At 42.4% G+C, this 72089-nt stretch overlaps 2 protein-coding genes across 6 annotated transcripts; both read right to left on the bottom strand.

Annotated features, from left to right (window-relative positions):
* Positions 1-7325: 7325 nt before the first annotated feature.
* Positions 7326-15306, bottom strand: SERPINB9 (serpin family B member 9). 4 transcript variants are annotated; one of them, XM_074335307.2, is made up of 7 exons: positions 15169-15306; positions 13844-14021; positions 12879-13016; positions 12402-12519; positions 10761-10903; positions 9301-9456; positions 7326-8139 (listed from the first exon to the last, which is right to left on the bottom strand). In XM_074335307.2, the coding sequence occupies exons 2-7, from the start codon at positions 14009-14011 to the stop codon at positions 7735-7737; spliced, it is 1128 nt and encodes a 375-aa protein (XP_074191408.1). In that variant the 5' UTR covers positions 14012-14021; positions 15169-15306; the 3' UTR covers positions 7326-7734. The 4 variants fall into 4 exon arrangements, with proteins under 4 accessions (XP_074191408.1, XP_074191405.1, XP_074191406.1 ...); XM_074335304.2 differs by having other exon boundaries at positions 15118-15303; XM_074335305.2 differs by having other exon boundaries at positions 15127-15266.
* Positions 15307-44220: 28914 nt separating this feature from the next.
* SERPINB6 (serpin family B member 6) lies at positions 44221-68059 on the bottom strand. Of its 2 annotated transcripts, none has more exons than XM_019752389.3 (7): positions 67644-68059; positions 56951-57125; positions 54242-54391; positions 49481-49598; positions 48603-48745; positions 44972-45127; positions 44221-44764 (listed from the first exon to the last, which is right to left on the bottom strand). In XM_019752389.3, the coding sequence occupies exons 2-7, from the start codon at positions 57113-57115 to the stop codon at positions 44360-44362; spliced, it is 1137 nt and encodes a 378-aa protein (XP_019607948.3). In that variant the 5' UTR covers positions 57116-57125; positions 67644-68059; the 3' UTR covers positions 44221-44359. The 2 variants fall into 2 exon arrangements, with proteins under 2 accessions (XP_019607948.3, XP_019607947.3); XM_019752388.3 differs by lacking the exon at positions 67644-68059 and adding an exon at positions 67334-67485.
* Between the last annotated feature and the right edge of the window lie 4030 nt (positions 68060-72089).

The raw sequence follows: 72089 nt of genomic DNA, 5'->3' as shown, positions 1-72089 counted from the left end.
CCATATCTGGAGTACAGGATTCTCTCTGGCATTGAATTGATGGAAGAAATAAAACTTACCTATGCTTTATGTCATTACAACCTGAAAATATTTCGAAGTACAGGCTGGCTCCACACCACCAGAAAGCTTTCACTAAAGTGTCAGTGACACTTAATACTTGTTAAGATGGCTCCTGTGGACCTGTGTCCTTGTACAGGGTCTTAGGTCCTCAGCAAAGAATGTATAGCACTGTGCTCTGAGACCATCAGGCTAGCTCTGGGAGGGCTTCTGTGCAGGCTTCTCTGTGCTGCAATGGTTCCGTGGCTGCCTGACTGGGGTGGAATCTGTGCACTCAAAATTAAGGTGCTGGGAGAGAAAAGGTGTCTATTGCCAAACTCCACAGATATCGGTCCCATCAGAGAGAAAAAAATTCCTCCTGAAGCACATGTCCTTCCATTCATGACAGAAAATTCAGCTTCATTATAATCTTATGGGACCACAATTACATACGCAGTGAGTCATTGACCAACACATCATAAAGCAGCACATGATCGTACAGTCACATACTGAGGTACTAAATTTGAATATGAATTTTGGATGGAACAAAACTCAGTTCATAACACACCGTGTTAGCTCTATGAAGGAATTTAATCTTTGTCCTAAAAGCAATGAGAGACTACCAAAGCTGATCTCAAGACTCAGGTCCTCCTCTATCTGGGCACAAAGCTAGACCTTATGTTCTAGGCTCCTTGCAATCAGGCATGGACGTGAGACTGAGTTCTTGCCAGCAGAATGCAGACAGAAGTGGAGTGTGCCATTTCCATGCACTGCCCACCATGCTCTTTCTTCTTCCGAAGTATCCTGAGAAGGTGGGTGTTGAATGTGCCAAGACCCTAGTTCTCTGAGTCACCGCTTGGAACACCCATTTCTGACTTTATGTGAGCTAGACATAGGTTCTTACTGAGATGTTTATGGCCTTGCTGCTAGCATTACCTAGTTGGTAAGGGAGTAGAGAGAGGCTGTGTAGAAAAGTGCTTTATGAATCTTTCCTGTTACTGGTTTACGTTTAGGAAAGACCTCCCTGCCAGTAATGTGGAGAATGGGTTGGAGGCATGAAGAAACGGCAGGAAGACACGTGAGGATGCTGTTGCAGCAATCAGCTGAGCAATCATGGTCGCCTACAAGTAGCATCTAAGTTTATATTCCAGAGTGACAGAGGGAAGAGTGTATCATGCTGTCTCGTGTGGATAACTGGGTGGATTGTCTTGCTTTCACTTCGCTCTGATTAGTGTCTAATCTGGACCAGACACTGGTCTATGTGGCAAGTGTGCAGAGATGATCAAATGAACCTGATTGCTGCTCTCGTGGATCTTAAAGGCCCAGAGCTGAAAACTAAAGAAGGGGAGTTAAAGTGTGGGGAGGTGGGCAATGATCTCAGCTTTGCATGAATTGAGATCAAGGTACTGGTTGGGTGTCCAAATGGAAGGAGGAAATGGGAAACTGGACATGGGGTCTGGAACTCAGGAGAGAGATTCGAGCCAAACATTCAGATCTGGAATGCATCGGCTCTGGGCTGGCAGTGAGACCATTGATGTGAACCACATCAGCTTGGAAGAGAGGCTGAAAAGGGGGTCAGGCCAGCCCTGGAAGCAGTAGCAGCATTTAAAGAATGGACAGAGGAAAGCACTACACAAGGAGACTACGCAAGAGATGTCAGGAAGCTACAAGGAAGATCAGGACCCAAGGCAAAAAGTACTTTGAGGGGATGTCACCAACAATGTCAGCTATTTCTAGAAATCAGGTATCTATTGAATTTAAGAAAAAGGATGGTGCTGGTGACCATTTAGTGCAATGGTGGAATATAACCCAGTTTAGAGCCTGCTGAGCAGGGAGTAGTTGGTAAGGGGGTAGAGAGAGGCTGTGTAGAAAAGTGCTTTATGAATCTTTCCTGTTACTGGTTAGCCATCTGGGGGAAAGGTGGATACCTATTTCATAATTTATACCAAAATTCATTCCCAGATGGATCAAAGTTTTAACTTGAAAGATGAAATCATTGAAATACTGGAGGAAACAGGGAGACCGTTATAAGCAGTCAGAAAACTTGAAAACTAATATTGATACATTTGACTACATCTAAATCTAAAATTTTTTTAACATGCTAAAAACACCATAAACAAAAGACAAATGAGAAACAATAATTCATTTATATTTTACTTTATAGACAAAGAGATAATTTCTTTAATATATTAAATTTTCATACTCATACACGACCTTGGGGAAAATATGGGCAAAGTATATCTGTCAGTTCACCACAGAGTAAATAAAAATGGCTCTTAAACATAAGGAAAGATGGAAATAAACCTAAGTCATTGAAGAGAAAAAGGTCAATCTTCAAAGTCATTCTCATTAAAAACATTTACAATATACGATGTCAGAGGGACAATAGATTGGGGGAGGGGAGTTATCACTTTGTGAGGGGTGAAATATCTAACCATTGCATTGTTTTGTACAACTGAAACTAATAAAAAAAAACGAACACTTACAAAAATCAATAATTAAAACTCTTGATGTGGATTTCATCGTCATTTCATATCATGTCCCTCAGTATTACACATATGGTTGTGTCCAGGAGTCCTTCTTTCCTTAAATTATATACAGAGTACAGGATTAGATTTTCCTACTTAAAATTTTAAATAATTGGGGAAACATAGAGAGTAAAATATGGTAGTTCTCCTCCTGTACCCCCTTACTCAAACCTATCCCAGGAGTAACCTTGTTAGCAGTGAAGGTACATCATTTTAAAGCTTTTCCCATGGATTCACATACATATGTTTACATATGCACATGTAGAGTTTTGTTGGATAGACATCATACTATCACAATGTATTGCAAATTACCTTTTTCACTTAATTTGTTTCCATGATCTTTTTCAGGAAGTTTATATATAGACCCACAATTTAAATTATTTTCTACACAGTATTCCATCATATAAACGAATTATATTCTTGTCCAAACTGAGGGGAAAATTAAAACTGGATTGCTTCCACTTCATTCATTACCTTTGTGTTCTCTCTTGTTCTCTCATCCTCCTTCCCCCTTCTTCTCTTTTTCTTTTATTCTTTCATTCTCTTTCCTTTTTTGCTATCAAAAAAATAATGCTAACTGCATACTTAGCAATTAAGATGATATACTTTATGTTATGTGTGCTGTTTACCACAATTATAAATAATAATTAAAACCCCTGGATATCTGAATTATTATTATTTTTTACATAATGCTGAAAAGAAAAACCTGGAACACATCTGAGCATGTATATAAATATTTCTGTTGAACAGGCACCTAAAGTGAATATGCAGTTCGAAAGACAATATTTATTTAAAATTAAAAGATTTTGTTAAATTCCCGCAAAAACCCTTAACTCGCACACACAATGTGTAGGAGTGCTCATTTTCTCATATTCTCACCAATACTGGGTATTAAACAAAGATCAGCACAGAGATTCTCTTGACAACTGGATAATGCAAAAAAGACAAAGACAAAAGAAAAAAATTAAAAACAGATACAGGGGATGTAACAGTTAAAAAGATGTGTTCCCTCTTAAGATGATATGCCTATTGTATAATCATATAGCAGAAAATCCAAGAGAATGTATTGAAAACTCTTAAATTACTAAGAGTTCACCAAATTGGCCATATACATGATAAATGTGGTGACATAAAGAGTGTATCTACATTTGGTCTCTGCCCCACTGCCTGACACAGAGCTCCTAAAAACCTGGTAATTTCCTGAGTGGTAGCAGTGGTAGGAGCACGTTTGTCCTAATGTTTGGTCTTTGACCCGGGTTCCCTAACACAGGGCTCCCAAATCCCTTGGAATTTCCTGAGTGATTTGCAAGAGCGTCTTTTGTCCTAATGAGGCCCTGTTGCTAGGCTTCTAGATAGCTTCAGGATGGGGGCTGGTCACCAGAAAGGCCCAACCATGATTAGGAGCTTGGACCTTTCAGTCCCAGCCCATCCTCCAGGAAGGGGAGAGGAGCTAGTGATTGAGGTAATAACCAATCGTGCCTACATGATGAAGCCTCCATAAAAACTCCTCCGTGATGGAGTTCGGACAGCTTCCAGAGTGGGGCCACAGCGAGGTGTTGGGAGCGTGGTTCACCCGGAGGGGGTGGAAGCTCTGTGCAACCTTCCCCTTTGCTCTGTGTGTCTTTCATCTGGCTGTTTCTGAGTTTATCCTTTATGGTAAACCAATAACAGAAAGTACTTTCCTGAGTTCTGTGAGTCATTCAAGCAAATTATTGACCCTTCAGAGGGGTGTGGGAATCCCATTTACAGCTGGTCAGTCAGAAGCACGTGTGACAACCTGGACCTTGCAATTGGCCTCTGAAGAGTGAGCAGTGTCATGGGACTGAATCCTTAACTTGTGGGGTCTGAGCTAACTCCAGGCAATTAAACGTTGTAAGTAGATTAAATGATCCAAATAATTTATATGCTTGATGTTCAATTAATTCCTCCTCCCCAAATCTCAAACTTAAAAAAATTATTTTACAGGGGCAACCGGTTAGCTCAGTTGGTTAGAACACGGTGCTCTGAACAACAAGGTTGCTGGTTCGATCCCCACGTGGGCCACTGTGAGCTGCACCCGCCACAACTAGATTGAAACAACTACTTGACTTGGAGCTGATGGGTTCTGGAAAAGCACACTTAAATAAATAGAATCTTTTTAAAAATTATTTTACATGTTGAAAAATTATTCTAAAGTTCACCTGCAAGAACAAAAATGAGAAAATTGGTCTGAACACTAGGGAAACACAGATTATTCTACAAACAATGAGGAGAAATTGGCTATTTGTAAATAAACCAAATTATAATTTCTCCTGAATGTCAACAAAACAAAACAAAAAAATTCCAGTTGAATTAAACAGTTGATTAAAAAATAAAATCCTAGAAGAAAAGAAATAGGTGACTAATGGATTTCTCAATGGAAAACTACTTTTAAAAATAAAAGCAGTGTTAGAAATCATTAAGAAAATAACTAAATTTGAATCTGGGGGGAAAACCCTCATTAATAAAATATCACAAAAATTTATGGAAAAGTTCTCACTGATAATAAAGGAAATGCAATAGATATGTATCCTTGTATAATATATAATGTTGCAGTTGATTTTAATGTACATAAAAGATATTGGACTATATTCCTCTTTCTATCTCTTTTGTTGTTGGTGGTGGTGTCTCATAATATTTTTTTTCAGTATGGTCATGGTATTCTGCATGGAATGGATTTTATATAAGCAGATTAATTTTTTACCTCATCATTTGTTTAGATATCATCTTTCCTTATTGTCTACTATCAATATATTTTTCAATTCAAAAACAGCACAGGTGCTGGGACAACTGGATATCTCATATACAAAAAAATTAATTTGGACCCCCTACTTCATATTGCATGCATAGAAATGGATTAACATTCTAAATATAAGAGCTATAACCATAAAAGTCTAATTAAAAAACCAGCTGTAAATCTTCATAACTTTGGATTTGGCAATGGATTCTTAGATATGACACCAAAAATATGAACAACAACAAAAAAATTAGATAAACTGGGCTTCGTTGACATGAAAAATATTTTTAGATCAAAGGCATCACCAAGAAAGTGAAAAGGCAACTTAAAGAATGAGAGAGAATACCTGCAAATCATATCTCTGATGAGAGTTTAGTATCCAGAATACATAAAGACCTCTTACAACTTGACACCAAAAAAAAAAAGAACCCAATGAAAAAATGGACAAATAATTTGAAAAGACTTTTCTCCAAAGAAGCTATACAAATGGCCAATACGCACATGAAAATAAATGATGTTCAACATTATTAGTCATTAGGGAAATGCAAACAAAAAATATAGTGAGATATCACTTCCCATCCACTAGGATGGCCATAAAGTAAAAAAAAAAAAAAAAAAAATTAAACAACAAGTACTGGCAATGTTGTGGAGATATTGGAACCCTCATACATTGCCAGGGGGATGTAAAATGGGTCAGCCACTGTAGAAATAAGTTTGGTTCCTCAAAAAGTTAAATGTAGAATTACTGTATGACCCAGCAATTCTCTCCTAGGTATATACCAAAAAAATGGAAAACGGTATTTAAAAAAATACATGTATATATATATGCCTGTTCACATCAGGATTACTCACAAGTAGACAAAATGTAAGAATGAACTGAATGTCCATCAATGGGTGAGTGGATAAACAAGTTGGGCTATATCTACACAGTGGAATATTTTTCAGTCATAAAAAGGAAGAAGTACAGACACACGCTATAACATGAATGAATCTTCAACACATTATGCTAAGCAAAAGAAGCCAGACACAAAAGGTCATATATGATTCAATTTATATGAAATATCCAGAATACTTAAATCCATAGAAATAGAAACTAGTTTGGCAAGGGGTGGAGGGAAGAAGGAATGGAAAGTAACTGCTTAGTGGGTACAGGGCTTCATCTGGGGTGATGAAAATTTTTCTGGAACTAAATAAAGGTGGTAGTTGCACAATATGAATATACTACTAAGGGCCAGTGAATTGTTCACTTTAAAATGGTTAGTTTTAGGCGTGGCCAGTTAGCTCAGTTGGTTAGAGCATGGTGCTAATAACACCAAGGTTGTCACTTTGATCCCCATATGGGCCACTGTGAGCTGCGCCCTCCTTAAAATTAAAAAGAATAAAAACATAAATAAAATGGTTAGTTTTATGCTATCTGAATTTCACCTCAATACGAAATTTTTTTAAAAATTAAAGTAACTGATATCTAATCATTTAAAAATTTGCAGAGCTCATCTATGATCAGATTACTTATCACTACACTATCAGTAGTACATAGATATGTAAAATATAGTTCCAAACCTGATGAACTCAAGGTCTAGTTAGAGAACAGATAATCAGTAAATAGAGCAACTACCACAAGAGAAATGCCCTCTGTCAGTGTCAATGAGAGTTCCAAAATGCCTATGTGGTGAGGCAGAAAAGGAAAAATTTATCAGCGATGATATTGTAAATGAGCCTTAAGGCTTGAATGGAATTTTTACTGTTAGAGATGGCAGTGGACAAATACAAAAATGTAAAGAAAGGTGTACACATACAAAGGCATCACGTGATAAGTTACACAACATGGTTGAGGTAAAAGTGACATCATTCAAGCACGGGTATTAAAGACCAGGTGTCAAAAGATCCCCAGAGCCTGATACAGTGTTTAGCATATACTTGGTGATGCGTGAATGTTGCAAAAATGATAAAATAAAAATGTGCACTAAGAAACTTCCTAGGAACTCCAAGCACCAGAAAAACGATAAAACAATCCAATAGCTAGCAGCTTTATTACAATCGAAACAGTCAGGCTAAGGCAAGTATGTGACAAGACTTGAGGTACAGGGCAGAGCACAGTGTAACTAGAATGAATTGCATGAGGAATACGTGGGGAATATCTAGGGCCATATAGGAAAACTTCGCATGCCCGCCTACGGGATTTGGACTGTATCTTAGATACAACAGGGACTCATTGAGGTATGTGTCCCACGATCTTGGTTAAGTGGTGTAAATGAGTGGTCAGTATGGGGGCAGCTGAGTGAGGAGAACACGGCAAATCGTTCAGCAGATGAGGAATCTGCCCTCACCTTTGCACTTGGCTGTGATCAAGCTGTCGAGTGAGATTTGGGGACACAGAAAGAGGGAACGGCTCACAGGCACAGTAAGTGCACCCCCTTATGGGGAGCAAAATCTGCCACAGAACAGAATGCAGTCGGCTTTGTTGTGCCTGATGAAGAAAAGGAAGGGGTGGTCCGCACAGAACCTGGGCCCATCTTCCAAGCAACATTCCACAACCACACTGGCCGAAGCAGCCGCGGCCTCCGTGCCCTCCTCGTTCACCTCCACAAAAGCCTTGTGCACAAACTTGGACAGACACAGGTCTCTCTTGGCTGACATTGCGGAAAAGTCAGCCTTGCCCTCTTGAAAGGCATCAATTAGTCCCAAACGTTGGAGCACAGATTCCATGTCATAATCCTCTTCCAGTTTAAATCTTGGGAGGAGAACTTCAACTTCTGTACACTTCATACAGTCTGGCTTGGTCCACGCTATGAATTTCTCAAAAGTGAGATTTTTTTCCACCTGAAAGACCAGAGTTAGACTTCAGGATTCATCCTTCAGCCCGTATAAATATGCACACAGACATACGCAAGTATGCTTTCCTCTCCTATAGATGATGGGTGTTGATGGTCACACAGGACCAGCGGCAACTGTGAGACCTTGCACTTGTGCTGTTACACACACGGCTTCCTAGCCAAGAGGGGAGACCTCAGACCGCCTAGAGGTACAAAGGCCTTGGCGGCTCCTCTCCTGACCCAGCAACTTCTGAGAGAAGTTCTCTTACCCTGACAATTGTCAATGCCCAGCTGTGCGTGCTTTTTTCCTTTTAACTATTTTTGGTTTGAAGACAACAAGACACTGCTGCTAAGAAAAAAGATTGGAAAAGATATGGTGCCCAGCATAGACCCCCATGAAGGGAAAGCTGCCCAGAGGGGCATCCAGCATGCTTTCTGGACAAGAGATGTCACAGGGAGATGGACCGAGGGAGAGCAAACGCTGTAGCTTCACTCACACAGGCCCCTTGGGACATGGGTGCACTGCCTGCACCCCAACGCTAGTGTGGGGCCTAGAACCTCCTAGGCAATGGTTGATCCCCTCACCCTAAGAACCCATGTGGAAAGAAAACAAGGTGGGTGGCAAGTGCCATTTTGGGCTGTTCCTGGCTCTGTGCCCTGAGTGCTGGCCGCCACCCTCATCCCCTTCCCCCTTGTTAAGTCAATGTGTAAGATTTTCTCATTCACTGTTTCAGGTTCTGGATCGACACAACGCTTCTCAGTTTTTAAAATAGAATGCTAATAACAATGACTATGAAAAGAATAGTGGATCCCATTTACACAGGGCTTCTATGTACCAGACAATGTGCTAAGCTTGTTCCCTGAATCACTTCCATTTTGTCTTCTTTAAAACCCTACCAGGGAGATAGCATCATTATCCCCAGTTTAGAGATGAGAAAACAGAGGCCGAGGTGTGGTAAAGAACTTGGTGAGGTCACATAGTTACTAATGGGAGAAGGGGGTCCTGAGTGACAGTTTGAGCCAGTGCCCACCTTCTGAGTACGGCGCTCCACAGCCCGGCCGCCCGCATCCCTAAACCCTAACTGGAAAGGCAAACACAACAGGTGAAAGCAGTGCTGCAGTCTATCCGCTAAGGAAGGACACGAAGGGGTCACCCGGTCCAGCTCACCGAGCTCAGGTCCACGTCGTCATCCGGGAGCACGATGAGCATGCTCAGCTCCTTGCCCTCGTAGGGCAGCTCCAGGACCTGGGCCTGCACCTCTTTGATGTAGGCGAGGTTGAACTCTGCTTCCTGCATCATCATCTGCACCGGCCTTTGCTCCTTCTGACAGGGATACACACATGAGCACCGACATCAAAACAGACCCTGGAAAGGGCAGTGAGCATTTCCAAAGAGCGCAGTTGACTCCTGGAGCGTTTTTAGCACCCGCGATGGAAACAATACTTGTACTCCAGCTGACACCCACTCCTCCATCATCATTACAAGGTATCGGTTGTGAGTGGACCTGGTGCTTGCCATGGCACCTTAAGAAGATGATTTATTCAGCTGAATGAATGTGCTACTCCGAATTTTCCAGAGGGGGAAGACGGACTTTCCTCATTTAAAACATGCCCCACAAATAAACTTAGCAAATAATATAATCAAATGATTTCTATTTAATTAGGAAAAGGTTTTATGGTAAAGTGGGACGAAACTTATAGTTTCACAGCACTGTGATTGGCATGTGGATGGAGATGCCTTCTCAGAAAGCGGTGTGGCAGCAAGTATACAGAACCACACATACCTTCATGCATTTCAATTCCATTGTCCGAATTCTGATATCTAATCCAAGGCAATAGTTTGCAAATTATTAAAAGGTATATGCATGCAGAAGTTACTTGAACTATTGTACTTATTACATTAACTTTTAAAAGTTGATACGCACTACCGACTGTAAAATTTAAAATAGTTTCTAAAATTAATGCTGGAACAGTTCTCCCCCTCCCCATTTTGCAACAAGAGAGCGGATTACATAAAGTACACCTTATACCAAGAAAAAGGGAGTCAGGTGCTACCTGTGTAAGTTTTCTAATTTTATTAAAATGGTATATTTTAGGGCCTGGGGGATTTGGCTATTTTAATGACTGCCTGAATTGAAGTTATACTTCAACGTCAAGACTAAGGTCTTAGTTTTCATGTTAGAAATTTATAAATAATTTGTGAATGATGATACATGAATTAACAGAAATTCAACCTATATTTATTTTAATATTTAGAATACCTGATTAAAAATTATGTTTTCACATTCTCTGTCTCTATCTCCCTAACACACACATATGTCACATTTCCTTAACACCTAATTTTTTTTGCTTTCCATCTGAACAACTTGGGCTTAAAGTTGGCAGAACTAGGTGTCAGCAATGAATGTATGAGAAATTATCAGAGGCAACAAGGGCAGTGATAAAATGCAAACAATTACAGGCAACAAATATTTTTATTCCTTTAGTTCTTTTCTACTGAGTTTAAATTCTCATTCAGAAATGTGTTGTTTCAATTATTTTTAAACAATCATTTATGCTTCTACAAAGTCAAATTTTTCCATTCAATTCTTTCATCAAACTAGCTGGACTTTTGAAAGCTTCCCCCACCTGGTTTATTTTAAAAGGCATTTCCATTGTGCATGTTTTGTCAAACTCTTCAGTCCATCTTCCTTTGAAGTAGATGGCGTTGACAAGAACCAACTTGGTCTGTTCGTCAATAGAGTTACCTGGCAACAAGTCCCGAATTTTACCTTTTGGGAAAAGGAGAGAAGATATTCAGTCGATTGTTATAAAAGCATGATTAGTAAACCATGGTAAGGTTTATCGGCAGCTCCTTGATTGTTAGTCAAGAACCGAACATACGTTTTTCAAATTTGCTAAGTTTGGTTTGCGACATACAGAGGTCGAAAACAACACATACAAGTGGCATTCGTGATCACCAATACTTCAGGAGCATCTACAAAGTTAATGGTGTTGAAACACTTCTAAATCACGTAGGGAAAACACTACACCAGGTTGGAGAACAAAACAAGCAGGAAATGAGAGATGGGCTGGAGGGGCCTTGGCTATTTCATGTGGTTAAGTGGAGGGTTGTATCTAATGCTCCGAAGTTACATGCACTGATAACATTCCACAACCACGTGTGGACACGCCTCAGGAAGCCAGAATGAATGGCTCAAAGGGGAAATAGCTGGCAATGGGCAGCAGGTGTATTGAGAAGCTTCTGGAAGCCTCTAGAAGAGATTTCACTATTTGATCCTCCAAACACAACACAAGACATTCCTGGAAAAGCTAAGGTGGAAAAGAGAAGGATAATCCCTCTTCCCCTGGATATCAAGGTGTACCTTTTCAATGTAGTAAGAACATCTCTGCTAATTCACTGCCTCCAGATGGCATAAGCGGTAAATATTTCAAGTGGTAACAGGACAAGACATTACTGTCTTGTTTATTAACAGCAATAGGAACGTTCCCAGTGGTACTAAGTATGGTTGGTACAGAGGGGCCTGAATGGTTAAAACATCACACTACCATGGATCGAGGGGTCCAAGATCCGAACATGCCACTCTCTGAAATGAAAACACATAAGGCTCAACCCTACACAAAGGGTGATTTCAGTCTGAAGAACCAAACAGTCCTCATCCAGGGTTTGCAGTGGGCCTGTCACAACAAGGTCTATCAAGTCTAACTCAGGGAGTGCAAGTGCAAGACATGAAAGAAGCAGTAGAATAAGTAAGCTTAACGTGTAGAATGAAGACGGTGGTGATGGAGGGCCACAGAGAATCTGGAAAGAGGAGGCCCAAGTGTATGACTCAGGGAAGATTTGACCACGAGTCTCCTTCCTACAGAGATGACGGATTCACCCAGCATGTGAGCCTTACAGCCCAAGTAAAAGCATGTCCACTTGCAGTTATTAAACTGGAAATGTGGCCTGTGAGTTTCTTTCGACATCTGTATCAGTCACTCTGGTCCTGGGAGAATGGACAACATTAAGTCTCTGTTGTTGACCTGCTGAGCATCTGTGAGTAGATTAAGGTTCAACTCTTCCATGAGGGCCAGCCTATCACCTTACTCTGACCCTCTGAAACACTAGTGAAACCAGAGAAGCAGGAAGAGGAGGGGCAGGAGAAGGGAGAGGAGCAGGGAGCAGAGCAGGAGTGGGAAGATGAGAGAGAGAAGGAAGGGGAGGAGGGGGAGGGAGAGGAGAAGGGAGAGGGGGGTGACGAAGGGGGAATACCATGCGATTCTGACCTTCAGTCTTTTTTGAGACCCAAGTGTTGATATGTTTCCTGGACGGCTCTGCAGCTTTGGCAAAGGAAAGCTGCTCCAGCTCAGCATCGTAGAACCGAAGACAGGATTCCTTAAAGGTCTTTGGAGAGAAAAGTGTTCAATGAGGCTACAGTCCGAAATAAAGTATCAGCAAGTTGCCAAAAATCCTGCAAATTACATGGTTTTTATAAAAAGGAGCATACATCTCTTCAAAGTGACCATATCTTAGTCAACGAGATCTTAAACTATCTGAGTTTATAAATAAGCAAGTACTAAGCCATGAATACCAGAAAGGGATAAATGAATATTGGAAGTAGTCACATTTTAAATATTCAAGTTATAGTTATAGAAGTATGATTTTTTAAAACAATGTTTACCATAAGCTTCAGATCTCTAGTGTCTTTCGCTTTGACTCTATACTTTAAATACAACTTTTATTGTTCTGTTGATTCAACTTACTGAGAGGAATTCATACGTCTTTTCTCCAAAGAGCCTGTTGGCCACTCTGAGCAAGTATTTAGTGCCAGGTTTGTTCACTTCAGCAAGAAGTGACTGGAAACCCCCATGAATATCCTTCTCTGTGTTTAAAAAAAGCACCTGTTGAGAAAAATAATTTAAAATTGTCAACATTGTTCTTGGATCTCAAAAAAAAATTGTAAGCAAATTTTTTCTTAAATTCTCCTCCCAATTTTCCTTTAAAAGGACATTGTTTTTTATTTAAAGTGGGTATTTAGGATGTACTAGAGAAGCAACACCTTGAGGGGGTAGAGGGAAGATGCAGAGGGAAAATAACAGAGAAAGAGGGAAGGAGGGGGGAGGGAAGGAGGGAGGCAGGAAGAGAATGAAGGAAGGAGAATAAGGAATGAAGAGGAGCAAAAGAGTTGGCTTTCTGCCTAAATAGATCTTTTTCATATAAAGATGAGTAACAGGGAAAAATGACAAGACAAGAAGGCGTCAGAAAAGAAGTTATTTAAAAATCTTGCATCCCAATGAAAGCTTGAGTATGTACTAACTAGAGGAAAGTTACCCCCAAAAATGTAGTTAAATGCATTAAAAATTCAAACAAAATGGGCAGAAATACAGAAATAGTGGGAAACACATCGCTTTGAATCTCTGACAACTTAGAAACCAAGAGCTAGTCCTGGAGTGCCCGTTATTGTCTAGTCTAACAATAGGGTATAAGGAACTCTCAATGTCACACCTCCTAAAGTCACCACACAATTTGGGGGCTCTCAGAAATCACTCCTTTAAGGGTTCACAAGCTGGCTAGCCTAAAACAAATGAACTTCATCAAGTATGAAGAACCCCCCCCCACACACACACACACACACACACAGGACCAGTGAATATTTATAGTTACAAAGAACAGAATAACGAAAAAGGCAGTCCCCTCTTTCTCCCAGGGGACACAGAGGCAGGTTTACCTGGGCCATCTCAGCAGCGGTGTTTCCTCTTGCCCCCAGGAAGACCATGGCCAGGGCAGAGGAGATGCTCACAGGAGAATAAAACACATTGTGAGAAGGATCGTCTTGACATAGTACCTTTAGAAGGTGGAGGGCAAAGAAGCCATTTGCTTCAGAAAGAGCATCCATGATGCAGGAGCTGGAAGCAGAATAAAGAGAATAAAGAGAAAGGCTGCTCGATACATCTCTGGATGTTATTGACCTAATACATGATAAGTTTGAAACTGTACTGTTTTTTAATTTTAAAACTCATAAATATTTTCAGTGAGGAAAATCCATTTACTGTTGCTCTCCGTGTAGAAAATAATTCAAGTCCACATTTTCGGGTAATTAAGTAAGTGTGGTAGTGGCAGTAGATCAAACTCACAAGGTCAAAGCTCCCTTGATTTAAATGGCACATCCTCCACCACCTGGCACCCCCCCCCCCCCATTCAGCTTCCACCTCTAGCCACCCAGAAACCTTTCCAATCCCCAGAGCCACCTCTGAGCCTTTGAAAACACATCAGCTGACTCCCATCCCTTTCAGCAGCGTAATGGCCCCAACATCACATCCTCAGGAGGCTTCTGATTCGTCCTCTAGACACAGTTCCCTGCACTCCTTCCACCCGCTCTCTCCCCAGCATCAAGCCCCAGTCTCTATTGTAATTCCTTCTTCAGTTGGTCCTGGTCCCACTACATGGACGCTCTGAAGGCAAGGGCTGTCTGGCGGGTCTGAGCGCGCAGGAAACAGGAAGGGCTCAATAAATTTTACTGAATTAATGAAAGAATTAGGATGGATCAGAAGTGTTTGGGTTTGCAACTGGGGACTGGTGATTTTAGCAGGACAGAGAAGAGGGAGGGCAGAGGTCCTGTGCATCCGAAACAGAGAAGAGTGAGAAATTAGGGCAGGCCGGTGGGAACGGGGCTCCCGGGTGAGGACCCGCAGAGGGGAAGGGGGCGACGCTGCAGCTCCGGAAGAGGCATCAGAGGGCAGAGAGAAGACACTGAGGGTGGGCAGTATCTGAGGCTTACTGGAAACCACCAGGCACAGGCCCTGGGACCAGACACAGCCAAACCCCAACTGTGCTACAGACGAGCTGCGATCCAAAGAGCCGGGTTTCTGTAAACAAGAAGAAGGCCCGCCCTCTGGGGTTCGCTTTCCACAGAGAGAGCCCTTGCGTCCTCGCGCTGGGTCTCTAAATGGTAGCCTGGAGGTCTCCTCCCTCCGACCCCGACCTGCCCCGAGATGCCCCCACCTTCAGCACCTCCGCACTCCTGCTGTCCGGCCCTCGAGCCTAGACCCTCACCACCGGAACCGCAGACCTGGCCCTCTGCCGTCCTGCGCCTCCGGTTTGCCCTGGTCTTCGCCTCCCACCGATCTTAAACCCAGGCCCGCTGGCCCTGGGGAGAATTGCGCACATGCCGAACCTCAGCGCGTGGGTGGGGTGCCGGGGCGGAGCCCTTGGTGGTTAGCGGCAGGGTCACCAAAGCCCCTCCCTGCAGGCCTGGGTTGGAAAAAACGCCCTCAAATGTCAGGGTAGAGTTTAAAGTGAAAGTAAGTTTGTTCGCAGAGTGTAAGCAAGAAAATGCTACTCCACAGATGGAGTGGTGGTCTCTAATCCCTAGTGGAAGAGAGACTCCTCTGCCCATTTGTGTAGGGTTTATAGGTGTTTCTTGTTCCCATGGAAAAGTTCCTGGTGTGGGGGAAAGGAGGAAAGAAGCAAGAGACAAAAAGAATAGGGGCAGGCTTATCCTTAGTTTTTGTAAGGTACAGCCTGTGGCTAGTGTGTAGTAGGTGTAATTTCGGGAATGGCCATTAGAATGGAATGTCTTTGCTGCATAGGCTACAGATGGTCTGTTCTGTGTGATTGATTACTGTGTGCCTGAGATCTGTGTCTGGTAGCAGGCAGGTAGCAGGCTTGGAATCCAACCTCCTACTTCTTCTTCTGTCAAAATAATCCCTATGCCCCTTCTTCATCCCTATATTACTAGTACCTGAGTCGTTTCCACTCCCGGTTCCTGGACTGTGGTGCTGGTGTGCAAGTAGCTCCACCATGTGCCTCCAAAGTGCCTGCAAAGTGACAGAAACAGAAACTGAAGCAGACTGGTGGCGACATGGGGTCACAGGCAGGGTGGGCTTGGGGCTGGTTGTTTCAGGGCAAGGCAAGCAGGGTGACTAGGGCACAAAATTTTCAGAGGCATGCAGTCTTAGCTGCCATCCCAGCACTTATGTGACCCTGAAAGTGAGTGCCTTCTTAAATTTTGCACCCTCGATGCCTCCCTTTAAAAAAATATAACAGCTTTATTGAGATATTGAGCACATGATAATCTGCACCCCTTAAAGCACACATGTTGAAACAGGGCCCAGTTGGAACCCCCACAAAAGAGGCCTTGCAATAACCCCTGTCCCAGTTCCCTGCTTTAGATAATTACCCTGAAACTTATGCTTGCTTGCTGATCACAGCCTCTAGGCCTAGCATTCTTTCCAGGTTACTGTCATCACTGCTCCTGGGTTGATGACCACATTGGAGAGCCACAACGCCTGAGAGAAGGCTCCGTGCAGACCCCCAGAACTATCATGTGGCCTCTGGAGGAATGTCCAGATATCCCTTAAATATCCCAGGCTGGTCTGAGGATGTTAATGCAGTTTTTGGAGGTGTATCCCTCCTGCCTTCTCAGACCACTGGTGCTCTGATAATAAACGCTTATTCTGTGACCCAACTCATATGTCAGTCTATTGGCTGAGCAGCACAGGCAGCATAAGCCCAGGACTCGTTTGGCCTCCAGTTTCAATATTGGTGGTTTTTAGTTTGTTCACAAAGTTGTACAACTATCACAACTATCTAACTTCAGAACATTTTCATCACCTCAAAAAGAAACACCACACCCCTTAGCAATTAGTCTCCATTCCCTCGTCCCTCAGGCCTGGCAACCACTAATCCATTTACTGTCTTTGTGGAACCCATAAAGATGCCTACTATAGGCATCTCATGTAAGTGTAATCCTACAGAATGTTCTACAGTGTTTTGTGACTGCCTCCTTTCACTTAGCATAATGTTTTCAAGGTTTGCTCTTCATGGTTCAAGGTAACATTTATCTGTACTTCCTTTTTTTCTACATATATTAATAACTCATTTATTGAAGACCTACTCGATGCCTGGGATTTTATTGGTTAGTATATATATATATAATGTTTCATTTAATTTTTTATTAGTTTCAGGTGTACAAAACAACCTAGTGATTAGATATTTATGTACCTCACAAAGTGATAACCCCAATAAGTCTGTTACTATCTGACACTGCACATAGTATTACAATATTATTGACTACATTCCCCAGGCTGTACTTTATATCCCCATGATTACTTTTTTTTAATTATGGTTGACATACAATATTATTTTATATTAGTTTCAGGTGTACAGCAGAATGATTAAACATTTATATAATTTATGAAGTGATTCCCCCAATATGTCTAGTACCCGCCTGACACTACACACAGTTATTACAATATTGTTGACTATATCCCCATTCTGTACTTTACATCCCTGTGACTCCTTTGTAACTACAATTTGTACTTCTTAATCCCTTCACTTTTCTCATCCAGCTTCCCAACCCGCCTCCCCTCTGGCAACCATCGTGTATCTAAGATTCTGTTTCTGTTTTGTTTTTTCATTTATTTTGTTCTTTAGATTCCACATAAAAGTGAGATCATATGGTATTTGTCTTTCTCAGTCTGACTTATTTCATTTAGCACAATACCCTCTAGGTCCATCCATGTTGTCACAAATGGCAAGATTTCATTCTCTTTATGGCTGAGTAATATTCCGTTGTACAAATGTACCACAATTTCTTTAGTCGTCTATTGATGGGCATTTCAGTTGTTTGCATATCTTGGCTATTGTAAATAGCGCTGCAGTGAACATAGGAGAGCATGTATCTTTTTTAATTAGTGTTTTGGATTGCTTTGAATAAATACCTGGAGGTGGAATTACTGGGTCATAAGGTAGTTCTAATTTTTGAGGAACCGACATACTGTTTTCCATAGTGACTGCACCAGTTTGCAATCCCACCAGTAATGCATAAGGATTCTCTTTTCTCCACATCCTCACCAACACTTGTTGTTTGTTGATTTGATGATGACCATTTTGACAGGTGTGAGGTGTTATCTCATTGTGGTTTTTATTTGCATTTCCCTGGTGATTAGTGACATTGAGCACCTTTTCATATGTCTAGTAGCCATATTTATGTCCTCTTTGAAGAAATATCTATTCAGGTCCTCTGCCCATTTGTTAATTGGATTGTTCTTTTTTTTGGGGGGGGGGGAGTTGAGCTGTATGAGTATTATATAAATTTTGGATATTAACCTTTTATCAGATGTATCATTGGTGAATATCTTCTCCCATTCAGTAGAATGTCTTGAAATTTTGTTGATGGTTTTGTTTGCTGTGCAAATCACTTTAGTTTGATGCAATCCCATTTGTCTATTTTTCCCTTTGTTTTATCAGTAAAATATTACTATTTTTTCCTTTGTTATATCAGTAAAATATTACTAAGGGTAATGTCTAAGAGTTTATTGCCTATGTTTTCTTCTAGGGGTTTTATGGTTTCGGGTCTGACATTTAAATTTTTAATCCATTTTGAGTTTATTCTTGTATATGGAGTAAGAAGGTGGTCCAGTTTTATTTATTGAATATACCCCAACGTATATTCTTTCTTCCTTTGCCATAAATTAAATGACCATATAGGCATGGAGTTATTTCTGGGCTTTCTATTCTGTTTCATTAATCTATGTCTGTTTTTATGCCAATACCATGCTGTTTTAATTATTATGGTAGTATAGTTTGATATCAGGTAGCATGACAACTCCAGCTTAGTTCTTTTTTCTCAGAATTGCTGTGGCTATTCAGGGTCTTTCATGGTGCCAGGTAAGTGTTGTGATAATTTGTTCTGGTTCTGCGAAAAATTGGTATTTCATTGGAGTTGTAGATTGCTTTGCATAATATGGACGTTTTAGCTATATTAATTCTGTAAGAAGGGGAGAGTGTCCTGGCGATGCCACGCTAGATGGGCAGAGCAGGCACCCAGGGAGTCACCAAAGTAGTAGGCACATGGATTTTGCCAGACCAATGTGATCTCAGATTTAGCCCTGTGGGGTTATATTCAACACAAGAAAGATGGCACCCTAATGTAGGCTGTGTGTGAGGTGGGGTCTACACAGGGATAATGGCAGCTGCCCCTCTACCCTTGTCCTGTAGGCACAAAACTCAGTCTTTCCCTGTATATATCTGATGCCTCTCTAGTTGCCATCTTTCTGTCTGGGTCCTGGGCACTGGCATCTCCTGAGGAGCCTGGCAGTGGGGGTGGGGTGGGGTGGCAGGACACAGAGCTTCGAGGATCCCAGGACAGAAGAGCAGAGGGAAGTCCTTGGATCCCTGAGATGCTCCAACCATGCCCACAAATAATGGGCCCAGTCTGGGAGGGTTGCCATCCCAGAGCATGTAGGGAGAGCAAAACCACTCAAGGGCACCCCAAACACTCCAAAACAAGCACAGCCTTCTCAGCCCCAGTCTTGAGCTATCTGAAGCTTCAGTTCGTCCCGGAGGCTGTGACATGCTCAGCACAAACATTCACAAAGCTCCCAGGTGCACACACTTCATTTTGTCATTCAAACCACTACATAGATCTGGTCACCCAAGATTTAAATTAAGACAGGTAGGCAGAAGGGGCAGGTGTGCATGGACAGCAACTGTTTTTTTCCAGAGAAGAGAAACTGCCGCAGAGCACACTGCTGCTGGTGTTGTACTGCCTGGTGAAGGCGAGGAAACGATGGCCTGCTAAACCTGGTTCTGTTTTGCCGCACTAGGCAGTCCAGAGCACCGCAGCCACTTCCCTGCCTGCGTCACTGGCCTTGGCCAAGTGTTTGCACTCAACCTTGAGCACATACTTCTCAGTCAACATCCCAGAAAAGTTGGCCTTGGCTTCCTCAAGCACACCAATCATCTCTGGACTTCAGAGAACAGACTGTAAGCCATAGCTCTCCTCCAGCTTTAATCTGGGAAGGAAAACTTGAACTTTACTGAGTTGGCTTTTCTGGATTTGTCCAGGCTCTGAACTTCTCATATGTAAATGCTTTTTCCACTTAGAAAAACAGAGTAAAATCCTAAAATCCAGATGCGACATCATGTGCCCACTTATTACCTCACTAGCTGCCTCCCATCCTTACACCCCTGAGAAACTAGGTGGTGAATTCTGGTCCAAAACAATCCACAAACTTTTTTCTTCTCATAAACACACCAAGATTCTTCCCAAACTGTCTCATTTTCCCTGTCCTATGGACAAAAGAATAAAACAGCTAGAAAACACCCATGACAAGCAGAACGTTTGAGAAAGAACTATTTGCCCTAAACTCATTTAAAAAGATTTTTGATTTAAAAAAATCTCATAGCCAATTGCTATATTTACATTTGTGCAATACACATTACTGTTCATCAGAGGATGGTCTGCCAAAGGAGACACAAAGACAGCGCCTCAGAACTCTGCCTGCCAGGAGAAGAGGAAATCGGGGATCTGCAGCAGGAAGGGTGGTGTGCTTTCCGAGAGGAGGGGTTAGAAATGAGAGTCACAGGGGTTTTGTTTGGGGCATTTGCCCTCCCACACCAAGCTAACTGCCTGCCCTAGAGTTAGCTCTCAGTCCTCTAGAAGCTGTGGCTCCTTCTCTGTGTCCACAAGGAAGAAAGAAAGGCAGGCAGGAGAGGGGGCTTCCACTTGCACCTGCTCCTTCACGTACCACCTGGAGCCATGTCCGTGCTTCCCACAGTGACAGCTGTTTGGACATTAGCTCTATTCCCAATCTCTCCTAATTTGTCTTCTTAAGTAGCCTCATGACATCGACTAATTTTCAGGCCTTTGGAGAGACAGCTCTTGTTAGAAAAGATATTATTGGCCAAAGGGAGTTATACTTTATCCTGAAAAGTTGCCCAGTTACTTCATTGATTTTATAGCTTTGGTTTTCTTGGGGACGGGACCTTGACAAGATGTGTAGGGTCAGTCATTTTTAAAGCTTGCATCAAATACATTTTATACTTTTACATCTTTGAGCAATATGCTTTTTATTAGGTGAATGGAAGCCAAATCCATGCTGTTGATCCCTTCCCTCATCACACCAAAGGCAGTGTAGGAAGTGTTTACAGCTAGCCTTCACATCTAGTAACACTTTTTTCTTGTGTTCATAATTGTAAAGCCGTGACTTTCAAAGCAACAGTTAGGCACAGCTCTCACTGCATTGCCAGAAGGTGTCTGAGTAAAAGAAGATCATGATAGCATAATACAAAGGTGCTGGCTGCCTCTGTGCTCCAGGGCTTAGCAGAAACTCCCCTGCAATCCAGACATCACCAGGGATAGAAGATGCACTTGACCAACAATGAAAAAACAGAACTCTCAATAGGAAAATGAAAATGGTTTTGGTTCTTTCCTCCACAACCCCTCAGTAAAAGATATATAGTAGTGAATCAAGAGATTTTGTAATGCTATTTATTTTGCCCATCAAAATCTTTCCCATCTTACTAATTTAAAAAATTAGCAATATATCTGAAAAATATTTCCCTATGTGGTTGATTTTTAAAGGCTTCCCAGATAAAAGACAAACAGGACCCCAAAGAGGAAGCATGGGAAGTATGGGATTTTCCAGCAAAGTCCAGAGGGAGGAAGTTTAGGTATTTTTCAAAACTTACTATTTTATGACCTGATGGGTCCAAGGGAAAAACAGAATTGTGCTGCTGGCATGAAAACCTGGCCAGCACACACACAAACAAGCATCTGGTAACAGGCCGGGCCATGCCTGAGGAGAAGCCCAGCCCAGCCCAGGCCAGTCCCTGTCCTTCCTGACTGCCTGTGAGTCACCTGCCAGCCTTTCCTGAGGCCCAGTCGTTATGTGTTTCTGAACTCTTCTGCAGCTTTAGCAAAGGACAACTCCTCCAGCTCTGCCTGAGAGAACTCTGACAGGATTCCCAAAGGCCTACAAAGAGCAAATACTGAATCTGGTCCTGTTCTACAAAGCTTTCCACAACTTCAAAAACATTTTTTCCCTCTTCACATATTTCTACATAAGTTCTTACACAGGTCACACTGCATTTTAAGACTCATGAACTCAGTTAACAGAACAGTGTTGACTACCAGCTGTGCCAGGCCCTGTGCTAGGTGCTTGGCACCAAGCTGAAGACACAATATGTGACCTGAGGTGGCTCCATCTGTTGAGAGAGACCAAATTTACACAGAGATACTTTCAAGGTGTTATGAGAACACAGACGGTGGCAGCCACACCCCAAACACCCCAAGAATATCCCTGTCAGACACTTAACCTCTCTATGGACCTTCTGTTGCATCTTATGTCTCCCCCACTAGACTGTAAGCCTTAGGACAGCCTAACTCTTCTTTACTAATTTTTGTATCAGTAGCATCAACCATAGTGTCTGAAACATACTTGTTGAATGATGGAAAGGTTTCGTGGTGGGATGTGATTATCAAGAAATATTATAGCTCTCCAACTGGACAAAAATGGGAAATGTATTTTAGATCTAGATCATGATGGCAACTTAAGAGAACAGGAAGCAGGGAAGGGCCTCTGGGAATGTATTGGGGTAGAGAGCGGGGTGTGGGGGGTCTGTGTGTGTGTGTGTGTGTGTGTGTGTGTGTGTGTGTGTGTGTGAAGGAGGGGAAGGGAAGGGATTAGGGAGAAAATGGAGGCGGGGAATGAGCCTTGAAATATAAGTTGGGGCCAAATCAGGAAGGGCCTGGACCCTATATACTAAAATCCAGTTATGTCTCCTATAATTACTTTGTTTCGGATATAGTGCTTGGCAATTGGCTCCCATCCTCTGCTCATCTCCCGTTCTTAAATATTTTTGCTTCTATAGAAGAAAGAGGAGATATAGGGTAAGAGCAGCCAAGAAACCAAGAAAGGTGGCAGGTGGGTCCCTGTGTCCCCAGTATTCTCCAATATTGGGAGGTCAGGCTGCTGCTCAGAAACGAGCATCAATTAATCAGGAGCTTCCTGGAATCGCCATTGCTTATCCCGGAAGATCCAGCAGGAAGATATGCCACAGGACCCATAATCATCCCCAGTGAGATCTGAGCCCACAGCCTGAGCACACAGCCTCTATGGGGTGGCACCAGCAGTGGCAACAAGGATATATTTGAATCTTACAGAAGAACACTTGGCACTGCCAACCAGTCAGATGGCCAGAACCACTCCATCAGTTCATTCATCTCACAATAACACCACCCTGAATACTAACTGGTAGAAATTTTTTGGACTTCACTTATTGCATTATGGAAAGGTTTTTCTGGACCAAGGAATTTTGTAGAAATTTAAAGCGTCAGCTTCACAAACAGATTTTTATTTAGAAAGACTATTCTGTCAGTAGTGCAGATTTGTGAGACAGAGGAAAGGACCAGACGACTTAGAGAGACCAGTTAAGAAACAATTCAAATAATAGTGGAGAAGATATGGTGAGACTCTGAACTCAGGCAATGGCAGTAGGACTCAGAAGAGGGGACAGACTTAAGAGACCTTGAGAGGGAACCAGCCTGAAAACCAGAGGTGAGATTGGGGAGGATGCATGATGGCCGAGCTTCTGCCTTCTGCAGCACAGTGGGGAATAGGGAGTCAGTGGGGAGAAGCAGGTTAGGGTGCAGGAGGGAGAGATATGTCAGAAACAATAACAAAAAGACATAATTCAGAAGCAATATTACAATTCAAATTATAATTACAGAAGTGTATTCTAAGCACATTTTTAAGGCAGTAGAGTTATACTTCATTGTCTGCCCTTCTCTTTCATTTTCCTTTTCATCAATGTGTGAATGCTACTTACTGAAAGGAAATGATACTTTGTGTCTTCAAGGAGTCTGTCAGCACTTGTAGGAAAGCGCTGTGTGCGTGTATGTTAACATCACTGAGAAGTGACTGGAAACCCTGGCAAACATGTCCATGTTTGATCACACAAGTGCCTGTGAACAGAAAACACCACCACCAACTTTGAACATTGCCTGCTAGTACCCTAAAGACTGACCTCCAAACAAATGCTTGTATTGAAAATTATGTGGGTTCCTATACAAAAAAGGAGTTTGATTTAATTTTAGCACAGGTTCTGTTGACCACAGCACCACTGACATTTGGGGCCGGATGATCCTTCATCAAGGGGCCTGTCCTGTGCGTCGTAGGGTGATTGGCAGAATCCCCGGCCTCTACCCACTAGATGCCAGGAGCACTTCCTCCATTATAACAACCAAAAATGTCTCCAGACATTGCCAACTGTCCTTGAGTGCGCACAACTGCCCCCAGCTGAGAACCAGTGTAGCAAATTTATTTATGCCATGAGGGCATGAAAACATGAGGCAGACAGACAGAAAAAAAATAAGTCTTTGAGACTGAATCTAACATAGCCCCAAGAAAGAGCAGAAATAACAATGAAAAGTTTTCACCAGTAATTTTATGGACGTTCTCCAGACCAGATAGTGATTTAAACGTCAAGTCAGAATGAGAACTGAGGTTGTTCCTGTATCTCCCTCTCACCCCCAGCCCCAAGCCTCTCTCCTCCTGTGAGCTGGAAGAAAAAATGTCAGGGGAACTCCAATTGGGGTCCATGGAAGCACTTCAGGGGAGCATTTATGCACCCCTGATGTTACCTGCAAAATTACTTGTGCACATGGCAATGTTCTGGAACACTTTTGCCAGATTGTGAAAGAAATCCGAGACACAAGGTCTATGGACTGCTTCTCTAAAGTATTACCCACTACTTACTTCATTTGTACAAAAGGCCACACAGAACCCATTTCAGAGCAAGTGGATTATATATTTCCGCTAAATAGTTCCAGAAGATGTAAGTTCTCAGTTGTGTCGTATTCCTCTTTCACTATGCATACTCACACACTAAAAATAGCCCATTTTACAAAAAGTTCATTTAGATAGCTGTATTTCAGTTTTAAACATACTTTTAGCAAAAGTTTAAAATAAAACAAAGTTGAAATCTTTGCCTTTTTGTGAAACAGAGTTATAGCTTTACCTTACTTATCAAAGGTCAATTTTCCTATACTACATTGATGCTTTTTTTCTAGAGAAAATAACCGAATCCCCCGATTTCTCCCATGAATACTATGGGAAATCTGCTGGCCTACACATTGACCTTTCTACCCATGTCTGCCCTTTCTCCACCACCACAGTGCCCCTCCTGTCACCCAGGGGCCACACTAGCTTTCATCTGCTGGTGTGAAAAGGTCAGCTGTATGGGATCACAGGGAAAAAACATGCCATTGTTCCTCCTATATGACAAGTTCGCATACATGGGCCAACTGGGCATCGGTATTTTCTTTTGTTCTCATGAACACCGTGGCCAGGCAGAGGAGATGTGCACCGGTGAGAAAAACATGTTTCCTGAGTCCATCTTCTTTACCCAACATTCTGAATAAGCCTATGACAAAAGTGCCATTTGCTACATAGGCAAGTCTGTGGTCTAAAGGATCATCCGGGGAAGTCTAGCTCTAAAGCATAACCCAGAAGCCTGTCAACCAAGCCCTGTTTTAGTCCCCTAGTCATTGGTGCCCGGCAGTAGACAGTGGGTCTGGTCAGCAGATGTCCATGCCCTAAGCTCTGAAAACTGTGACTGTGCCCTTACATGGCAAAAGAGACTTTGCAGATGGGATCACGTTAAGGATCTTGAGATGGGGAGATTATCCTGGATCGTCGGGATGGGCTCAATATAATCATAACGTTTTTATAAGAGAAAAGCAGGCATGTCGGAGGACAGAAGAAAAAGTCAGAGTCATGTGGGGCCATAAACCAAGCAATTCAGGTAGCCTCTGAAAGCTGATAAAGGCAAGGAAATGTATCTCCCCCTGGAACCTCCAGAAGGAGCCAGCCCTGCCGACTTGTTCCTGAGCGTCTGACCTCCAGAATGGTTAGACAATAAACTTCGGTTATTTTCAGCCACCAAGTTCGTGGTCATTTGTTATAGCAGCAATAGTAAGCTAATACACTGATTTATTCACAAAGCAGCCAATCCTGGCTGCCTGGGCTCATGACTGGTGAACCTGAGCAACACTGCCACTGCCGGCTCACAGACACCCTCCAGGCCCGGCCTCCTGTGCGGTCCCTCGTATAACAGGGACCAGGCACTGCTCACAGCACTTCACACACATTATCTCATTGAACCTTCACAATAGCACGCTGGGGTCAGTGCAGTTGTCACTTCACTTTAGAGGTGAGAAAACTGAGCTTATTCCACATCCAACAGGCAGTCGTCTTTCATGAAGGTGGGACTGGAACCCGCAGTCTGGTTCCAGAGCCTGAATCATTACATAGGCCCCGCCCCATTGCTGCTAGTTCTCTCTCAATTTTGTTTCTGTAATATAATTTAATACCATGTTCTATGAATAAAGAATTGGGCAGATTTCACTAAACCTGGAGGGTGGATTTGAGACAGTCTGACCTAAAGTGCGGGCTCTGTGGAAAAGAAAACATTTACTTTGAACCAGGGGACTCCAGAGAGATGCACCATTTTTCACTACAGTGGCTAAGACTTGGCTGGGAGCTGCACAGAGGGCCCAGGGCAGAGACAGCAATTACGAAGCTGGAATCTGCAGTCATCAGGCAGGATGAGACGAGCGAGAAGTACCAGGAGCAAGCTTGTGCACTGGCAGGAACGAGCATAAAGCTTAATCGCTTGGCTCTGAATGCCCTGGCTAGCCCTGCAGCTGGAAGCTGACAAGCACCTTACATCCATCATAGATGGGAAGACAATTGTAATGGCAGCCCTCCTGCAAGCTGACAAGCATCCTGCATCCTGCTTAGAAAAATATAAAAGTTGAGCTAAACAGAAACCTGCCACAGCTCTCCCGGTCAGGCTCTACCCCAGCAAAACTCCCTTTGCCAATATTTCTCTTCCAAACAGAACTCTCTCTCTCTGTCTAATTTTCAATAAACCTTTTCTTGCTCTCCCACTTTGTAGAGTCTCGTGAATGCTTTCACGTTCTGCAAATGACCAGGGGTTACTTCTACACCAATACAGGGTAGGCCCTTTACACTAGGGGTATTGATCTGGGTCCAGCCTCTGTGTCTCTTGTGGCAGCTCTAAGACACATGCTCCCTGGAAAGGGGCAGCAGGATTCCTCTCTAAGTACCCTGGAAAGTAGGAAAAGAGAAGAAAAGATGACCCTGGAAGAAGCTTTATAACTAAATCAAAAGTTACTACAATTTACTATTGTTATTATAATTTTAGCAAATTATTATAAGTCAAGCGTTGTCTATTTCTATTAAACCTTACTTAATAAAAGTGGGGTTGTTTGTTTTGACTGGGCTACTACTCAGTTACTTATTGAAGTTCATCAACACACCTCTGTTTCCCAGAGTAGCTTTGCTGTTACAACTGAGAGCTTTTGAGGAAATGAAGGTACAAATCATCCATAATCACATTTTTTCTATTTAAATGTTTTTCTATTATTTTATCCTTTTCTATATGCATGTATGTTTTTAGCTCAAAAATTTTAAAGCTATATAAGAAATATATGTACCAGTTTGGAAAACTAGAAAATATTAATAAGCAAAACAGTTACTGGAAACTCCATCCAAAGATAAGAATCATCATGCAGATCCTTTTTTTTTTTTTTAATTGTGTAAAATATACATAACATAACTATTTAAGTGCACAGTTTGAGATACTGTGGCATTAAGTACCTTCACATTACTATGCTACCATCATCACCATGTGTCACGCGGGGTGTCATGCCGGGTCTCAGCTCCCGCTCCCCGCATAAGAACGCAGGACATGGTGAGGCCAAAAAGGAACACCCACAGAGCCATAGATAGGGGAGTCATACCACTATAGTCTCGCTGGCGGCTGGGTTGGAGACACAGGAAGCAGGAGCCACAGAATCCGCAACCTGCCGTCTGCTTCTCTGCCAACCAACCTCACTTGCTAACTGCAATCCGCCTTACCTAGCTCAGCCACCATTCGCTTGCTAGTCCCCATTTTCTGCTAGCGTAGCCACAGCAGTTATATTAGTGGCCAATGGCTCACTGGTTACAGCTGACAGCCAACTAGCCACAGCTGATGGCCATCCAATCACAGTTGATGGCCATTTACTACATGAGCCAGCACCTTTCCACATGAGGCCGAGAGCCTGGAAACTGCACTCCTGGCTCTGTCCCCACAGCATCCACCGACAGAACTCTTTTCATCTGTTAAAACTGAAACTCTATACCCATCAAATACTAACTTCCCCACCCACCTTACCACAACCCCTGACAACCACCATTCTACTTTCTGTCTCTGAATTTTCCTACCCTTGAAAACTGGTATAGTAAAATCATACAGTATTTGTCCTTTGGTAGCTTGCTAGTGTGGGGGCAGAGCCCCAGAAAGTAGTTTCCAGGCTCTCGGCCTCACGTGGAGGAGTGCTGGCTCGGGTAGTAGATGGCCGTCAGCTGTAGCCAGTTAGCCAATTAGCCGCTAATATAACTGCTGCGGCTACGGAGGAGAGTGGAGGAGAGTGAAAGAGAGTCGTCGGTGGGTTGCAGACAAAACGGACGGCAGGTCGCACGTCCAGTGAACCCAGCCTCCAGTGAGACCGTAGTGGTATGACTCCCCTACCTATGGCTCCGTGGGTGTTCCTTTTTGGCCTCACCATATCCTGCGTTATGTGGGGAGCGGGACCAGAGACCCTGCAGGCCTCCCCGCACGACAGCTAGTTTCACTCACCCTAATGTCTTCAAGGCTCATTCATGTTGTAACATGAGTCAGACTTACCTTCCTTTTTAAAGCTGAATAATATTCCACTGCATGTATATACCACACTTTTTAATCTGTTCATTCATTGAAGACACTGGGTTGCTTTCACATTTTTGGCTATTAAGAATAACGCTGCTATAAACATGGGTGTGCAAGTGTCTGAGTCCCTGCTTTTAATTTTTGGGGGGTAAATACCTAGAAGTGGAACTGTTGGATCATATGAGACTTCTACGTTTAATTATTTTAGCAACTGCCACACTGTTACAGATTCGTTTTTATAAACAGGAGGATCCTCCTCTGATCTTTCTTCCTGTTTCCCAGTGGACTGCAAAATGCCTCACACTGCAATGTTGAAACCTTGTTAACCCTTAAAAAGAGTCTTCTGAGTCTCTCGGGACACAGTGGGAGGAATGCAAAGCAGGGTGGGTGACATTGGAAGGCTGGGGACAACTGTTCAACCAGAGCTTCTACATTGTTCAATGTTTTATTTTAAGCTTCCTCCTAAAATATTTCAAGAGGGAGTGTCTCATGTTTAAAAAAAAAAAAAAAAGAAGTGTGAGAAACACCTTCTAAATACAGAACAACAACTCAAATCAATGCAAATTCTTTTAAGTTTCAAACAAAGTGTGAAAATGTCAACCAATTAAGTACTATAATGGCATAGTTTACACAACAATACCCTACACATAGCAGTTCATGTTAAATGTGGAATGTTCAAGTTCCTCAACTGACCTCAAATTACAAAGTGTCTTGGCGCTTTCAGCTGTACAGCTTGGACCCAAGGGCTGCAGCTGCTGGAAGGTGACATGTTGGCCGCGTACAAACCCCAGGCAGAGCCAGGTCCAGCCATTTCCAGCCCCATGCAACCTCACGTTACACTTGAAGACATTTCAGGAAAGAAAGGCTGTGAGCCAGAAAGGGATATTCAAACTTCAAAGCACTGGGCCCACCAGAGCATGACACCAAATAAAGAAACCCAAAGAGGGAGGGGATTAGGTAAAAAGGATGTCGAAGACACAAATAAAATTTGAATTTGACTCTACCTGAGCAAGAGAGCTTTGCCATCTAAATGATTCAGGCATAAACCTAGGTGTGAGTATGAGTGTGTGTGTCATGCAGGATGTCATGCGGGGTCTCAGCTCCTGCTCCTCACATAAGAACAAGGACATGGTGAGGCCAGAAAGGAACACCCACGAAGCCATAGATAGGGGAGTCATACCACTATATTATCACTGGCGGCATCCGCCTCTCTGCAATCCGCTTTTGCCAGCTCAGCCACCATCTTCTTGCTAGGCCCCATTTTCTGCTAGCATAGCCACAGCAGTTATATTAGTGGCCAATGACTCACTGGTTACAGCTGACGGCCAACTAGCCACAGCTGACGGCCAACTAGCCACAGTTGATGGCCATTTACTACATGAGCCAGCACCTTTCCACATGAGGCCGAGAGCCTGGAAACTGCACTCCTGGCTCTGTCCCCACACTCCACCCCTACAGGGTCTCTAACCCTAACCCTAACCCTAACTGACAAGCATCTTCCATGAGGGGCCTTGTGCGAGGAGCCTGGAGGTGAATGCAATATCCCGGACACAGCCAGGCTCTCTGGGCACAGCCAGGATTTCTCAGGGCACCACCAGTCCTTCTGGGCATGGCCAGACCTCCTGAGCTTCTTAGGGTACCACCAGTCTCCCCGGACACAGCCGGGGTTTCTCAGGGCACCACAAGTGCTTCTGGGCACAGCCAGACTTCCTGGGCTTCTTAAGGTACCACCAGTCTCCCTGGGCACAGCCAGGGCCTCTCAGGGCACTGGCACTCTCTATGGGCACAGCCAGACTTCCTGGACTCAGCCAGGGCTCTCAGGGCACTGCCACTCTCTCTGTGCCTCTCAGGGTACCCTGCGGGAACAACAGCGACTCACAGTCAAGGTGCTTACATATTCTCAATGGCGGCCAGTCAAGAGACAAAAGCAAACATCCACCGGTTCCACTACATGGTGGTACGTTCCCAAGCAAACAGTCAAGCGGTCCATTAAATTAGGGATGGAAGGTGTGGGGGCAGAGCCCCAGAAAGTAGTTTCCAGGCTCTCGGCCTCACGTGGAGGAGTGCTGGCTCGGGTAGTAGATGGCCATCAGCTGTGGCTGATTGGCCGTCAGCTGTAGCCAGTTAGCCAATTAGCCGCCAATATAACTGCTGCGGCTACGGAGGAGAGGAGAAGAGAGAGAAGAATGGGGGCTAGCAAGAAGATGGCGGCTGGGCTGGCAAGCGCGGATGGCGGTTTGCGGACAGTGTGGATCCAGCCTCCAGTGAGAGTATAGTGCCGCCAGAGAGACCGTAGTGGTATGACTCCCCTACCTATGGCTCCGTGGGTGTTCCTTTTTGGCCTCACCATGTCCTGCGTTCTTGTATGGGGAGCGGGAGCAGAGACCCCGCAGGCTTCCCCGCACGACAGAAGGCAATTCCCCATAGTCCATAGTCATTCACCAGGGCTGTCCTGGGGGTGAAGAACGACCTTCACCTCACCCGCATCTCCCACAGAGGACTCAGCAAGCCTTTCCTCCTGGGACAAGTCCCGCATTGGGCTGCCTCAGCAAGAACTTCCCAGCCCACAGGGCCGCAACGACCTTCACTTTCTCCGGCCTATGCTGGTTGGGGAAACTTCCACGTCTTCCCACCTCTCCACGGGGGGTCCAGCTCTCCAGCAGCTGCTCCTCCTGGTCTTCCTGAGACTGTTTATATGCACAAACTGCTCCACCGCCCTTCAGAGAGCTTTGGCTGGCACCACACCCTGCTCGCTGCACCATGTGTCATGCAGGGCGGCCTGCGGGGTCTCTGCTCCCGCTCACCCACATAGAACGCAGGATGTGGCTAGGCCAAAAAGGAACACCCACGGAGCCATCGGTAGGGGAGTCATACCACTATGGTCTCACTGGAGGCTGGATTCACACGATGTGCGATCTGCTGCCTGCTTTTCTGCCAACCGACGGACGACTCTCCTTGACTCCCCTCAACTCCACTTGCTAACTGCAATCCACCATGCTAACTGCAATCCGCGCTTGCTAGCTCAGCCACCATCTTCTTGTTAGCCCCCATCTTCCGCTAGTGTAGCCACAGCAGCTATATTAGTGGCCAATGGCTCAGTGGTTACAGCTGACGGCCAACCAGCCACAGCTGATGGCCATCCAATCACAGTTGATGGCCATTTACTACCTGAGCCAGCACCTTTCCACGTGAGGCCAAGAGCCTGGAAACTGCACTCCTGGCTCTGTCCCCACAGATACATAAATGAAAAGATATTCCATGTTCATGAACTGGAAGAATTAATATTGTTAAAATTTCCATATTATGCAAAGCAATCTACAAATTCAGTGCAATCTCTATCAAAATTCCAATGGTAGGTCATAGGAATGGCGGCAGCGGGGCGCACTTTTTGAGTTCTCCGTCCGATCTTATCAGAAACGGGAAGCTTATAACCCATAAAAGGATTCTCTGCTCATCACGCAGAACAGCGAAAAGACTCGCGCAGGGATTTCTTGCAGGTGGGGAAAAATTGGGCGAGCAGGGGAAGAAGGAAGGGAGCAGAGCGGAGACAGGCCGCACCTGCGGCGGTGGTGGGGACGCGGGTTGGAATCGCGGTCCACACCTGTGGTGGTAGAAATTCGGCCCCCAACCTTGGGTTGTGGAAATCTGCTCCACACCTGTGCCTGTGAAATTCCAGCCCACACCCACGGCTACAGATACGCAGGATATCCCAGGATGGAGGAGAGCCCGGAAGCCAGGAGGTGGGCGTTTTGCCCTGCGTCCCACAGTGGACTTCTCCCGCTGCAGGGGCAGCATATCCAGCACTTGAGGCAATAACTCCAGCTATCTCCAATAAGTCTTAGGCTGGACAAAGGACACAAACTCCATACCTGGGCCCCTCCCCCCGCTCTTCCGACCCTACCCCCGCCTTTCTAGAGACTTGATCTAGCCCCTGCACTAAGGAGCAGCGGCAGATTACAGAGGCGCCTTGGAGCCCGGGCTCCGGGAAGACAGGCGGGCGGCTCTGGCCCAGGGAGGAGGCTAGGAGCTGGGAATCTTCCGCCCCAGCCACGTCTGGCCTGCAGGAAGAGTGTTAAGACAGCGGGGCTGGGAAAGAGAAGACCCCTCCTTCCATCCCCAGCCCCCACCCTTTCTAGCCAGCCTAGAGTGGGGCAACCACATCCCCAGCTGCAGAGACGCAGGGGTTCCCAGGACAAAAGAGAGAACACAAAAGCCAGGTGGCGGACTCTACTTTGCGTCCCACAGCAGACCTCTCCCCCCCGCAGAGGCAGGATATCTAGCATTTGAGGCAATTAACTCCATACCTGGGCCCCTCCCCCCGCTCTTCCAATCCTACCCCCACCCTCCCAGAGACTTGAACTGGCTCCTGATCTGAAGAGCAGTGTCAGATTACAGAGGAGCCTTGGGGTTTGGGCTATGGGAAGACTGGCCGCTGGCTCTGGCCCAGGGAAGTGGCTGAGAAGAGTGTGGTTTGCCCTGGCCTAGGAGACAGGAGACTCATCCACCCCCAGATACCACCGTTTCTGGCCTGTGGGTGGGGTGTGACACAGCTGGGCTGGGAAAGAGAAGACCCCTCTTTCCATCCCCAGCCCCCACCCTTTCTGGCCTGCCTAGGGCGGGGCAATTACATCGGCGGAGTCACTCCCAGGGGTCAGCAGTAAGTGGCAGATGCAGCTCTCAGCTTTCAGCAGCTGAGGAATCCCCTGCCCGCCACACACACACACAGGGAAGAGGTGCCCTAAGACTCAGGAGAACTGGACACAGGGCTGGTGGTGCTATTCTCGGTGTGCATATGTGCCAGCAAGGGCAGAAACTGCACTGGCTTTGTAAAACCTACTGTCCAGACCCCTCAGCCCCACGCATCTAAAGCTGCAGCCCCAGCGTCACTCTGGGCACCAGGTGACCGGCTCTACCTGCACAATACGCAGGGGACTCTGTGCTACAGCAGAGAACAACCTGGAGATTACTTGGTGGGCTTAAGCCACAACTGGTGCTGTTTTTTTTTTTGTTCTGTTTTAATTTGTCTTTATATTTTTGACATCTTTGCCTGTGTCGAGTGGGGACTCTGTGCTACAGCAGAGAACAACCTGGAGATTACTTGGTGGGCTTAAGCCACAACTGGCGCTGTTTTTTTTTTTTGTTCTGTTTTAATTTGTCTTTATATTTTTGACATCTTTGCCTGTGTCGAGTGGGGACTCTGTGCTACAGCAGAGAACAACCTGGAGATTACTTGGTGGGCTTAAGCTACAACTGGCACTGTTTTTTTTTGTTCTGTTTTGATTTGTCTTTATATTTTTGACATCTTTGCCTGTGTCGAGTGGGGGTTCTCGATTGTTTTTTTTACATGTGAATGTATTTGACTTTTTCCTTGTTGTTGTTGTTGTGCTTGGTGATTTGCTTTGTTCTGTAATTGCCCTACCAGTGCCCAGCTTAAGAGGCACGAGATTCAACATACCCAGCAGCCAACTCCAGACCAAGCCAGAGTACTACCGGGTTTGACCTACAAGTGACACACTCAGAGGGGATTCTTTACAGGCACATAGAGGCCAAAGGGCAAACCACATCTAACTGGTCAACCCTCACGCAGCAGAATACCCTGCGTGGGCAGAGCCAAGTCTCACAACTAGTCAGCCTGGGAGTTAACCCCACCTACTCACAAGCGAAAAGCAATTAAGGATCTTCTTTAACAGGACAATATACACAACATAAGAGTCACTTTTAGAGCACATGCAGGGGAGAAGAACGAAGTAGTGCAAGTCAAATATAAAGGACATTTATTATATACTAATCCAGCAAGAACTAAGAACTCCAGGGCATCTACCTAATACATCGAAGCAAACACAGAGAGTCAGCCAGAATGAGGAAACAAAGAAACATATCCCAAATAAAAGAACAGAAGAAACCTTCAGAAATGGAACTAAATGAAGCAGAGGTAACCAAACTGTCAGAGACAGAGTTCAGAATACTGATGATAAGAATGTTTAAGGAACTTAGAGAGGACATCAAGAAGGATGTAGAAATCATAACGAACAACCAATTAGAACTAAAGAACACAGTTACCGAAATAAAGAACTCACTTGAAGGAATTAACAGCAGGTTAGATGAAGCAGAGGATCGAATCAGCGACTTAGAAGACAAGTTAGCAGAGATCACCCAAACAGAACAATAGAAAGAAAAAAGAATAAAAAACAATGAAGATGGTTTAAGAGACCTATGGGATAACATCAAGCGCAACAACATGCGCATCATAGGAATACCAGAAGGTGAAGAGAAGAAACAAGGGATTGAGAACATATTTGAAGTAATAATGTCTGAAAATTTCCCTAACCTGATGAAGGAAACCAACATACAAGTCCAGGAAGTGCAGAGAGTTTCAACCAGGATAAACCCAAACAGGTCCACTCCAAGACACATTATAGTTAAAATGGCAAGGATTAAAGACAAAGAGAGAATCCTAAAAGCAGCAAGAGAAAGACAGAGGGTTACATACAAGGGAACTCCCATAAAACTATCAAATGACTTTTCTGCAGAAACATTGAAGGCCAGGAGGGAGTGGCAGGAGATACTCAAAGTGATGGAAAACAAAGGCCTACAACCTAGGTTGCTTTATCCAGCAAGGCTATCATTTAAAATTGACGGAGAGATAAAGAGCTTCCCAGAAAAGAATAAGCTAAAGGAATTCATTACCACCAGGCCAGCATCGCAAGAAATACTAAAAGGACTTCTGTAAATAGAAGAAAGATGAAAACAATCTAACCACAAATTTAAAAATGGCAATAACTATGTACTTATCAATAATCACTTTAAATGTAAATGGTTTAAATGCTCCAATCAAGAGACATAGGGTGGCTGAATGGATAAGAAAGCAAGACCCTTGTATATGCTGTATACAAGAGACTCACCTCAGATCAAAAGATACACACAGGCTAAAAGTGAAGGGTTGGAGTAAGATATTCCATGCAAATGGAAATGAGAAAAAAGCTGGAGTTGCAATACTTATCTCTGACAAAATAGACTTTAAAATGAAGAAAATATTAAAAGACAAAGATGGGCACTATATAATAATAAAGGGATCAATTCGACAAGAGGACATAACCCTAGTAAACATCTATGCACCCAACATAGGAGCACCTAAATATATAAAACAGATATTGACTGACATAAAGACGGAGATCAACAGTAACACTATCATAGTAGGGGACTTCAACACACCTCTGACAACAAGGGACAGGTCTTCCAGACAGAAAATCAATACGGAAACAACAGCCTTAAATGACACATTGGACCACTTGGATTTAACTGATATTTTCAGAGCATTCCACCCCAATGCTGCAGAATACATGTTCTTCTCAAGCGCACATGGAACATTCTCCAAGATAGACCATATGTTAGGCCACAAAGCAAGTCTGGATAAATTTAAGAAAATTGGAATCATACCAATTGTCTTCTCTGAACACAGTGCTATGAAATTAGAAATGAACTACAGGAAAAAGACTGGAAGACACACAAATTCATGGAGGCTGAATAATATGTTACTAAATAATGAATGGGTCAAACAGGAGATCAAGGAAGAAATCAAAAGATATCTCGAGACAAACGAAAATGAAAATACAATGACCCAAAATCTATGGGATGCCGCGAAAGCAGTCCTAAGAGGGAAGTTCATAGCACTGCAGGCCTACCTAAAGAAATAAGAAACATCACTAATCAACAGTTTATGTTCATACTTAAGGGATCTGGAAAAAGAACAACAAAATAAGCCCAAAGGGAGTACAAGGAAGGAGATAATAAAGATCAGAGCGGAAATAAATGAAATAGAAACCAGAAAAACAATACAAAAGATCAATGAATCCAAGAGTTTGTTCTTAGATAAGATAAACAAAATTGACAAACCTTTAGCCAGACTCATTAAAAAAAAGAGAGAGAGGACCCAAATTAATAAAATCAGTAATGAAAGAGGAGAAGTGACAACAGACACCGCAGAGATACAAAAAATCCTAAGAAATTACTATGAGCAACTGTATGCCAACAAATTTGACAACCTGGAAGAAATGGACAATTTCCTAGATGCATACAACCTTCCCAGGCTAACTCAAGAGGAGACAGAAAACCTGAATAGACTGATTACCACCAAGGAAATTGAATCAGTAATCAACAATCTCCCAACAAACAAAAGCCCTGGACCGGATGGCTTTACAGGTGAATTTTACAGAACGTTCAAAAAAGAATTGTCACCTATTCTCCTCAAACTCTTCCAAAAAATCCAGAGGGAGGGAAGACTCCCAAACACTTTTTACGAAGCCACTATCACCCTGATCCCAAAATCAGACAAAGACACCACAAAAAAAGAAAACTACAGGCCGATATCGCTAATGAACATAGATGCAAAAATCCTCAACAAAATACTAGCGAACAGAATTCAGCAATATATTAAAAAGATTATACACCATGATCAAGTGGGATTCATCCCTGGTATGCAAGGGTGGTTCAACATCCGCAAATCAATTAATGTGATACACCACATTAACAAAATGAAAAATAAAAATCATATGATCATATCAATTGATGCAGAAAAAGCATTTGATAAAATTCAGCAGCCATTCATGATAAAAACCCTTAAGAAAGTGGGAATAGAGGGGTCATATCTCAACATAATAAAGGCCATATATGATAGACCCACAGCTAACATCATACTCAATGGGGAAAAACTAAAACCATTCCCCTTAAAATCAGGAACAAGGCAAGGTTGCCCACTTTCTCCACTTCTATTCAACATAGTGCTGGAAGTTCTAGCCACAGCACTCAGACAAGAAAAAGAAATAAAAGGCATCCAAATTGGTAAGGAGGAAGTAAAACTGTCATTATATGCAGATGATATGATACTATATTTAGAGAACCCTAAAGACTCCACCAAGAAACTATTAGAGCTGATAGATGAATTTAGTAAAGTAGCAGGATACAAAATTAATATTCAGAAATCAGTTGCATTTGTATATACCAATAATAAAACATCAGAAGGAGAAATTAAAAAAGCAATTCCATTTACAATTGCTCCAAAGACTATTAAATACCTGGGAATAAATTTAACCAAAGAAGTAAAAGATCTGTACTTAGAAAATTATAAGACACTGAAGAAAGAAATGAAAGAAGATACAAATAGATGGAAACACATACCATGTTCATGGATAGGAAGAATTAATATAGTTAAAATGTCCATACTGCCTAAGGCAATATATATATATTCAACGCAATTCCTATCAAACTACCAACGACATTTTTCACAGAAATAGAACATATAATCCTAAAATTTATATGGGATAACAAAAGACCCCGGATATCTTCAACAATCTTGAGAAATAAGAACAAAGTGGGAGGTATAACAATACCTGACTTCAAATTATACTACAAGGCTACAGTAATCAAAACAGCATGGTACTGGCATAAAAACAGACCCATAGATCAATGGAACAGAATAGAGAGTCCAGAAATAAATCCATGCCTATATGGCCATTTAATCTATGACAATGGAAGCAAGAATGTACGGTGGGGTAAAGACAGTCTATTCAATAAATGGTGCTGGGAAACTTGGACAGACACATGCAAAAAGATGAAGCTGGATCACCTCCTTACACCACATAGAAAAATAAATTCAAAATGGCTTAAAGACTTAAATGTAAGATCTGAAACCATAAAATTCCTAGAAGAAAATATAGGAAGAAACTTCACAGACATTACCCGGAGTAAGATTTTTACTGATATATCCCCTCGCGAGAGGGAAGTAAGAGAAAAAAGAAACATGTGGGATTACATCAAACTAAAAAGCTTTTTCACAGCAAAGGAAACCATCAATAAAACAAAAAGGGATCCTACTGATTGGGAAAAGATATTTGCCAATGATATATCTGATAAGGGGTTAATATCACAAATTTATAAAAAACTCACTCAACTCAACTCCAAAAAAACAAACAACCCAATTAAAAAATGGGCAGAGGACATGAAGAGACATTTTTCTAAAAAAGACACACAGATGGCAAACAGACATATGAAGAAATGTTCAACCTCACTAACCATCAGAGAAATGCAAATAAAAACCACAATGAGATACCACATCACCCCAGTCAGGATGGCTATCATCAATAAATCAACAAACAACAAGTGCTGGCGTGGATGTGGAGAAAAGGGAATGCTGGTGCACTGTTGGTGGGAATGCAGATTGGTGCAGCCACTATGGAAAACAGTTTGGAGGTATCTCAAAAATCTGAAAATGGAACTACCTTATGATCCAGCAATCCCACTCCTAGGTATCTATCCGGAGAAATCCAAAACTCCAATTCAAAAATCTTTATGCACTCCTATGTTTATTGCAGCACTATACACAATAGCCAAGACCTGGAAACAACCGAAATGCCCATCAGTAGATGACTGGATTAAGAAACTGTGGTATATTTATACAATGGAGTATTACGCAGCCATAAAGAAGAAAGAAATGTTACCATTTGCAACAACATGGATGGACCTAGACAACATTATGTTAAGTGAAATAAGTCAGAAAGAGAAAGACAAATACCATACGATCTCACTTATATGCGGAATCTAAAGAAAAGAATAAGTGAATGAACTAATCAGAGACAGTTTTGGAAACATGGAGGAAAACAGAGGGTTGCTAGAGGGGCGGGGGGGTGGGGATAAGGGGAAGGTGAGAGGTTTTGAAAAATAGTCGGTAACCACAAGATGGTCATGGGGGTTTGAAAATTAATTTGGGGAACGTACAGAGGGATAGTGGATAGGGGGAGGGGGGTTCACACAGTGTGAGGGATATAAATGACAAACGTCTAAGTTTTGCTTTGTCTTGTGCACCTGAAACTAATTAAAAAACAAATAAATAAATTTGAAGAAAAAAAAAAGAAGAGAAAAAAAAATTCCAATGGTATTTTTCACAGAAATAGAACAAACAATCCTAAAATTTGTATGGAACTACAAAAGACTCCAAATAGTCAAAGTAATCTTCAGAAAGAATAGAGCTGGAATCATCACATTAACTGATTTCAAACTATATTACAAAGCTATAACAATCAAATCAGTATGGTATTTGGCATAAAAGCGGATACAGAGATCAATGGAAAAGAATAGAGAGCCCCCAAATAAACCCATGCATATGTGATCATCTAATTTACTACAAAGGAACCAAGACTATACAATGGGGAGAGGACAGTTTCTTCAATAGCGGTGTTGGGAAAACTGGACAGCCATATGCAAAGAATGAAACTGGACACCTATGTTACACCAAACACAAAATTAATGCAAAATGAATTAAAGACGTAAACATAAGATCTGAAGCCATAAAACTCCTAGAAGAAAACTTAGGTGGTAAGCTCCTTGACATCAGTTTCAGCAATGATTTTTGGGTTTGAAACCAAAAGCAAAGTCAACAAAAGCAACAATTAACAAGTGCTAATACCAGTGATGCTGTGGTCGGACTCCTTTACACAATTATATGTGTGAACAAATTACTTTCTGCTGTGGGGAATTCCAATTACCAAGCAGGGGTTGCTGTAAGTAGAACATGTTATGACAACAAAATTTAAAAATTGGGAAGGCAAGCAGTGTGGTAATATTCATTTAGTTAAAAATAAACTGACAACTTGTTTCCTGAAAAAAAAACAAAAAAAACCAAGTGCTAATACATCAAACTAAAAAGCTTCTGCACAGCAAAATGAAAAGGCAACGTATGGAAGAAAATATTCACAAATCATATGAGGTCGGACAAGTAAGTTCATGAACTCGTCCTAGAAAAAGTGCTACCGTGTTTCCCCGAAAATAAGACCTAACCAGTAAATAAGCCCTAGCATGATTTTTCAGGATGCTCATAATATAAAATAAGCCCTACCGTATTTCCCTGAAAATAAGACCGGGCCTTATATTAATTTTTGCTCCAAAAGACACATTAGGGCTTATTTTATATTACAAGCATCCTGAAAAATCATGCTACGGCTAATTTTCTGGTTAAGTCTTACTTTCGGGGAAACACGGTACATACCTCATTGCTGAATATAACTATTGTCACCTTCAAGGTACTCCCCTTGGGAAGCTATGGACTGACACCAGTGCTCAGTCCACCCTTCAAAGCAATTTTGGAACTCTTTTTCTGGAATGGCCATCAGAGCTGTTGTCATACTATCTTTGGTGTCCTGAATGTCATCAAAATGTCTTCGTTTCAATATTTCCTTTATCTTTGAATAAAGAAAGAAGTCATTGGGGGCCAGATCAGGTGAGTAGGGAGGGTGTTCCAATACAGCTGTTTGTTTACTGGCTAAAAACTCCCTCACAGACAGTGCTGTGTGAGCTGGTGCATTGTGGTGATGCAAGAGCCATGAATTGCTGGCGAAAAGTTCAGGTTGTCTAACTTTTTCACACAGTCTTTTCAGCACTTCCAAATAGTAAACTTGGTTACCTGTTTGTCCAGTGATATTCTGCAATGAGGTATACAGCACTTTTTCTAGGATGAGTTCTTCACTGTCAGACCTCGCGCGTGCGTGTGTGTGTGTGTGTGTGTGTGTGTGTGTGTGTGTGTGTGTGGTGTGTTTCAGCCATAAAAAGAAGGAAATCCTACCATTTGCAAAAACGTGGATAGACCTTAAGGGCACTCTGCTAAGTAAAATAAGTCAAAGAAAGGCCAGTACTGTATGATCTCACTTATAAGTGGAAACTAAAACAAACAAAAAACCAAGATTCGTAGATAAAGAAAACAGATTGGTTGGGGGTCGGTGGGTGAATGAAATGGGTGACGGTGGTCAAAAGGTACAAACTTTCAGTACAGTATAAGATAAATAATTCCCGGGGGGTATAATGTACAACATGGTGTCTATATTAACAAAATTAAAAAAAAAAAAAGAACAGACTCCCACCACTGCCACACACACACACACACACACACACACACACACACACACACACACAATTCTACCATGTTTAAATATAACAGAAAGCCTTTCTTTCCTGTCCAGTTTTTAAATAGTTTTCTGATTGTACAAGAATACATGTTCATTGCATTAAAAATTTAATTACTATATATATCCAAAAAATTAAGCAAAACCCACCCCCAATACTGGATCCTCCTTTAAACATAGCAGTGCTTAAATTTCTTGCAGCTCTTCTATTCACCCGGAGCCAAAGGGAATTTGGATCACTACTCAAGATGCTCCCAGGGGCCAGATCCTGGGTCCTGCACACTACGGAACAGTCCTTTAGAAATGCAGTGAAACCCGGGCGAGGAAGGGAGGCCACCTGGGCACCTACGCAGGAGGCGACTGGAGGTGTGTCCACACCCCAGCTCCTGGTCCAGCCCCCAACTGGCAGGGACATTCAGGGGCAAGTCCCGGGACCCTGGCTCCCTGCTGCTCTCTAGTTGAGGAATAAAAAGATCAGCGTCAACTTGTGCAGGATCCCCCTGCCCTCCATCCCCTTTCACCCAGGCTGTGCGGTCCGACCGCTGCCTGCTGGCGTTGGCGCGCAGTTGTGGGGTCTCCTGGCACCGCGGGCCTACACATCTGTGCGCCCTGGGCCTCCACGCATCCCACTCCAGGTCCCCTTCTGCGGCCGCAACACTATGGCCCCTCCTCTGAGAACCGCAGTGCAATCGGAGGGGATCAGGCTCACAGCAACTCCCTGTGTCACTCCTTCAGGGGCGGCCACCCTGGTGGGGTTCCTAAGAGCCGTTGCACGGGGGCTTTAGACTCACACCCAGGGCCCTCGTTCTGGGTCCCATCCTGAGCCCCACTTTTCAGATGGGAAAGCAGATGCAGAGACTCCTTCCTGTTAGATGCAGGGACTTTTCTTGCTCTCCTGCACTGCTGTAACCACAGCTATCCTGCCGGTGGGAGCTGCAGTTTGCACTCAGACCTTCACACACAGGCCTTGGGTGGTGGACAGTCCCACCAAGGCACAAGTGGAGATTTGGAGTTATCAGTACCTGAACTTAGACCCTGGTTCTACCCCTTTGCTAGCTGCAAGAACTTGTTCAGGTTACTTAACCCTCCCCGCGGTTAGATCCCTCCTGGGTTTATTCATTGCTGAGAATTAAATAAAATCATCTATGTAAAATACCTAATGCAAAGAAAGTGCTTGGGAAACATTTGCGAAGGGGGAAGACCGATTTTAATCTAGAATTAAATCTTGGAAGGATTTTTTATGTAGTAGAACCTTACAAGAAATGCACAACATAATGGACATGTATTTCGGTGCAATTTCATGAAAGATGTGGGAGCATTATTCAGGTGACTGTGCCTTTTACTAAAATCATGCATTGAGTGAGAACTCTTCGATGTAACAGACTGCTAAAGTGAAACAACTCAATGAGACCTAAAGGGCCTTTTAGAGCAGTATGCACGTTTATTCTATCTACATATGTTATTATTTTTTCATGGCAAAGTTCCTAACTGTTTTATAGGTCTATAACAGGACCACTGGCATTCATTTCAGAGCTTACTACTGATATGGCTTATACAATTAGCACTGTGGGGCGGGGGGAGGACAACAGTGACAAAACCAGCAACCTCCCATAACCGTTTCCTCTTCTCATCCCACTCATCATATCAACTTTTCCTCAGCCCGTCACTCCCCACGGCTAAGTCGCTGGCTTGGCTACAACAGGAAAAGCGAACCAGAGACAGAATGACAATGGGCATCACATCAGTTAAGTTAGAGGGGGCCCAGGCTTCTGATGATTGCAAGTAAGTCAGTGGGAAAGTCCTGACAGCTGTACTCTAGGACACAGCAGAGCTCTCCCGCTGGAACCCCACACACCATTTGGGTCCAGTGTCACTAAGCACAGCGATCACATTTCCAGCAAGTAACACAAGTGGCTGCAGAAACGTTTGCCACCTGTTTTTCTAATACTTGCAGTAAAATAGAAAGTCATCTGATGTATCCTCAAAGTTGTCTTAAGCTACATTACTGTGAAGGGACTGACCTAATCATCTCTGGCACCTGGTAGCAATTTAACTTTTTCAGGGAAAGGAGATCGTTGTGCATTTGAACAGGTGTGACCACAGAGCCCCATGAACGCAAGCTACAATAAAAGCAGAAACACACATGGGAAATGGGGCTGATTTCTCTCAGGCCGAAGTTAACTGCTCCTCCTGCTTCTGTGCTGGCTTTTGGAGTGCTCACAAGTTTTGGAACAGTGCTCCCTGCTGAAGGTCTCTGAGGCCTGCTTCCCACAGTCCCTCATGGCCTCTGTTTCACCCTGTTCTCTCACTAATGGTGCCATGTGGAGAAGAGAGAGAAGCACTATTGATCCCCCTGTGCCGGGAGAAGAGCAGCACAGCCAGCTGTTAGCGCAGCACTCTGCCCAAAGTGAGGAGCTGGGGGCCTCGTACAGGTGTGCAGGTGGAGGGTCACCTCTCAGAGCAGGGCTATTTGTATTTGCTAAGCAGCCAGTGCTGCCCTTGCCAGTGTGACCACAGACCCTCCTGAAGGGCAGTTTCAGATCCTAGCAAACATCTGATATGTGAACACACAAATACACAGGAGCTCTGAACATGGGATTTCAAAATTAGGCCCTTTATTTTTGGATTGCTACCAAAGGTCACTTTGGATTGCAGGCACATTGTGAAGTGTCAGAGGAAAAGTGGGGCAGTAGGAGACAGGAGAAGGGCTCTGTGCAGTGCTGACCATCTCTTTACGGCGAGGAGAATCGGCCACAGAACAGAATACCATTGGTTTTGCTGTGCTGGATAAAGAAAAGGAAGGGGTGGTCAGCACAGAACCTGGGCGTGATCCTTGCACATCGAAGCATCATGACGGCGGCAGTGGCGGCTGCGGCCTCCGTGCCCTCCTCGTTGACCTCCACAAAGGACTTGTGCACAGCCTTGGACAGATACAGGTTTCTCCGCGACGACATTCCGGAAAAGTCCGCCTTGCCCGCCTCAAAGGCATCGGTCATGCCCAGAGAGCAAAGGACATCCTTCATGTCATAATTCTCCTCCAGCTTAAATCTAGGGAGGAACACTTCCACCTCTTCTTCATCCAGCATGTCTAGCTTTGTCCATTCTATGAATTTCTCGTAAGTAAGTGCTTTTTCCACCTAGAAGAGGAGAGTTGAAGATTTTATGACTTAGAATAGTGCTGCCCGATAGGACCGTGCCCTATGGTGTGAATGCTCTATGCTGGCAGTAATGGGAAGTTATGCTAGCTTGAGACATAGCCACTGGGAAATGCGGAGAACAGCTCCGCAGGCACTCAAACGTGCTTCCCTGGCCCTCGCAGCGTGATTACTACTTGCACTCATGACCTTTTCCAAACCGTCGTCTTCATCGGGAAGGATGATGATCATGTTCAGCTCTTTGCCGACATAAGGAAGCACCAGGATTTTGGAGAACACCTCTCCTATGTAGGTGATGAGAAAGGTGGATTTCTTAAACATCATTTGCACAGGTTTCTTCACATCCTATAAAGGCATAGGAGAAACATTAAGCTGAAACAAGACCCAGCTGACACATTGGACAAATCACAGAGCTGGTCACTCTGGGCCCCGAGAAATAACTTTCTTGACTTCCGAACACCACATCTGCCCCCTCTTTTGCTGGCTTGTCTTCATTGTGACTTTAAGTAGAATTCCCAAATTTCTATTTCTAGCCCCAACTATTCCCCTATACTCCAGACTCGTGTATTATACTGCCTACTTGACACCTGCATTTGGGCATAAAAGAAACCTCCAATGTCACATGTCACACTGGGCTCTTCACATTCCCTTCCAAGTCTGCTCCATCTACAATTTTCCCATCTCAGTTGATGGCAATGCCATTCGTCCCATTGTCAAAAACCCTGGAGTACCCTTGACTCGTCTTTCACACCACACATCTGACTCATTAGCAAATCATTTTGGCTCGACTTTCAAAATGTGACAAAAATTCAACTTGTTCATTCCACCTCCACTGCTATCAGTCTAGCTCTGGTCACTAGGATGACCTCTTAAGTGACTCCCTAATCCTGCCCTTCCCCCTAGTCTGGTGGCCAGAGGGATTCAGGAAATCAAATCGTAAGTCAGATCACATCACTCTTTGGCTGAACACCTTTCTATGGCTCCCCCTCCACTCCAAGGGAGTGAAAGCTGAAGTTCTTAAAGCAACCTGCAATGGTGACAAGAGCTTGTCCCCCATGCCCTCTGCTCCCGTCTCCTCCCTTTGCCCATCTGCTAGAGCGACAGGGACCCTTTGGTGGTTCTGTGGGCAAACCAGGTCCAGTAAGCTCGTCCCCAGAATCTGAGAGCACACCCCCGTGCCTCGTTCCAGTCTTTGCTCAGTAAAGGCCAAATACAATGGCCTGTGCCTTTCTCTCTGTCTGTCTCTCAAGCACTACCACTATCTTACACTCCTATTTTCTTATTTACGCATACGGTCTCTCCCCCAGAAGAATGGAAGCTTCATGACAGGAGGGGTGTTTCACCGGTTTTGCACACACTATAATAGTACCTAGCATGGTGCCTGGCCCTCAACCAACATTTGCTGACAGATAAACAACTAAAGGACAGGAACACTGAAAGGACCAGGCAAAATGAACAACATCTTACTAGGAGAAAAATGCACTTCTCACCACTGCGTCCTCAGTGAGACAGTAAAGAAGACCCAGGGACAATGACCACATCCTACCCAATGTCCTCCTCGGCTCCTGCGTCCGGTGTAAGACTCGCAGCTACTGTGTCTTTACTGAAACCCAGGCGGCAGGCACTGTGGGAGGCACGCTACAGCCTCCAGTTCTCTGGTCTATCATAGCACATTACTCTCTAGTAAATGGAAGAAACCAAAGACATTTCTGTTTCCTTTTTTGTCTGAACCTTGTGTGAACCGGCCTCAGGCGTCTCCTTCACCTCCTTGGTTAGCTATCAACACACTTTTTCCATAATGGACCAGATAATAAAGATTTTCAGCTCTGTGAGCCATACATTTTCTGTCACAGCTACTCAACTCTGCTGTTGTAGCAAGAAATACGTAACCAAACAAGCATGGCTGTGTTCCAATAAAACTCTATTTAAAAAATAGGTGGTTTTGGCCTGCAGGACCCTGTGTTAGACAATTTTCTCCCTCCAACCCTTAGTGCCCAAAGCATCCAATCTTATAAAATAAAATGATCCAATCTCAGTAACTAAATATACAATTATGTAGATAGGGTTCATCTTATTTAGACATAAAGGAATTAAGAGGAAAATTTGTATCAACTCAAAATCTGTTTACTTTCGGTCACACAGCCCCATAGGCTAGTGTACTCAATTCCCACTGCAATCCCTTTCCCTGCTGTGGAGATAAGAAAGCAACATAGAATATCTGACCTGTAAGATAGAAGTCCTCACCTCCTTGGAGCTAGCAGAAGCCACATGGACTAGTTGTGGCCTAAGAGATACCGAAGAAAGGTTTCTCTCTCTGAAGAAGGCAGAAGCAGCGAAGGAGAGGGCTTCTGCACTCACCCCGTCCTTCCCCCTTCATCCTGCCTGGACTGTGGTGCAATCACTGTGACCATGAGCAAGACCACACGCTAAGGACGGCAGAGCAGGAAGACACAGAGCCAGTTACTGAGACCATCACCCCACTCTCGGCCCACCTCTGGGCCTCCTGATAGGGGAGCTGAACGTCTATGAGTTAAATTACAGTGAATTGGGGGTTCTGTTACTTGCACTTGAATGAAGTCCTAATAGCCATCTCGTTAAAGATTAATTTTAAGGAGAGAACTAATTTTGCCAGAGGAAAATAAGGCAGTTTGTTTCAGAATAAAGCTTGGGAGAAAATATATTTCTTGAGAAACTAAAGGTTCAGGCTCAAGTCCACCTGGAAGATTTAACTTGTGGTCAATGATCAAAAATAAGCTATAATAAACCTACTCTGTCTACTTTGGTGTGTGTGCAAAAATCTCTACAATTAAAGACTAATAAAATAGAAAGTGTACTGGATTCAGTGAGAGAAAGACATAGGGCCGTTAGCAAATAACATCTCCAAAGCTAGAAGTAACTCAACTCAGTGTCTATCCTATATGCATGTGCTTTTGTTCTCTTGTTTTCAAACAAAAGTTTGTTTATATGACGTATGATCAAAAAAATACGGTGAATGTTTACATTAAAAAAATTTATTACAGTAAGACACATTGCCATTCATCCCCCTCAAAATACTCCCCCTCACTTCAAACACATTTATCCCATGGGACAAAATTTGATGGGGATGAATGGCAATGTGCCTTTTACCGCAATAAATTTTTAAAAATTTAAACATTCACCATGTTTTTTTATCACACCTCGTATTATCCGTATTATCAAAAGAAGACTATAGATCATTCATTCGTTCAATATTTATTGAGCACCAACTATGTGGCAGGCTCTTGTAAGACAGCCCTCTGCCCTCAGATGGCATTCAGCGGAGATAAGTCATTCAATCACTGCAGTGCCACCATGAGGAAGTCAGGGGGCGCTGTGACAGCTTAGAGGAGAGGTACAGAAAGTGGACTAGGGAGGAGGACCATCGGGGAAGGTTTCCAGGAACTAACTACTGGAAAGGAAGGAGTATAGAGATACTGGTGGGAATGAAGGTACAGAAATGGGTAGGATCCAGGTCTACAAAGAGCCTCAGACACCAACCATATTTTGGAGTTAGAACTTTATCTCAACAACTGAGAGGTACACCACCAGATTGTGATACAGAAGGAACACCTGGAAAGAGTGTGGTAGATGACATGGGAAGGCAGACCAGAAGCCTAGGGTTATGTAGCCAACCTCTCATGACATAGCAAAAAAGAAGTGGGGAGAAAGACCCCCAGGCTTGCAGGCTGCCTAAGGCCATATAAAGCCCAAATTACTTGAGGTGAGGCTTCTCACAAGTTTTAAAAACCAGTGTGAACAATGAGACTTTCTAATGATTTCCTTTGTTATTCAAAAGACTCACCTTGCTGACTTTAAATGGTCTTTCCTGGGTCTGCTGTTTGTTAAACTGTTTATCCCAGTTTCCCTTGAAGTAGATGGCATTCACCAGAACAAGAGGAGTCTGTGGACTCACTGAATTTGGAGACAGCAACTCAGTAATTTTACCTGAAAAGAAGGATTAAAGAACCAGTTAGGAGTTTCCCGATGCATGCTTCCAGGATAATATTCACATTAGTCCATCTCCATGGGTAGTCAAGTATACAGATAAAGGAGTTCACTGCCCCCCAAATATAAACATGTAAAGGGATATTGGTCCTTAAAACAATAGCAGCAACACAGCAACAAAACATTTTGAAGTTCTGGTAAGAAAAATACCACCACTTGAATAAAACATGTAAAATAAACAAAGTAACCTGTGCAGGATGAATTCATAACAAGTGAGACAGAAAGAAATGCTTGGTGCCTAAAGAAAGGTGAGAATTTGTAGCAAGCGTAAAGAACACTTTAAGATTCACAGAGGGATGAGGGAATCATTAAGTGTCCTGCAGTGGTGCGTGGGACTCTGGGCCCAGAGCAATGCTGGACAGGGACACAGCTTGAGCTCTGTATCCGAATTTTTCTTTATACTGTTTGTGAAAAGAAAAGACTACACTAACAACAACAAAACTTAACGTGGATTGTTCTGTACAGAATATTTAGAGACATCACAGATACATTGATAAGAACAGGAAAACGCTAGAGAAAATATTCATACATTGACAATATTTCAGAAGTGAATTTTACAAGTTTACAGTTATTTAGAGAAAAACATCATTCCTGTTTTACACTTGATGTTGTGAAGGAACTGACAATAAGATTGATTAAAATACTACTAGAATAGAATAACAATGTACTTTTCACCTTCTGTCTTGTTAGCCACCCAGGTGTTTATGTGTTTTCTGGCCTCCTCTGTAGCTTTGAAAAAGTCAAGCTCTTCCATCTCTGCTTGGTAGAATTTGCGGCAGAAATCTTTGAAAGACTAGGAGAAACAGAGAGATATCACTGCAAGGCTACAAAAACAAGCAACACCAACAGCTTACTTCTTCACTGTGCCAAATCAGAAGATATAATATATAATTTGTATATATATATATAATATATAAATATAATATAATATATTTATAAGAAGATATAATAGATAATTTTATGACTCATATATGTAATGTACAAAGATGAGGAATTAAGTAAAATCCAATTTCTCAATTTTTAGCTACATTTGATCTTAGCTTATAAACTAAGAAAAACAGTGGTCCAAATATCAAATCAACATCATGAACCGCTAGATCTTCTAAGGGAGTAGCTGTGCATCAGTGAGGTAAGTACAAAGACACTTTGATGCAGCAACTACAGAGTGTGTCACTCCCAACAAGCCACTGCATTTGGGTGGGATGCTAAGTGACATCCTACCCACAGCAAGAGCCTCAGCTCCCTCTATGTTTCATAACGAGGGCCTGCTGTTTCATATAATATGGGGAAAATTATACACAACTCCCACCACAACTTGTGTGATGATGGAAATGTTCTAAATCTAAGTCACAGGGGACTACTGAGCTGTTGAAATATGGCTTGTGCTGCCAAGGAACTGAACATTTAACTTTATTTCACTTTAACTAGTCTGAAATTTAAATAGCAACAATGTGTCTAGTGGCTACCATTTATTCTAGAGTCTGGGCAACTCACAAAAAAATTTAAACTGTATTTTGTTAATATAGTCTATGACATGATAATATTAATGAACACCTACATTATGCCATATAAAAGTAAAAAATGTGATGGAAAACAAATGCACTAAAATAACTAATTTGATGACAGTGTACTGTGGAATGGTGTCCCAACCTTTCTTCTGAATAGCTTACAGCTAAATACTTAATTCCCCTTTCAGAATTGTTTCTATATTACAGGATTTCACATTTCTCCTTCAGTATAGCATAAGAGAAGCAATGTGGCACAGTGGCTAAGAACACAAGTCCTGTGACTTATTAGATGTGTGATCTTAAAAAAGTTGCTTAGTCTCTCTAAGCTTCATTGTTCTCCCCTGCAAATGAGGACACAGCAGGAGCTACACCTCAGAGGGTTCCTTTGAGTACCAGATGAATTACCATCAGTACTGTTTTATGAGACATTTGAATTCTCAGCATGTTGCAGACACTGCACTAGGTGATCTCATTATATCATTTCATTTACTATTTACATAGGTCATGCTTTGCCAATTTCACAACTGTTTATTTTGTGTTTTTAATTTTTCAATTACAGTTAACATTCAGTTAATATTATATTAGGTTCAAGTGTACAACACCCTGATTAGACAGTGATCCCGACTACTCTAGTACCCACCTGGTTAATAATACAATATTATTAACTATACTTCCTATGCTGTACTTTACATTTTACATTCCCATGACTATTTTGCAACTGCCAATTTGTACTTCTTAATCCCTTCACCTTTTCCACTCTACCCCCCCCAAATCTGGCAACCATCATGTTGTTCTCTGTATCTATGAGTTTGTTCCTGTTTTGTTTGTTCATTTATTTTGTTTTTTAGATTTCATATATAAGTGAAATCATGGTTTGTCATACTGTCGGACTTATTTCATTTAGTACAATACCCTCTAGGTCCAAACATGTTGCCACAATGGAAAGATTTTGGTCTTTTTCATGGCCAAGTAATATTCCATTGAATATAGGCACCACCTCTTCTTTATCCATTCAGCTATCAGTGGAAACTTAGCTTGCTTCCATAATTTCGCTATTGTAAATAGTGCTGCAATGAACATAGGGGTGCATACATCTTTTCAAACTAGTGTTCTGAACTCCATCAGATAAATATGCAGAAGTGGAACTGCTGGGTCACAAGGTAGTTCTATTTTTAATTTTCTGAGGTCCCTCCATACTGCTTTTCATAGTGGCTGCACCAATTTACAAACCCACAAATAGCACAAAGCGTTCCCTTTTCTCTACATCCTCACCAACACTTGTTTGTTGATTTATTGATGATGGCTTTTCTAACAGACGTGAGGTGATTGATAGCTCATTGTGCTTTTTATTTGCATTTCTCTGACGATTAGTGACATTGAACATCTATTCACATGTCTATTGGCCATCTGTATGTCCTCTTTGGAGAAATGTCTATTCAGGTTGCTCTCCTCATTTTTTAATTGGATTTTTTTTTGTTAGCAAATTTTTTTTTTAACTTTAATTCAAGTTTATTGTGGTGACAACTGTTAGTAAAGTTACATATATTTCAGGATTTAAGTCTTTAACCCATTTTGAGTTTATTCTTGTATATGGTATAAGAAAATAATCTAGTTTCATTTTTTGCATATATCTGTGCAGTTTTTCCAACTCCATTTATTGAAGAGACTGTCTTTACCCTATTGTATATTGTTGTCTTCTTTGTCATAAATTGACCATATAGGCATGAGTTTCTTTGGGGGCTCTCTATTCTGTTCCATGGATTTGTGTGTCTGTTTTTATGCCAGTACCATGCTGTTTTGATTACTATTGTAGTACAGTTTGATATCAGTTAGTGAGCGTGACACCTCCAACTTTGTTCTTCTTTCTCAAGATTGCTTTGGGTATTAGTGGTCTTTTGTGGTTCCATATAAATTTTAGAATTGTTTGATCTAGTTCTGTGAAAAATGCCATTGGAATTTTGGTGTGGACTGCACTGAATCTGTAGATTGCTTTAGGTAGTATAGACATTTTAACAATATTAATTCTTCCAATCCATTAGAGTGTGATATCTTTCCATTTATCTGTGTCCTCTTCAATTTCTTTTATCGATGTCTTATAGTGATCAGGGTACAGGTCTTTCACCTCCTTGGTTAAATTTATTCCTAGGTATTTTATTCTTTTGGATGCAATTATAAAGGGAATTGTTTCTTAATTTCTCTTTCCAGTTGTTTGCTATTAGTGTACAGAAATGCAATGTATTTTTGCATATTTATTTTTTATCCTCCAGCTTTATTGAATTCATATATTAGTTCTAACAGTTTTTTGGTGGAGTCTTTAGGGTTTCTATATATAACATCACATCATCTGCAAATAGCGACAGTTTTGCTTCCTTTCCTGTTTGGGTTCCTCTTATTTCTTTTTCTTGCCTAATTGCTCTGACGAAGACTTATAATACTATGTTGAATAAAAGTTTTGAAAGTACACCTCCTTGTCTTTTTCCCAATCTTAGAGGGTTTATCATATATGGCCTTTATTATGGTTAGGTGTGTTTCCTCTATCCCCACTTTGCTGAGAATTTTTATTATACATTTTCATTATAAAAGCATTTGTCAAATGCTTTTTCTGTATCTATTGATAGGATCATATGATTTTTATCCTTCATTTTGTTTTTGTGGTGTATCATGTTAATTAATTTGCAGATATTGAAACAACCTTTCATGCCAGGAATAAATTCCACCTGATCATGGTGTATGATCTTCTTAATGTATGGCTGAATTTAGGTTGCTAATATTTTGTTGAGGATTTTTGCATCTATATTCATCAGGGATATTGGCCTATCATTTTCTTTTTTTGTAGTGTCCTTTCTGATTTTGGTATCAGGGTAATGCTGGCTTCATAATATGAGTTTTGGAGCTTTCCCTCTTCTTCAGTTTATTTTTTAATACTTTCAGAAGGATAGGTGTTTATTCCTCTCTGAATTTCTGGTAAAATATACCTGTGAAGCCACTTGGTCTAGAACTTTTGTTTTTTGGGGAGTTTTTTTTATTACTGATTTGATTTCATTAATAGTTATCAATCTGTTCAGATCATCTGTTTCTTACTGATTCAGTCTTGAAAGATTGTACAACTTTGTTTCTAGGAATTTATTGATTCCTTCCAGATTGTCCAATTTGTTAGCATATAATTGTTCCTATAATACCGAGATGCAAAGAATTTAAGTCACAGTATTATGACTTAATTAAATTAATTCCATAATTTGAAAAGAAACAAATTATGGAAGAATATACATGGTAAAATTAAGTTATGTAGGAAAAACACTCCAGAAAACAAATTTCTATATGTACAGGGGGATACATATCAAATCTATAAAAGCTCTTATACTGGGAAAAGGAGCAATGGGGTATGGAAAAGAGGTTGTAAGGACTCTTGGTTTGTCTGCTTTTTTTGCATTTTTATTTAAAAAGAATATACTCATATATTATTCGAGTAGCTTTTGAAAAAAAATCATAAAGAGAACCAATAGACTTAGACAAATAAATCTTTTTAAAAATTCTGCATTGGAAAAAACAATCAAATATTTACATGTGTAAAACGTTGAATATGTCTCACAATGCACAAAAAATTACCAATATGTAAAAAACGATTACAAATATTCATTTCAATCTTTTTTTTGTTTTGCCAATTCATCTCGTATTGTGCTATGCTCCAAAGTTTTTTGGGTTTTTTTTAAATGATTCACCTACACTTCACAAAAGTTTGGAAAGTATTTGTTATAAGGCTATTTTTATAGAGGACAAAACTGACAGTTAAAGGAAGTGCATGAGGGTAGTAGACCTGAGTTCATGCCTATCTGTGTGAGTTTGTACCCCACACCTTTCCATTGTTACACATACCCTGTCTTCCTCACTGCCTTTACTTTCTTAGTGAAAAACAGCAATTATGACTTACTGAGTTGAAATCATAAGACTTTTCTCCAAAGAGCCTGTTGGCAGTTCTAAGCAAGTAGTTCGTGCCAGTCCTGTTAACTTCGGTGAGAAGCAACTGGAAACCCTGGTGGACATCTTCACCTCCACTGCCGATTTTACTTAAAGAAAGTGCCTGAAGTCAAAAACAGAATGAAAATACACAACTTCAGTATGCTCTGATTTCAGGAAATGGATACAACACTAAACTCAGCCTAAGAACTGTACAGATCCTCACAATAGCTTAAAAGAACATTCATCCAATTAAAGACATAAAGTATCTTGAAAACCACCCTTGTCCTGTAACACCCTTTCTGGCAGGGAGTCAGAGCCCTGCCAGCACTGGCAACAAAATACCCCTCGGCTGGCCCAGGTTCTGGGTACTCCCTACTTGTAGTCTGCCTGAAAATGAGGCTGCCAACCAAGTCTCCCATCTCTGTAAACACAGGCCAGTCCTGACACCGAAAGGTACAGCCTCCATCCAAGTGTCCAGCCTGGCCCTGTGACCAACAAAATGAAGGAAATGTGACACTGTTCCAGGCATGGGCCTTCAAAGGACCAGCAGCTCCACATCGCTCTCTTATGCCCCAGAAGCCATGGTGTAAGGAAGTCCAAGCTATCCTGTGGAGACTGTGTAAAAGCCCTAGAGAGCAACACCACATGGGGACAGATAATTATAGAATGGGGGCCCCAGCCAGTTGCCAGCACCAAAGCCCCAGACATGTGGTAGAGGCCTCTCTTGGATCATGAGTGATAGCTGGCACCATGGGTTCAGACCACAAAATCTGAAAAATACTCAATCATTGTTATCTCCAGCCACCAAGTTTTCAGATGACTTGTTTTGCAGCCATAGAAGACCCATGCAGCTATCTAGACATGGAGTTCTGCCATAATAAAAATCTGTAACATGTAGCACTGGCTTTGGACCAGGCAGCTGGCAGAGGCTGGACAGAAAGGGACTGAGGAGACTGAGTAGAGGCTGCAAGGACAGTGAAAAAAATTACTGCTGGAGGCTAGAGGAAAGGAGCTCGTGGCATGTACTGGCATAAGAACTGGATAGACTGTCACCTGCAGTGATGGGAAAGGTTGGAATTTTGCCAATGAATCACAGATATGGTTAAGGAGACATCGAGAAAGACTGTGGTTTCTTTTAGCTGCCTAGAATAAAGTATGGGAACTGAAAGATAAGCTAAAGAAGGAATTGTTTCATTGTCAAGCAGAATTTAAAGGAAATATTTTCAGCCTAGGACTTGCTGGGTAATGTATAAAAATATTTCTTATTCCCAGCCTCTACTTGGCAAATGATTATACAAGTAAGAAATGGCCTCAGGGCAATGGTGAAACCCAAGGCAAGGGCCTCAAGGGCAGGGTCAAGATCCCCTTTGATAAAACCTTAGAAAAATTAAGAAAGTGCCTCACAGACCCTCTTGGCTAGGTAACGGCCTTCTGAGCATCTTGAGGACATTGTCCCCCAGCACAGAGTCCTGCCTCAAACAGGTATTGTCCATGTGCTTTTGTTCAATGAAACGAATTTAAGTCGATATACAGAAATCCTACAACTGTTTAGAAGAACACCTGTCAACACCTTGATCTCAGACCTCCAGCCTCCAGAACTGTGAGGAAATAAATTTCTGTTGTTTAGGCCATTCAATGTGTGGTACTTTGTTATAGCAGCTCTGACAGACTGAGACACTTCTCCCCACCGTTTCTGAAGGGCGTGTCCACTGCAGTTATCCCTCCCGGTGTCACCATTGAGTGCTGGGGGAGGGATGTATGAGCAATACCGTGTCTCAAGTTCACAAAGCTCTGCATCCAGAAACCACACAGAGAGCCTCAGTAGCCCTGTCCCTTCTGGACTTCAAGCCCGAGTCTGGCCCCATGATGAAATGACATTCTGGGGTCTTGGGAGGGGTAGGTATACCTTTCCTATGGCAGAGCTGTGAACCACTGGAGCCAGAGGGCAGCGATGGGGTCCCTGATGAGCCATGCCTTCCATCTTCACACCCTTGTGCTACAAGCCTGGCTTCAGCTGGTAGGGCATTAGCAAGCATGACAAGCAGAGGCTGGATAAGCATTCAAGCGTGTCCTCTTGGAAGGTAGGCACTGCGCTGTAAGGCAGCCCAGATTACCCTGCCTAAGAGACACCATGTGGGAAACCTAAAGGATGAGGCAGCATGTGGAGGAGGCCACCTACATGGAAGAGGCCTGAGGCCCTACACCAGTGACCCAGCAGGGCCAAGTGGGGCAGAGGTACCACCTGATGCACCCAGAGTCAATCTTCAGCTTACACACTAAATTTTGGGGTGTTATATACTGAACAATAAATAACTGAAACGCTACTGAAAAGTTTTACAGTTAAATGAGAAAATTAGAATAAGAATTGCTAACAATTGAAAAGCAGTTGACAATACCTAAAGACTACCACCAAGTCAACCTGGACCTTGTGCCTTTGTATCTACTCATAAACTTGTGTCCAAGCCATTAACGGGGTGGTGAAATGACTCATTCTCCTGACTAACAGATCATAGGTACAAACCCTCAGGTGCTTGCACAGGGCCAATATGCCCATACCCATGCAACACTAGCAGAGTTATCTGTCAAGACCACGTCCTTTGGGGTTTTAAACATGGAGGACCAACTCAACTGACAAATTACTGGCATTTACTGGTGCCCAGAAATGGCTTTAGGCACATACCTGGGCCATCTGGGCCGCGGTGTTTCCCTTTGCCCCCATGAAGACCATGGCCAGGGCAGAGGAGATGCTCATGGGTGAGAAAAACACGTTTTTCGAGTTGTCTTCACCCAGCTTTTTCAACAGGTTGAAGGCAAAGGTGCCATTTGCTTCTGATAGAGGATCCATGATGGCGAGTCTGAAACAATGGATTTAAAATCTGTCACATAAATATAGGCTCACATGTTGTCAGCATTTCACTGGTATTAACAGTTACCATTGACACTTTGGTTCAATGAGCAAGCAATGTACACCTACAAACCTCTATTTCTTTGGGGGGGGGGCTCAAAATTATTTTGTGTTTTTCTAATATTAAGTAAAAAAAAAAATGATGTTTATAAGATAATCCTGTTTTGTGTGTGGAGGGAGGAAGAGCAGGAGGACTTTTATCTGTGTACTTCTCAGTGAGCTCACAGAACATATAGAAGGATACACACTCACCTGCTTACCCTAGTTAGTTCCTGGGAGTGGGATTAGGAAAGAAGTTATCGGCTTTTGGTTCCATTTGTGTATTGCTTGGGGTGTTGTATGAACTTATATGTATTATTTTGTAACATAAAAATCACTCAAAATGATAAATCCAATAACCACAAAGTTACACAAGAAAAGATGATTGAATGTTTTTATAATGTAGAAGAGTCCATTTTAGGATAGCCTAAAGCCTTAAGATTAAAGATAAATTAAACCACACACAAAGACGTATGAAAGTCTTACAAACAAGCACTCTTGACCCTGGATTGTCCTTGTAGGAAACCTATGCATGTGTCAAACCCCAAATCTAAGGTCATGCGCCCCAGGACTCCCCTACCCTTGTTCTGGATGACAAGCACTTGGCTGCTGCTTGGCAGTGGGCATGTGCCAAGTCCACCTCCAGACCCAGGCCTCAGAGGTCAGGGATTGGGCTGCACACGCGACTGGCCCAGGCCATGTAGGCCCCAGAGGGCCAGGCGGGGTCCGGAATGGGGACCCTTCAGGCAGTCAGGGATGGGGTTGGGTACAGACAGGAGTCTTCAAGCTGGTTAAAGCACAACAGGTCTTTAGAGAGACTTATTATCAACTCCTCATTTTACAACAGGGAACCTGAAGTTCACCCAAGTGAAGTGATAAATCCAAGTGCTAAACAAAAAATCTGGACCTCTTATTCCCCTTCAGCTTTCTCCCCCCTTTTAAATTTTTCAATTAGTTGTCATTCGATATTATTTTGTATTAACTTCAGGTATACAGCATAATGGATAGACATTCGTATAATTTCAGAAGTATCCCCCTGACTACTCACCTGGCACTATACAGTTATTACCATATCATTGACTATATTCCCTATGCTTTACTTTACATCCCCATGACTATTTTGTAACTGCCAATTTGTACTTCTTAATCCCTTCACCTTTTTCACCCTGTCCCCCAACCCCCTTCCCATCTATCACCCCAATAAATCTAGTACATAGTTATTAAAATATTATTGATTAGATTCCTTTTGCTATACCCTACATCCACATGACTACTGTGTAACAACCAATTTGTGTTTCTTAATCCCTTCCTGTTTTTCACCCACCTCCTCAACACCACTCCCATCTGGCAACCATCAAAATGTTCTTTGTATCTATCAGTTTGTTTGTTTTATTTGTTTGTTTTGTTCTTTAGATTCCACATATGAGTATAAGTGAAATCACATTGCATCTGTCTTTCTCTGTCTGACATACTCCACTGAGCACAACACCCTCCAGGTCCACTAATGACGCCACAGACAGCAAGAACACATTCCCTTCCATGGCCAAGCAATATTCCATTGTATATAGATACCACCTCTTCTTTATCCATTCTTCCATTGGTGGACACTCAGGCTGCCTCCATGTTTTGGCCAATATGAATAATGCTGCAATAAACATATGGATGCACACATCCCCTCGAAGTAGCATTTTGGGTTTCTTCAGATAAATACCCAGAAGTGGGATTACTGGGGACTTTGTCTCACATTATAGCCTTTGTTTTAAACTCTATTTTGTCTGGTATAAATACTGCTATCCCAGCTTTTTTTGTTTATTTTTTTCCATTTTCATTTTCATGAAATATCCTTTTCAATCCCTTTACTGCCAGTCTGTGTGTGTCTTTTCAATCTGAAGTGAGTCTCTTGTAGGCAGCATATGTAAGGGTTTTGTTTTCTTATCTATTAGGCCACCCTATGTTTTTGATCAAAGCATTTAATCCATTTACATTGAAACTAATTATAGATAGATATGTAGTTATTGCATTTTATTATTCATATTTTTATCCTTTTTTTTTTCATTTTAAAGTACCTCTAACATTCCTTGTAATACTGGTTTGATGGTGATGAACTCCTTTACCTTTTTCTTGTCTGGGAAGCTCTTTATCTGTCCTTTGATTCTAAATGATAGCTTTGCTGGGTAGAGCAATCTTAGTTGTATGTCGTTGCTTTTCATCACTTTGAATATTTCCTGCCAATCCTTTCTGGCCTGCAAAGTTTCTGTTGAGAAATCAACTGACAATCTTATGCGAGCTCCCTTATAAGTTACTATTTGCCTTTCTCTTGCTGCTTTTAGGATTCTCTCTTTGTCTTTAGCCTTTGCCATTTTAATTATGTGTCTTGGTGTGGGGCTGTTTGGGTTCATCTTGTTTGGGACTCTCTGTGCTTCCTTTTGCAGTTCCAATTGGGTGTGTTCTGCTACCCTGTCTTCCAAATCGCTGATTTGATCCTCTGCTTCATCTAATCTGCTGGTGATTCCTTCTAGTGCATTCTTCACTTCTAACTGGTACTTTCTTATGGTTTCTATGTATTTTTTTTTTTTTTTTATGCCTGCTATCTCTTTATTGAAGTTCCCACTAAGTTCCTTAAGTATCCTTATAACCAGTGTTTTGAACTCTGTCTCTGGTAAGTTGCTTGCCTCCATGTCGTTTAGTTCTTTTTCTGGAGTTTTCTCCTGTTCATTTGGGATAGATCTTCTATGTCTCTTGCCAGGTGGCCTTATGTAGTAAGTGCCCTGCGGGGCCCAGTGGCAGTTTCCCTGGTCATCTGTGCTGGGTGCTCCCAGAGTGTCTTTTGTGTGGGCTGTGTGTGCCCTCATGTTATAGTTGAGCCTTGATTGCTACTGACATGTCACTGGGTGGGACGGACCCTCAGGCTGATTGACTGTGGGGTTTGGCTTATGAGCTGCTGTGCTGGGGTGGGTGGGGGGTGGCTTGCCCCACTGAATGGGATTCACTCCAGTGGGTTCTAGTGCCTATTGCGACTGCCCTTTCTGTGTGCTGCTTGTGGGGCTAATTGGGAGGTGCTCTGCTATGGTCTAAAACCAATCTCCATGTATGTTGATTCTGAGGCCTCTTGGGAGGGGCTTCAGTGCAGTCCCAGGTCAGCCACTGCCTGTGACCAGTCAGGGACTACCTGGTAGGAACTACAAAGTGATCCACAGTTGTTTGCTGCCTGTGCTGGATCTGGAGGCATGTGGAAGAGGTCATGCTGCCAAATGAGGATGGCTGCCACCAGTGCCAGGCCTGGAGTAGTTCTGCAAAAAGCCAGGACAGACCAAAACCTGCTTCCGCCTACTGCTGGTTGCTGACTGCCAGCTCCGGTAAGGTTCAGCTGCCAATAACACTTCATATGGTATGGAGTTGGGTGTGGCAGGGTCTTAGTGAGTCAGCAGGGTAGAGCTGCAGAGCTCACCAGGCCAGTCAGATTCAGATTCGGCCATGTGGGGACGGGCTCGACATAAGCAAGATGGTGCTCACCTGCTGACTGCACAGCAGGATGCCACACAGGTAAAATGCTGACTGTCCCCTGGCCACATCCCGAGGCGACACACCTCAGTCTGCCCCCCATATGCTTTTGATACCCCGAGTGACTATTCCTCCGCCAGAGCCCAGGGTCAGTGCCTGAGAGCGAGTCTGTGCACAGGCCCTTTAAGAGGATGTCTTGGGTTTCCCAGAGCCTTTGGTCCCACAGATCGTTGGAATCCCCACTGTCTTTCACAGCCAGATGTTGTGGGGGCTCATCTTCCCAGCACCAGTACTCCTGGCTGGGGAGCCTGGAGTGAGGCTGGGGTTTCTTGCTCCACTGTGGCTAAGATATCCCTCCCAGTTTTCATCCACCACACAGAAGTTTGGGCTGGCCCATTTTGCATCTCTGCCCCTCGACCAGTCTCGACATGGCTTCTTCTTTACATGCTTAGTTATAAAACTTCTGTTCAGCTGGACTTCAGATGGTTCTCCAGGTTGACTTTTCTATAATTTAATTATAATTCTGATGTGTTCATGATATGAGGCAAGCACAGCATTTATCTACTCCACCAGCTTGGATCATTCAGCCCTGCTTATCAATTTTAAGAAGAAAAACTGGTAAAACAGGGTAACTTTTGAATTAAGAATTAGACAAAGAGGAGCTACCCCAATACAAGAAACACAGTCCTGAGTGTTCCTAACACAATCAAATGTGAAGACCCAGACAAGTGTCTGTGGACCCTTATACACACACACACACACACACACACACACACACTGCACTGGTCTTCTCTTGCTGAGGACAGGGACACCTCTGGCTTTGGCCCCAACATGGTTCAGCCCACAGAGAGAGCCTGCAGTGTTACTCAGCCCCTCGGTCCCTAGGTGAATTGAAAAGGACAGCAGTTTAGGGCCCTGTGCATATTAGGTTTGTTGCAAGTTCAACTGGCCAAGGAGATGCCATGTGCCGCCTCCCTACCTCACCCAAGACTCTATTTTACCATCCATACACATTTTCCCCTCAAATGTTGACGGAGTTTTAATTCAAATAGAAATGACAATTAAAAGGACATTAATAAAGCACTGTGTTACTGGTAATATCCCTAAAGATTTTGTTTTGGACTCTGGCCTTTTTCTCTCACTGACAGCAGAAAGGCACACCTGCCCTCCCTCTGCCTAAGCACTCGCCTGGCCAGCCCTTGGCACTCTACTGGGGCGGAGGAGAGACTTCTGCTTCTTTGTGTCAAGGGAACTTAAAGTGGAAAGATCAATAGTTCCTCAACATAAAGCAGCTTCAGTCTTCTTTTATAAAATACTGAACTGGGAAAAACAAACCAGGACATTCGGAGGAAACGGCATGAGTCAGGAGGGAGGCAGGCTTTACAGTCCCAGCTCTGGAACCCTAAATAAATTACTTGATTTCTGTTCCTTTTATGAAGAAGTGAATAAACCAGATAATGTGTTCCCTTCCACCTTTAATATCCAATAATTCTTAACATTAATGCAGAAAGAAGAGCAAAAATTTAGCTCAATTTCAAAGCCCACAGTGAAGTCAGTAATAGCATTACATTTCTCAGTTGAAAATGACTGGTGATATCTGTTAGAGGTAAAATTATATTCCTGCCCTATGAAAATTGTTAAATAAAAAAGACACAGTAAATAAACAATGACCTGGAGGTTTATCCAAACCATGCAGGACAATTTTATAGCAGAAAATATGTTAATCATGAAATAACTTTGAAAGTCCAAAAGACCCTCTCATGATAAGGTCATCAAATCAAATAGGAAATGATAATTCCTGAACTTCCTTAGCGTGACAAGGATTATCTACTTTAGCAGCCATCACCATCACTGATAAAATATTACAAACAGTTCCCTTGTTCCTAGAACAGGATCATCAGACAGACATCTGTAATCCGATGCGTATGTGACTTTGTTTTGATACTTCTGGCCAAGGCAAATACAACTCATGAAATATAAAGAGAAGGAAATTTATCAGAAATAACACAAAATAAGCATAATTAGCAAACTATGTGATGGTCTACCTGAAAAGCAGCCAGAATCAAGGAAATACTCTTAAAACTGATGAGAGTAGAGTAAACCGGGATCCAAAGAGTTGATAAGAAAAATAGATCCCAGTAGAAACACGTAAGAGGATATTAGGAGATTTAAAGATAAAGAAAAACAATAGCTAATAATTATATTAAAAAGTTTCACTTCAGAAAAAATAATAAATATCCTTTTTTGAATATATACCATGCGCTAAGCCCTATGTTAGACTTTTTCTAAAAGATCCTTATAACCAACCCTGTGAGGCAGGTTGAGAATGTCAGCATTTAACAAGCAAAGAAATCAAGCCTCAGTTCTTTAAGTATCTTGCTCCTGCAGTCACAGGGCCACAAGCTACAGAGGGAGGGTTGGAACCAGACCTGTGTGGCTATGGAGTTCACTCTCTTAATCACTATGGCACACAGTCTTCTAAAAAAAAGGACAGGTGGAGAGCAAATTAAATTTACGTTTTTAAAACGTGAACTTTGAAAGTCCAAAAACCATTAATTTCCAGTACTGACAAAGTTAAGACAGTCATCCCTTCTTATATTGTGCAAATGATGCTGTAAATTGGCACACCAATATTTCCCAATTACAATTTAGAATTATCTAAATAAAAATAAAAGCAAAGGAAGAAAAGGAAATGCCAGAAAACATTCATACCGTTTGAATCAAAACTTCACTGCTGGGAATTTCACTAAAGGTAAGACTCAGATACTGATAAAAAGGATTAAGCACAAAAACAATTATTAAGTAATTCATATTCTACAGAAAAAACAAATTGTATATGTCCAACAACAGAGAACCACTTAGATTCTATCATGGGATACTAATGGAGATACTAATTTTCTAATATCATATTAATATCATGGGACTATATAAAATTAAGTGAAAAAAGGAAATATAAAACTATAATTACAATTTTAAAATATTATCTGTATAAATTAGGAAGAAAAGTACATGTAAGCATAATTTATAGACAGAATAGAAGGAAATACTGTACACTAAATGTTTCTGGGCTATGGGTAATTTTCATGTTTTTAATCTTTTTCTGCATTTTCACATTTTCTACAACATACCTAATTATTTTGGGGGTGTGGTTAATTTTTCTTTTCATGAAATTAATATATATGCACTTAGTTTAAAAATCGTGCTAAAAGAGATACTACAAATGACAACACTTTCTCTTATGCACTGGTACTGCCCTTCCCGGATCCATAGTTTTCTTTACAGCTCAGAAAGCATTTCCTTTCTTTCACTTAACACCGATTTTCCTTATGTTAATATTGCCTCCCCCTCTCATTTCTCTACTTTTCTATGTCCCTGTGGCAACTTTTCCCCAAATGTTCTACATGTCAGTCAAACCCTTTAAGTAATTTTTTTCACATGTTCAGATACAAGGAATAATCTACCAGCTAGCTCCCTTTTCCTCCCTAGCCTCTCACCCTGCTAGTGAACACAGCGGTTTTCATTCCTAAAGAATTTTCATGGACAATAAACAACATGCCCTACTAAAATACTTCAGTTAATTGTCAGTCGGGTGAAAAAAAACACACATTTTCTCAAACAAGCATACTGCTTACACAACAAATAATTTTTTCTTAAATATTTAAGCATTGGTTACATATTTTAATAGCTCAGATTGTTTAATGCTTTAAACACCTTTTAAAGCAAACTTACGAATTTCACAACCAAACCTTAGTAAACATTTAAACATCTATAAACCTAATAAATCAAGACTTAGAAATCTAGTAATCTAGAATCACCTAAGACTTTCAAACATGTTTAAAAATACACAAACGGTACAATGGTTACAGAACTTATTTCTACTTAAATCCAGTATGAAGGTATTAATACCTTGGGTCTGACTCATTTTATCTTTGCTATGTCTTTTTATACCTTCTCTAAGGTGATAACAATGCTATTTTAGTGGTTCTCTAGGTTAAAATAATCTTAAGGGACGATCTTCCTCTCCACACAGGCTGCCAGGTTCCTGGTCACTGTGCTACCCCAGCTGCTTCTGGAGCCCAGAACCAATTCTTTGACAGCCAAGCACATTTAGAGTAAGTTAGGGGTGTTTTGAGCTTCAATTCCCCCTTCACAGGGATTTTACTAAGGCCTCAGCCAAACACCAAATTCCAGTTTCTTGTAACTTGGTGTCTTTCCTTAAAATGAAGTGTTTGAGTTTTCCTTTAGGTTTTATAACCCAGAGTTCTATCAAATAAGTCTTTTAGTTTAATTTTTAGGCTTTTAGGATAGTTTGTATAACTACTATGCATGTTAGCCCAGGAAACAGGAACAACCAAACTTTTACATAGCAATCATAGATGAATCATCAAGATCTGAACCCTTCATAAGCATATGGGTTTGGGTGTTGTTGTTGGGCCACTCCAGTGACAAAGCTGGACTGAGGTTTCCTTTCAAGCCCCTAATATACCATGCTGTTGAAGGGGACACAAGTTTTGCCACCCCAAAATATACCTTTGGGGATATTGATTTTAAGCGGGTTATTAAGAAACAAAAGACTCAGAAAGAACCACTGACCCTCCCCCTTTACCTGCCTACAAGAATTCAGACATAAAAACCTGCTTACAGGAAGGGAGCATCACCTCAGCATCATAATATGAACTAAAAGTGGCAGAAGGAAGAAATCTAGCAAAGCCTGTTTGTTGGACTCCCCTCTGTGCCCCACTGCTTCTGGGTGACCCAGACACTTGCTTTCCACAAATCTGCTCTTTTTCACCTACTTTTAAATGGCCTGCTTTCCCTTTGAAATTCCAGACCTCTGCCTCCCTCTCCTTTGTCCCGAATGGCATATAAACCTCAACTGCCCGATGATGAGTCTTGGGTCTCACACAAAGAACCATTAAAAATATATATATTTATTCACAAGCATAAAAACTGGGTATTAAGGTTTTATTAATGACCAATTATATATATATATATATATATATATATATATATAATATATATATATATATATATTATATATATATATAATCTCAAGTCTAACAAATCTATCCTAGCACCATTTTCTCTGTATAGCACTTTTTTCCCTATAGCACCACCAGTAACTTTGAACAGTTAATGTTCATAATTGATTTTATTCGACTGATTAAGTCTTAATCATCTTTTTTAAGGTGTCACTATTTAATTGTGCCTCTGGCCTTCTTGGATTAAAGATGCCTTAATTTCCCACAAAATTTCGCTGTTTAAAGATTGGTTTAATGGAGAGTTGGGCTCCTAGTTTGTTTTCTGGGGCTGTGTGTGTGTGTATGTGTACTTCTCTGAACATTAGTTATCTAATATGTAAACAGAGGATGATTCCTCCCACTTCATAGATTTACTGTGAGCATTAAATAAACCAATGCCTAGCACACAGTAGGTATTCAATAAATGGTGCGTAGACTTATACATTATTTCCTTTCTTCTGATGTCTAGGCCTAATCTCATGTTCAGCAAACTTGGAAATACAAGATGTGTGGTGTTCTCGGGGTCCTACAGAATATGGTTGGTGTGATACAGAGTTTTTAGTACAAACATAAAAAGAACAGTGATTCATTCATTCTAATTTCTCTCTACTGTTACTGGTTGGAGTTAACTCTAAGAAATTGAATTGTAGTAAAATGCCTTGGATTGGAATTGGCCTCATATAATTTTAAATACTTAGTTTACATGGCCCCAAGTAGGACTAAAATTGCACTCTTTGTGTTGGCATAATTACTCAATAGTCGTGAAATACTGGAACACACCCCATCGTAATACTGATAACAGCAGTCATTCATGTTACTCACAGTGCACATTACTTAGCCCCAGGAATATAACCCTGCAGGACCTTAAGCCAAGGGTTACTTTTCACATCCTTATCTCACCACATCAATCCTGAACCACACCGTGAAGGAAGCAGGAAACCTTGTGTCCTTTCCGGTCATCAGTTACAACAAGGCCCAGGAAGCAAAAGTCCCAGCAGTGACCCAGCTTCCCCAGAGAAGCTGAGTGTTCCTGGTGGCATTTGAATTATTAATTTTTGATACTTCTCATTTCCAAAACTGAGCCTTGGGGGCGGGGGGAGAAGGAAAGTGAGTAACTTAAATGTCAATTTCTTCTACCACCACAACCCCAGGTATGATTAAAATTTTTTTTTCTCCACGTCCTCTTAGCCCTGAGGACACCAAGTCTTGTAATATTTTGCCTGCAATGAGTTTAATTTAAAAACAAAACAGAACAGCGAAGTAACAAGATGTGGAATGGTCCTCACTTTTATCTTCACAGGCCTGAGCGACATCGAAAGTGCTGCAGAACTTGCCAAGCTCCTGAGCTCAAGCCACACTCTGTGGGCAGGAAAACCAGGCTCCAGCGAGCCTGGAACCGGCAGCCTTTGGCACTGACCCTTCGGCTTCTCTCAGGCCTCCAGTTCCCCTCCTCTCCCCCTCCGCCGCCACTACCCCGTTTAACGACCTGCTCGTAGCTGCGCGCGCCCGCAGCTTGGTGGCCGCGGGGCGGCCGGGGTCACCTGTGGTCGAGGGACCGGCGGGCGTCACCAGTGACCCAGGGGTAAGCAGGAGTCACCTGGGGCCCAGGGGTCCTGCGCAGCAGCCAGGGATGCTCGGCGCCGCCCCCATGCCCGCTCGCCGCCTCCCCTGCGGGCTCAGGGCTGTGCGTCTCGGGTCCAAACGATCCTCGGCGTCACGGGCCGGGCCAGCGGCTGCCAGGGACAGCTCACTAGCGGCGTCACCGTCCGCTGCTGCCGCTGGGCTCGTAAAGGTAACCCGAGCCGTAAGGCTCCCCCCGAATCCCCCATCCCAGGACGGCCCCGCGCGGCCCGGCCGCTCCTCCCCGCCTCCGGCGCTTGTCTGGCCTCGGAGGATCCCACACTTACCGCAGACTATCGGCGATGCTGCTGGAACGAGCAGAGATGTGTCAGGAAACCGGAGCAGATCCCAGCCTCAAATACAGGCGGTGCCGGGAGGCGGGCCGAATCCCAGGAAGCGAGCCGGCGCTCCGCCCACTGCGGAGGCACAGGGAGGAGGGCGGGTTGGGGAGGTGGCCCGGTACACTTCAACCGCAGCCCAGGACCCAGGCCGATCCGCCGGATCCGGACCGGCTCCCGATGACGGAGGGGCGTGAGTCCTTTCTGGTCCTAGTTGAGGTCACTTCGTCCACTGGGCCACCGGGGAGGCGAATCAAACCAGGGCCTGGCCCGCCTGAGGTTTTCCATCAGGAGGCGAGAGTGCTCAGCCCCACCAGTGTGTTACTGTGGCTTTGTGCAAACTGTTAACTATGCCCTCAGTGGCCCGAAAATTGCGGGCTCCTGGCACATGGGCTTAAGTTGGACAGTGCAGAACAGAAATTTAAAATGAACAAAGCATACGCGATTCTCTTGTGTGTTCAAAGACTCCAGTGCTCTTCTGGACCGTGTGAATTAGACTCCAGGGTACTAACGAATTACACAAACACATAAGAAATCTTGACTTGCCTTTGAGTCTCTTATCTTTAGAGCTCCTGTAGTTCGAAATTAAATTTGGTTTTCTCCTGTTAAACCAAAGGACCTGCCCATAGGCCCTCAGGCAATTAAGGCTTATTGCCATCCCTAGCTAAGTGAATTATAGACGCCTGGGGCTTCAAGGGGGAGGAGGGCAGAAAAGAGTAGATGTGTGTGATCCGATGTTGACCATGCCAAGCAAGTAAGTCTTTGGATGAAAAAGTTACTTCTGACAGTCAATATTTTATATTAGTTTCAGGAGTACAGCACACCTGGTTACAGCACAGTGGTTAGGCATTTATATAATATATGAAGTGATTCCCCCCATAAGTTCAGTACCTATCTGACACCCTACATAGTCTTTACAACATTACTGATTATATTCCCCATACTGTATTTCACATCCCCGTGACTATTTTGTAACTGACTACCCATTTGTACTTCCCAATCCCTTCACCTTCTCACCCATCTCTCATCCCCCCTCCCATCTAGCAATATATAGTCACAGGATGTAAAGTACAGCATAGGGAATATAGTCAGTGGTATTTTAATAGCTATGTATAGTGTCAGAGGGGTAGTAGACTTGGGGGGTTATCACTTTGTGAGAAGTATAAATGGCTAATCATTATGTTGTTTTCTACACCTGAAATTAATAATTAAATTAAATTAAATTAAAAAGTTACCTCTGGTAACTTGTAGGCCAGGCCTTTTATTTAAATTTTTTTAGGCCCTTAAGGGAGAGGTAAAGTTTTCCCGGAATTTTCTAGGTCTCCATTGCCTTCAGCTCAAAATAATCCACATGCCAAAGTGGCACATTTTGGGGTGGTGTATTCTGCTCCTCTTCAGATCACATTGAATTTATCTTTTAGTGAATTAACATTTGTATACTGATGTAGTTGTCCTATCCAAGAACATGCTGGATCTTTCTATTTGCTCAAATATTTTTTTTCTTTTTCAGAAATGTTTTATTAAAATTTTCTTCATATAAGATTTACACATTTCATGTTTAGTTTATTCCTAGTTATTTTATCTTTCTGTTAATATGATAGGTAAACCCTTTTCTTCCATTATATTTTCTAACTTTTGTTTGTGTGTGAGAAAATTGTTTTTATGTGTCACCTTTATAGCCTGGTGCCTTACTGAATTTTCTCACTGTTTGTTTTAGTTTTATTTTCCATTGATTCTTTTGAGTCCTACAGCTATATTATATCATGACAAATAGAAATGGTTGTACTTCTTCCTCCAATTTTCATGCCTCTCTTTTGTCTTTTTTTATTGCGTTGGCTAACACCTCCAAGTGTTGTTAATACTTACAAAATAAAAAGGTGAGCATAAAAAGCCAGCATGGCTTCACAAAAGAGCAAGTCATTCTTAACCTCATTTACTTTTTCTAAAAGTATGTTTACTTGGCAGGGAGACCTAAGCAGGAATCTGTAGACCAGTATTCTCCACCATCCTGCCTGGATTTAAATTAAGTTGAACTGTTCCCAAATTATGTAAATTACTAATTCTAGGCCCAGCATCTTCCTAGAAAGAGTATAAAGGTGTTGAATGTATGTTTTCACATTTTCGTAACTTAGTATCCTAACAGGCTTATAATGGAAAAACAAAATCAAAACTAAAAGTAGTCAGATATTTTAAAATAAGTGATATGAGTACACATTGAAGAACTACTCTAATCACAGTTCTTGTGACAAAGGCCTGGGGTTTCAATTGTCTATAACCAAACGCAAAACTCCAGTTTGATGTGGCATCACTGGAAATGCTTCCAGGACTTTTCCCCCTTTCCTTTTAGCCACGGATTTATAGAATAGAAGAGGTTGCTAGTGTTACCAGAGTTAAGTTCTTGGGTTCCCCAAGATAAAAATCGAGAGGAAACCACAGAAAAATTTCCATAGGATCGAGCACAAGGGAGGCAGCACAGAGGAATGGAAGGTCCTCTGAGATGACTCAAGGGGTGACTTTGTTTGGCTGCTTTTATAAGCTGAGGACAAAGTGGGCTTGCACGTAAATGTGGGCTTTTTGAAAGTGGCGGGCTTTCTTTGCAGGTTACCTTATCTGGACACCATGTTAGAGCCTTTCACTACTGCACTGTGGGGCAAGATGGCGGACTGCTCAGTATGGCCACTACATGTAGGAAGGTGGTGTAGCATCAAACCTTGATCAACTGCTCTTGCGGAATAGTGGTTTAGAAGAGAGATGATAATCAACTACTTTTGCATTTTTTGAATAGGGGTGATGGGGTGGTGGCACTCCTGTGGTGAGCTTATGCAGCCTCCTCCTGGCCATTGACATTCCTTTGGCCTCAGGGCCCAAGTCCCTATGCTGTCTCACTAGAATTCTTTAATAAGGACCCCTGGCAAACCAGCCTCTAGAGCTGAATGGATAAAGACCTAAAGGTTATTGTTTTATCATCACTGAGACCTCTTCTGTGTTTTTCATCTTCTCTTCCTCATTCTTATTGCTTAGTCATTAAATATATCTTTAGTGCTGATTCCTTGATGGAGAATGCCACTGTCTCTGGACACAAGGGCAAGAAAGAGGGTGGAAAGGCAAGCAGGGATGAATCAAAGGTATGCTGCATCTCATCTGCACTCAGTTTCCCTCAAGGTTTCTCAGTGTTTGGAAATTCATTCACAGAATCTCCCAACGAAGTTGTCTTGGAAAGCTGAGTTTGGGGGGCCTCTAAGCTATTTCAGTCACAGCTGATGGTTGGAAGAGGAGAGGGTAGTGGCCCCGCCAGAGACCAGTAAAAAGGGGAAGACAAGAGTACCCCCAGTCCATTTGAAGAAGGCCACACACACAGTTGTTTCTTAGTAGTGCTTGGTGATTCACTGGTGTCTAATGGTATAGAAAATTCACTTCAAAAATAACAATAATGTCAACAAAACTATCTGACTCCAGAGAATGTCTTTTTCTTTCTGATCTCAGTTTAATTGATCCCTGCTACTGACCCTAACTGAAAATATATGGCTCTTGCTCAGCAATAACATGGTATATTCTTTTCCCAAACTTCCCTGGATGGGGAGCTTGTTCATTTTTGGTTTCAAAAGACTGTGAAAAATAATATAACACAGAGCAACTTTAAAATACAGTCACAGCTGCCATTCCAGAAGAACTACCTTGCACATCTTAATCCTCAAATCTTTGAAATATTAAAATGGGACGAAATAACCTTTGGACTGGGCCTAAGGCAAGCACTGTATCCCAAACAACTGTTTGTTATGCTAACGAACTGAAAATTAAAAACATTTTTTTATAGCATCACTATGTTAGCTTATCTGCACTTATAGAAATGCCTTCCTTCTATTCATGTAATTGTTCCCCTTCCATTTCTCATAAATACCCCTTGCCTTCACCCCCTAATCAGAATGCCATTTCAGGTTCTGCCTGAATCAAGGCTTCCGGAGTAGCTATTCTTTTGGATCTCAAATAAACACTTGTTTCCTCTCACTTTGGCCTTTTATGTGTAAGTTAACAGGACTTCAGTACTCATGTAAAAATAAAAGTAAACAGAGTACTGACTCATAAAACTTGAAGAGCAATTCTACCTTGATGTCAGTGGTAGAAATGGACTTGCATTGATTTAGCCATACCTTTTAAAAATCAGATCAGAGTAAATGAGCCAAGGAAAGGCTAAGTGTCTAAATAGTCAACTGGGACCTTCCATGAGTAAAAAGAAAAAATTTACCCTAATGGGTTAAACTATCCTTGATTAAGTCAATTGCTTAGCTAACCCAGTCTAATTAAATGAACATTTATCACACATCTATAGTGCAAATCATTGAGATTGGTTCAGAGCTAGTACCTCTGCCCTTCAAAAAGGGATATAAATAAGGATAT

The sequence above is a fragment of the Rhinolophus sinicus genome, chromosome 14, assembly GCF_057876585.1.
Source record: "Rhinolophus sinicus isolate RSI-liver-muscle chromosome 14, RSI-T2T, whole genome shotgun sequence".
In the NCBI taxonomy this organism is placed as follows: Eukaryota; Metazoa; Chordata; class Mammalia; order Chiroptera; family Rhinolophidae; genus Rhinolophus; species Rhinolophus sinicus.
Note: the sequence above shows the minus strand (reverse complement) of the source record. Positions and strands in the feature narration are given on the sequence as shown.

Bases quoted from the DNA above. Each gene is read 5' to 3' on its own strand.
- SERPINB6 (XM_019752388.3), bottom strand. From the start codon at position 67,386: ATGGGGGCGGCGCCGAGCATCCCTGGCTGCTGCGCAGGACCCCTGGGC. The intron at 54,392-56,950 runs GTATGTGCCTAA...TTTTGACTTCAG, and splicing joins CCGCGGCCCAGATGGCCCAG to GCACTTTCTTTAAGTAAAAT. The intron at 49,599-54,241 runs GTAAGTCATAAT...TGTTTCTCCTAG, and splicing joins AGTCTTATGATTTCAACTCA to TCTTTCAAAGATTTCTGCCG.
- SERPINB9 (XM_074335307.2), bottom strand. From the start codon at position 14,011: ATGGATGCTCTTTCTGAAGCAAATGGCTTCTTTGCCCTCCACCTTCTA. The intron at 10,904-12,401 runs GTCAGAATCGCA...TTTTCCCAAAAG, and splicing joins GGTCTCAAAAAAGACTGAAG to GTAAAATTCGGGACTTGTTG. The intron at 9,457-10,760 runs GTGGGGGAAGCT...TATCCCTGTCAG, and splicing joins TGCCTTTTAAAATAAACCAG to AAGGAGCAAAGGCCGGTGCA.